The sequence below is a fragment of the Sinocyclocheilus grahami genome, unplaced genomic scaffold, assembly GCF_001515645.1.
Source record: "Sinocyclocheilus grahami isolate Dianchi unplaced genomic scaffold, SAMN03320097.WGS_v1.1 scaffold106.1, whole genome shotgun sequence".
Classification (NCBI taxonomy): domain Eukaryota; kingdom Metazoa; phylum Chordata; class Actinopteri; order Cypriniformes; family Cyprinidae; genus Sinocyclocheilus; species Sinocyclocheilus grahami.
The window spans coordinates 2,130,561-2,195,380 of NW_015505285.1; the positions used below are offsets into that span (position 1 = coordinate 2,130,561).

A 64,820-nucleotide genomic window follows, 5' to 3' on the forward strand; every position below is an offset into this window, starting at 1 on the left:
TATATATATATATATATATATATATATATATATATTCATTTTATGTTCAAATTGTTAAATAATATTTGTTGTATAGGTAAAGGCAGTGTGTTCCAATAGTTTTTAAAGACACTTTTTTTTGTCCAATTGTTAAGAATTAGGGTAAAAGTTATTGTTTTAAGTGTAGTGTAACTGAAATATTGTGCATAAAATATCTTTATTTAATACAAATAAAGTATAGATGTCCACAGTGGTCTCAAAGTCCCAAGTCCTGCAGTTATTTTTAAATTGGGGTTAGAGTTAGTGTTTTTGAGTCTGATATCACATAAAAATAGGTCTCTGTAAGCTGTCTTGCTTCCTGTAAGCTATCATGGCATGCTCCCAAAATTGCCATTAGGGTGCTCTAAAACACGCCAATTAGTATTCTATATAGAATTTATTATGTGAACATGAATGTACTTTGTACATAATTTGTTTGGCCGTTGAGGGTCACATCACCTGACAACTGTCCCCCCACTTTTAAAATGGCTGCTACGCCCCTGTATATAGCCTATACAGTATATATATATATATATGCCATAATTTACTCAAGTAAGCAAACCTCTGAGACATTTTCAAAAATATCCTTTTGTGTTCGACAGAAGATAAGGAATCATGAACATCCTTTAATAGATATTTCGTCTGCAATAAAGGGGGATTTTTATGTGTTTTTCCAAAATGATCTTTATAAGGTATCAGACTTTGAATCACTTGCAGGATACAAAGTTTGGGGGTTTATTTCCAAGAGTGCTAGCATATTTGTGCCTGCTGGTGCTTATTTGAAGGTTCTTCATAATCCATATCACAGTATGGTCTAGTATTTTCACTTGGATGTATTTCTCTGTAGTCTGATAAGAAAGTGTTTCTCTTCATGTGATGAAATGGATATATAAAAAATATATAAAGGATACAAAAAGAATAAAAGGATAGCCTACATACCCAGGCAACTCGAATGAATCTAACTAGAATATTCTTAGCCCCTCTGTATAATATATATAAATATATAGCACAATAGAGTATGGCCGACCACGAAGCAACCAGTTATCCCCATCTACTGTTCAATCCGCACTCTGGCTTTTTCTTTACCCATAGGTTTGTGCCTGTGAGACAGGAATGTAACTAATTGATTTAGATGTCCAGGACTGTGGGACAGTGAGACATTTTAGTTCTTTATTATTTTTTTAAAGGATGTAATTACCGAAATACATTTCTTTGGAATGCTTGATTCTGATCGGTCAATTGCAGTATCAGGTGAAAAATATTTCTGAAGGTAAGTCACTGTAGGCAAAACCTTTTTTTCATACACTGGTCAATGAAGAAATGTTGGGCTAATTCCATCCATAACATGTCTTTTTTCAGACTAGTGGAAAGAAAACATACAAAATACACATTTTAGTGTTTATTTTATAGCACTTTATCTTTTTTGCGCCTGAGAGTGCAAAATTAGGCCTACAATATCTACATTTTTAAAAGCCATTTTCTGGAAATTAGTTTTTCCCTCCTGAACTGAGCCAGACGTGTCCACTTCAGTAATTTACATGCAACAAACTCTTCAGTTTTAGTGTTTTACAAAGGCGTTTGTACAGGCTATCATCCTGATTCTGTATAACATTTTATTCTAAAAACATTGTCATGAGTGTTGACGTCTTTTTCAAAAATATAAAGAGACTATGATATTTTCTGATTTATGGAGAGATGAAACATGTTTTTTTATAATTTGCATGTGAAATGAATCAAGAATTTAGCATCTGGCTTTCAGATTCTGTTTTGGAAATGAGTGCACATTTAATTAGATGGTGCTCATTTGCATATTTCAACACAATTTAGAAAACGTGTAATACAAAACTACTGTCGTAAATGTATTGTAACAAACAACTAGGAAGAAAGTATGGTGATATTTAGGCTATTAGTTGTTTGTGTTGTCTTACCTGATGATGGCCTTTGTTCTTGTTTACTGTGCTCTCCGTTTCACGTCCGATTAATGATTACCCTGTCGGCTTTATTTTGCGCAATATTTTTATCAATTAACATATTTGTAACATAGACTGTATGAGTTGTAACCATTTCCTTACTGCTCACCCACTCATTCATTCATAAACACCGGCGTCCAACGGTTTAGAGACTTTTATTTTGAAACAACAAAAACTTCCGGAGGGTGTTATGAAAATATCGGCAGTGCTTCTGTTTTCACGCAGCTGGTGTGACTGCTCGGGTCGCTCCGCTCGTCTTTTCGTGTTTCTGTGGGGTGTGTGAAAGGCCAGGAGCGGTTCTCGCTGCTCCTCTCTCAGCTCAACGGCTGTGCCGTTCACCCTCGTGTGACTTTATTGTGAAGTAACAGCAATCCTCTGGCGAACTCAGAGGACATGGCAGCCGCGACCGTGGCTGAAGCGGACCCAGCAGAGACCGATGGAGCTGCCGCCGCCGCCGCCGCCGCCGCCGCCGCCTTTACGGATCTACGCGACCCAGGCTGGAATGAATCGCAGCTTCGGCAATATACTTTTCCAACCCGACAGATACCGCGACTTTCTCATACTGATCCGCGTGCGGAGGTCCTCATCAACAACGAGGTATGTTGGCAGATTTATCCTGCATCGCGTTAGAGTGCGACAGACAGATGGAGGAGTGGAGACTCGTTCGGATGGTGCAAGGTGCACTAAAATGAAAGGATGATTTAACCAAACTCAGCAGGCAATTAAACGCCTTTGTCTAACATAAAATCATAGACTGTTGAAATAATTGTTGAAACTCCTTAATGTGTTTGATGGAAGATCCTTTCAGTATATCCGATCCCAATAAGCGGACAAATCTGATCAGTTATAAATCTACATTTATTCCTCAGTTACAGCATAACGTTAACGTTAGATGGTTTTGCAACTGCCGTGTTAAGTTATGTTTTAAATGTTGAAAATTCGTAAACGGGTCGTTATATAATTTCTGCATAAAAAGAGAAGCTTACGATATTGCTGTAATATTTCGTAAATGTAAATAGTGCAGTTCCTAAAGCCGTGTAGCATTCTAGCTAACGTTAGATTTTATAACGTTATTTATAACATTTATTCCTATGATTTAACGATAGATTAGAAATATAAACATTTATAGTGGTTTTACATGACCTGGGGAGGGGTTCCTGCACCAAACAGAAAGGAAAAGTATGAAAAAAAATCATATAAATGAAAGTATAATTAAAGCTTTTCTATGTAATGTTACCAAAAAAACAACAAAAAACTCATGTGGTAATGGGTTATAATGAGTTCAGTCAAAGCACGTTGTTCATTGTTGTGTTGACGGCTGTCGCGTGTAAACAGTTGCAGGGGGACTGTCTTAGCTGTTCACGAGTACATGCGTTTTAATTCCTTTAGAATTAATTAATAAAAAGTATTCGTTTTAATTGAATAAGTGTTTATACACACACACACATAGATATATATATATATGTGTGTGTGTATATATATATATATATATGTGTGTGTGTATGTATGTATAAACACTTATTCAATAATAATAAAAAAAACAATATATATAACGTTATACGGTGTGTGTGTATATATATATATATATATATGTATATGTATGTATGTGTGTATGTGTTCCTGATCTGATTTATATATATATATATATATAAGTCAGATCAGGAACACTTCTGACGCATAGTCAAATGTTAAGTTATTTAATAATGATCATTTAAAAATATTTAATATCATGTATATAGTAGTAATTGACTTTAAAAGTCTGTGTCGCTGTATGCGGTTTGTTCTTGTAGCGGTCGTCTAGTGTAGCTGCAGCGGAGCGCGAGAGCAGTCTGGTCGTGCGCGTGCTGGAACAGTCTACGTTCTTCTAGTCACGTAGCACTTGTCACTTTTTTTTCATGCTGCAGCATCAGTATAATTCTGTGTCAAATAAACGCCGAGCCTTGGCGGGGTCGCTGCACGACTCGGACCGTATTGTTGCAGTTCTGTTTAAATTAATATTTAAGCTCTAGTCTATATGTTTGCATTTGAGTGCAAACATGAGTGTGGAAGTGTGTTTGGTGCTACAGGAAACATACAGTGAAGTTAAAGGTGACTCTGCTTACAGAATAATGAAGCGAAACTACCGATGACCCACCCAGAATACCACTACACTAATCTGTTGTTTTGAAAACAATTATGTGTGACTAATATTAATCTTCTAAATAGTTAATTTTATATATTTTTCTTTTGTAGGAGCCTGTTGTATTAACAGATACCAGTTTAGTATATCCAGCTCTAAAATGGGACATACCCTACTTGCAAGAGAACATTGGAAATGGGGACTTCTCTGTTTACATGGCAGAAAATCACAAATTCTTGTATTATGACGAGAAGAAGATGACAAACTTTCAGGACTTTGTGCCCAAATCTCATCGAATAGAGATGAAATTTTCTGAGTTTGTGGACAAGATGCATCAAACAGAGGAACAAGGTGGAAAAGAAAGGTATGTCAATGTGATTTGCATTAATGTACCTGATAGCCATGTTTAAAATGCTGGCTGAGGTGATTTTTTTTTTTACTTAAAAAGTGAAGGCACATTGATTTATGACTCTTAAAGGGATAGTTCACTCAAAAAAGAAAATTTGATGCTTATCTGCTTACCCCCAGGGCATCCAAGATGTAGGTGACTTTGTTTCTTCAGTAGAACACATTTGATGATTTTTAAGTCCAACCGTTGGAGTCCATCAGTCTTATAATGCATGGCAATGGTAACAAAGTCTATGAGAGTAAAAAAAACATGCACAGACAAATCCAAATTAAACCCTGCGGCTCGTGACGACACATTGATGTCCTAAGACACGAAACGATCGGTTTGTGCGAGAAACCGAACAGTATTTATATAAATTTTTACCTCTAATACACCACTATGTCCAACTGTCTTTGTGCGCGCGCACGACTTCCGGTGCGTGCAATGTGTACGTGCTCTGGCATAGTTTACGTAAGTGCCGGAAGTGATCTCTCGCGCGTATACGTCACTCATTGTTTACATAGTGCACAGTCACTGTAGGTACGACGGCTAATCAAAATGGTACTTACTTGCGCTTATCCGGATTGTTCGAACCGACTTCTGAGCCTGCTCGCCTGAAGTTATGGTTGATTGCCTTTCGGCTGGATATCAACACACTGTGACGCTGCCTCCCACTAATTATCAGCATCACCCTGTCCCTTAATCGCCGCCCTTCGCCAGGCTCCCGACATGAGTGGGTGCGTGAGAGAGGAGGGGCGCTGAAATAGCCAGGGCTGGCGGCGTGTGATGGGGCACACCTGAACCGAATAGAGAACCGCACCATTACACGGCCGTCGGCCGTGGGCAGAGAGAAGGACGAAGCCGCTGATAGAAGCCGCCGCCCCTCGTGCCCCGGAGAGGGGAGCGCGAGCGGCCGCCGGACTCCGCCCCTTACCTGGACCCTTCCCTTCACGAACCCCGCAGCACGACGAGAACACCTGATCCCCTGTTTATTTTGGACACTTGATTCCCTTTTTTCTGGACACTTTCTTTATTTTCTGTTAATAAACGGTGCCTGTCGTTTGCTCCTCCTGCGACAACACACCCATTAACGTAAACTACACCAGAGCGCGTACACATCGCATGCACCGGAAGTCGTGCGCGCGCACAAAGACAGTTGGACATAGTGCTGTATTAGAGGTAAAAAATGATATAAATACTGTTCGGTTTCTGGCACAAACCGATCGTTTCGTGTCTTAGGACATCAATGTGTCGTCAGGAGCTGCAGGGTTTAATTTGGATTTGTCTGTGCATGTTTTTTTTACACTCATAGACTTTGTTACCATTGCCATGCATTATAAGACTGATGGACTCCAACGGTTGGACTTAAAAATCATCAAATGTGTTCTACTGAAGAAACAAAGTCACCTACATCTTGGATGCCCTGGGGGTAAGCAGATAAACATCAAATTTTCTTTTTTGGGTGAACTATCCCTTTAAGTTTGCCATTAAAACAAAGACAGTTGCTCTCTGTCTTTTTTCCTTTCACAGTTAAAACACCTTTTTAGTATCAAATAATTGTACATTTGTGTACAGTGTATGTTTAAAATTTACCTTGACTATAAAGTTTTGAGCTGTTTATAATGACATGAACAGTAGATGTGTGGTGGAAAAGTGTTGAGATGCGTGAAATCCAATCCAGGAAATAAAATCGCTCCGGTGTATGACTAAGCAGTTAATTCTGCCAGCTGATGTCCAGGCCACATCTCTGACCTTTTGATACTCTGCTTTGGTGGCATTATCGCTGTATCATTTACAATCATCTTGTTTCTGGTTCCAGACCTTTAACTGTTTACCTTAATAAATATTAAGCAAATTCAGATAGATATTTACTTAACAATATATGAAAATTCTAAGATGTAGAATAGCATTTTAAAGTAACTTGATTTAATTTGTTTCAACATTTTAACATGTGAAATTACATTGCTGTTTAATTTGTAGAGTGTACTTGCAACAAACTCTGAATGATACAGTAGGCCGAAAAATAGTGGTGGATTTTCTTGGATTCAATTGGAACTGGATTAACAAACAGCAAGCTAAATGGAACTGGGGACCTCTGACCTCAAATTTGCTGCTCATAGGCATGGAAGGTACAGTTTCAGTGCACCTTACTTTTTATCCAAATTATTGCCATTATTAGTTAAAATACAATTTTGATTGGCTTTTCCCTCTTGAAAGTTGTCCTTCGTTGTCTACATTTAAGTCGGTGAGTTGTTGCAGTAACCATCGTCTAATTTTTTTGTGTTTGTTTATCCACTCAAAATGTCACATCAGGCAATGTGACACCAGCACACTATGATGAGCAGCAGAATTTCTTCGCACAAATCAAAGGACATAAGAGATGCATCCTCTTTCCTCCGGATCAGTTTGACTGCCTCTATCCTTTCCCAGTTCATCATCCATGTGACAGACAGAGTCAGGTATTATATGTTTGATAACACTATACTAGTGGTTCTCAAATATACAGAAGTTTACAGTCTAAAAAATATACATTTAAAAAATGTTCAATATTGTGTGTCTAATACTGTATTGCATAGTCTACATTGTACTTGAGCAATACAGCATGCAAACAAATGTTGGCAATATCAACAACAACAACAACAAAGTAAAATATTACATTAATCTGTTTTAGTCACATTACTTTTTCCCATAAATTTTTACACATTACTTTTTGCCATGGTTATGGCCATCAGTGTGGCAAAATGATGGCAGTGAATACAAAAACATTATACATATAAACAGACATGCCAAGTATGATTTATACTAGGTCCTAGAAAATATTTTTACAGGTTTGAAGTTAGCACATAACATTTCACAAATATTTAATCCGCAATCCTTCTCCGTACATAGCGCTGGTACACTGAAATGGATTGTAGATTGAATGTGAAAAAAATATTGTTCCTGGTTTGAAAAGTTTGAGAACCACTGGCTAAGAATCTTTGTTTTCAGACTCTTTAAGACTGTAATGATAAAATGTTCTTCAAGTTTTTTTTATTTTGCATTTAATAGGTTGATTTTGAGAATCCAGATTATGACAAGTTTCCTAATTTTAAAAATGCTGTTGGATATGAGGCTGTTGTGGGACCAGGTGATGTCTTATACATCCCAATGTACTGGTAAGATTGCTTTCAAATACACAGAAAAGATGGATGACAATAATTACTTGTTTATTAAGTGTGTAATTCAGCCAGTCTGCATCAAATGTGGAGTTTGAGGCAGAACTATCTGTTTGACCAGCTAATGGCAGACGGAAGGAGTGCTTGGGAAAACCTGTTAGGAATACTTCAGTAATTCTGGTCAGTAGTGCAGAAGTACTCTTCAGTTCCCATTACTTTTTTTTATTTTAGTGCAATAAATTAATTGAGAGAGCATTTGTTTGATTTCACACATACATACACATTTGTAAATTAATAAATGTGGTTTAGTTTTACTAATATTTCCCAATTTATGTGTTTAAACAGCTTGAAAATATCAGTCAGTGAAGTGTAGACCTGAAGTGACCCAGCTAGTGTTGGCTCTCTCTCAGTTGCGTGCCTCATTCGGCAGGCCTCTGCCTCTCTGCCTCCATGGGCTGCTGACTTAGTTTCAAGCCTGTGAGAGTGAGGAGGGCAAAATGATGCCAACCAGCTGTGTAATTCTACAGTCCATACTTTTTCCTCATGGCTGCCTAAGTGTGAACATATCTCCTCTTCTTTTAACCTAGTGTCACAGAATAGCACAGTTTGAATTAGAGAGCAAACACAAAGTGTTGTACTATTTTCCAAATGTTCTCAGAGTTTCTTTGTATGAATATCTGAACTCTAATCCGGCACATGGACAAAGAGTGGTGCACAGGGGCATCAGCTGCATATGTTCGTGAAATCATGCCACAAAAATGAAGCTTGTTGCCCTGTAATTGTTGCCCTGTAAGGCTCTAAAACTTTCCAAACAGGTTTTCCAAAGTGCAGTTTATGTGTGTAAAGTGCACATCATGTGCTTTGCATAAGTGACTATATTAAGAGAACAGTCCTAATGGCAGGTGTGGAAGGAATGTCCGGGGTGGGATTTTAAATGTTTTTCAGTTTAACTTTCCTGCAGGCATGGTGCTCTTATCTAAATTGTCTGTGTCATAAATACAGATTGCCATATGTCATATTTGATCATATATAAAAGCTTTATGGAAGATTTGTTTTATGTGTTCATTCAATTTAGAATAGTTTTAAAATAGTTAGTTCTAAATGCATTTGCATCTGAATTAGAAATGTTAAAGCAATCCTAAACTGAGTGAACAAATTGAAAGTCAATTATTTAAATTAATAAAATATTTTTTATATATTCTCTACTGTTTAATTGTTTTGAAAGATGTCTTCGTGATGCTCACTAAGGCCGCATTCATTTGATCTTAAAATACAGAAATTCTATGAGATATTATAACAGTTTAAAATAATAAAATATATATATTTTTAATATATTTTAAAATGTAATTTATTCCTGGGATGGCAAAGCTGAGTTTTCAGCAGCCATTACGCCAGCCTTCAGTGTCACATGATCTTTCAGAAATCATTCTTCAGTAATATGCTAATTCGGTGCTCTTTAATGTCACATTTGAACAATTTAATGTGTTCTTGCTGATTAATAGTGACCCTAAACCTTTGCATAATACTGCATAGGTTTATGAAATTATCTTAAATAAATGTTTGCATTTTTTTACTTGATAAAGGTGGCATCACATTGAGTCCCTGTTAAATGGAGGAGTGACCATCACAGTGAACTTCTGGTACAAGGTATGTTTTTGCAGCACCATCGCATGCACTGTAAACAATAATACAATTAATAATAATACAAGTAATACAACTTTGCACAAATCAACCAGTATTGTACAAAATATTTCCAGGGGGCACCCACTCCAAAGAGGATAGAGTACCCTTTGAAAGCTCATCAGAAGGTGGCCATAATGAGGAACATAGAGAAGATGTTGGGAGAGGCCTTGGGGGACCCGCATGAGGTACAGAGAAGTAGAACAGTCAATCAAAGCCTTTTCCGTTTTTAGGTCCTCAGATATGAATAATGCATTAAGGAATTCCCTGTGTATTTTGACCTTGACAATAACCTAATTACAAGTATATTTGTGGCTAACCTGCTTTAAACCTGAATAAAATTGTGCATGCCTACATTTGACTGTGACTAGAGCAAAAATGAATAACCTTTTTCATCTTTCTACTACTTTAATTGTTTTGTATTGGCGGGTCTTAATACGTCCTAATTCGCCCTTTCACAAATAAAGACCATAAAAATTTCTTAAACCAGAGCAGAAAGTCTTAAATTCATAAAGTCATTACTGGCAGATGTTCTCTTTTTTTAACAATTTCGCAAAAACCTCGTCATTTTGCTTCTCAAGGAAATTTATCTTGATTTTAGAATCTTTAGACATTTGCACTGGAAAACAAAACAAAAATACTGACAAAGAACATCCGTTTTTTGCAGTTTGAACAGAAAATAGAAGTAGTTATTTCCATATTCTAGTGGTTGGGAACTGAGGTATTAAAGCTATTAGTTTAGATTAATGAATTAAAAACTATTGGAAATCAGTTGGGAGTTATATTATTCAGACTTTGCAGTGTTGCTAATACAACACAATGTTTTCTCCTGAGACATTTTTATGAACAAAGCATAATGAAATGGTGTTCCCTTCAACTTATTCCTTGAATTTTCTTTACTTAGTCTTAAAAAGTCTTTAATTTAACTATATAAAAGCTGCATAAATCCTGAAAGAATACATTTTATATCGATTGTTGTCTGTTTTCCACAGGTTGGTCCATTGCTGAACATGATGATCAAAGGCAGATATGACCATGGTCTGAGTTAATGGCCTGAGCTGAACCCTCTTTAGTGTGCTGCTAAGACAGTCTGTTTATATGTATGTGTGGATACGAGTATATGCCTGTGTGTACATTCAGACTGTTGAAATGCCAGTGCATGGCAGTATTTTGGCAGTATAAAGACTTTTGCCTTTTGTCTGCTTTCGTTTACTGGACCCATTATAGCTAGTTCTATGTTGGTGTAAGGAGAAAACCACTGGTGAGGAATCTTGAGTTGATCTCTCCTTAATAAAGTCCTTAAATTCATGTGTGCTGCATTACGTGCTAAAAAATACACGAATGCTTTAGCAGAGCCTGTAAAGCACTTTTACACCACCCAGAGCGCCTGTTGTCAGGTTTTGTCCCATGTTGGGACAAAGAAGGTGCCATATGTCATGATTAAACTCTTGTGGTTCAGAGTCCGTGCAGTGAAACTGGCAGAGTGCCTCGAGCATATCCACAAAGGAGGATGATTTACAACTTGAAACCTACCATTGGCTCATTGACGGTTTTAAACTGTTGATACTATCATGAATCAATGTTTTTTGTGTTTGCTTTTATATCCAATCTCATGGGTTAACAGTATTTCTGTTAGGATAGCGATAATGCAGAAAACAATGGTCAGCCACAATATGTTTTTACAACAGAAAGGATTACGTATCCTTTTGTAGGCGACTCACTGAATTAAAATTTGCATTTGTTTATATGCATTTGTAATTATTATTATTATTTTTTTTAGCTACGTGTACATGTAGCTTTCATGTTATATTTTACAGGATAACATTTATATGGTACAATTTCTGTAAGGATTGTAATTCAGAACAAATTACACTTGCCAGTGTTAGCTGTCTCCATGAATTGAAAGGAAATAAAATATTTTGAATGGTTTGGTCTAACTTTAAGCTTTTTTTTTTTTTTTATTGCAACTTTTTTTATCCTGTTAATTACATTTTTTGTTGTTAAAATGTGTGCGTTTAAGAAAAAAAAAGTGTGCTAAAAGCTGAAATTGAGATTACCTACAGTTTGGGCTCAGTGTAAAAAATGTTTTTAAGTGTTTTTCAAATAAGTCTATTATGTTAGATAAGGCTGCATTTATTTGATCGTATCTTTAATATTTAAAAACCTTGATACAATTTTTTTTCTTTAGGATTTTTTGAATCGGCTGGGGGGGGGGGGGGTAATAGTAATATTATAATAGCATTATATAGTGGTTCAACGCATTATTTAGTTTTTTTTGAGTCACATATCGGACTATTTTTTCGGATATGCAAGAAAAAAATATTTAAAGCACAGAGACTGACAATGCCTTGAAGGGTTTTTGACATAGGCAATTTTTTTGTGTATGTATGCTATACGCAACTCTTATTTCCGCGCTGTCTGAAACACGTCTCTTGTGCGCGCTTTGATTGTGTGCGAGAACAGCGTGTGAGTAACGAATAGAGCTCTCTTTCCTTTCGTCTTCTTGTGGTTTAAAATTGCTTGTACGTGTAAATTGGCAAATTAATCTGCGAATCACGTGCGTGCTGAACGGAAGGGTCTCATCCGTACGTATTACGGATCATTTGCGATCCGTTTAACTCCTAATATGTGACAGATCAGAGCAATCTTTCATTTACTTATTTAACATGAAATTGTCAAATTGCTACTCCATATCAATCGCATACAAAGAAAATACAGAATAATTAGAACAATCATTAACATAAATAACAGCGTGTCATATACACATTTTCCCCAGAACGTTCTTGCGACCCGGTGGTTGGGGACCTCTGCTTAAGAGCATGAACTATGTTGTGTAAAAGTGTAAGAGAACAAAACGTTAGTTCAAATGCTATCTGCATTATCTTTTGATCTCTAGTTCTCAGCACTGATTTCTGAGCGGCTTAAAGTGGATTGCATTTGTTCTTGAAGTCTTTAAATTAAACAAAATGTTAAATTTGTATTTTCTCACCTTTGTGTCTTTAGATGTGTATATTCCTCCACACTAAAATTAATTTATTCTTTAAAGGAGACCTATTATGCCCCTTTTTTACAATATGTAATATAAGTCTCAGGTCTCCCCAGAATGTGTCTGTGAAGTTTCAGCTCAAAATACCCCCACAGATCATTCATTACAACATTTTGAAAATGCCCATTCTGTGTGGAAGCAAAAACATGCTGTTTTCATGTGTCTCTTTAAATGCAAATGAGCTGCTGCTCCTGCCCCCTTTTCCAGAATAGAACTGTGCCTTTACAGCTGGTTCCTCAGATTCTCTGCTAAAAAACTACTTTTGATTATCATGTCTATCACGCTAAAATCATGCGTTTTAAACCATATTAGTTTAAAGAGGTCATATGATGCGATTTAAATTTTTCCTTTCTCTTTGGAGTGTACAAGCTCTTGGTGCATAAAGAAGATCTGTAAAGTTGCAAAGACTAAAGTCACAAATACAAAGATATATTCTTTATAAAATTTAAGAGTCAACCACGCCTACCTAAAATGGCTCGTTCTAACACACCCCCACATATCTACGTCATGATGTGGGAAGATTTGCATAACGACGCCCAAATGTTCACGCAAAGAAAGAAGGCGAAACTTTTATTCTCACTGTAGTATTGTTGTTGCCGCCACCACCATGTCGTGAAGGCAAGGCACTGTGTGTTTCATTGTGAAAGCGAAACTACTTTATTTGGTACCCACCTCCGCTCACTCAAACCCGCCCGCCGCCACTCACTCAAGCCGGCCTCTACTCACTCTAGGCTTCCGGCCTCCGCTCACTCTAGCCCGCCGTGTGTGACGCTGTCTTTCGTTGTGAAAGCGAAACTACTTTGTTTGGTCTTCCAAAAGAGGACATGACTAGAAATCAGTGGTTAAGATGCATTTACAACACTGTTCCAGAACAGTTCAACCCAAATATTCTGATGTGTCCAGTGCATTTTATGGAGGACTGTTTCCTGATCCTGGTAGAGTAGACTACAATGCCGGCTGTTCTGACTCACAGACTGTAAGTACGTTTTTTTATATTTAAAGAATTTGCCACTGACAATTCAAACGAGAGTTTTGAGCAGTGTAGAGTAGCGTTTGTAATTTCTCCGATCACAAATGCAGACATGGTTTTATGTTTACGCGGCGCATGCAACGCAACACGTAAAAAGGCAGTATAAGTCATTATAATCCGTAATTATGTCCCCACTGGATGCAACAAATGCCTCGTTTATAATATAATGGGTTTTAATGTTTTTGTCTCGTCGCTCTGGCCGGGACAAGGCATCCCAATATGGTAAGGGGTGTGACATTTCCGTCACGCTTGAGGTATTCGGCCAATCACAATGCACTGGATAGCTGGCCAATCAGAGCACACCTCGCTTTTCAGACCGATGAGCTTTGTAAAAATCGACGCGTTTCAGAAAGGCTGGGCATAGAGGATAAACCATAATGTACAGTATGTGGAAAATGTATTTTTTTTAAAACTTAAACCTCAAACATTTCATTACGCCAAATACACAAAATAATGTTATTTTTTGCAACATCATATGACCCCTTTAAACTTCTTATATAAAGTTTTCTGAGAGCACACATCCGAAGCACGTGCACAGAAGCGGCTGTCAGTATGTGAGTACTAAACTAAGTTCTCTTTCATGTCTTATTGTGCTTCCACTGTCAAATACACAGGAGTTACATAAACAGTCGGCTAAGTTACACAAGTCAGATTTTCATGGTATGTCACCTTTAAACACAACCTCATGCTCTTTTGTGTACTTAAAGGTAGAAAATCCATATTCAAACCAGTTTTAAGAAGCTTAAAAGTATTTCAAGTAGACAACTGAGGAAAGACACAACATTCATAAAACATTAATTCTTTACTGGTTACTCTCAAAAACATCATCAGTTCTTGAAAAATAATGTTAATATATATGAATCTTATCACTGTACTTCAGTTTCAGGGCCACGGTGGAGGTGACTGGTAATTGACAGCTGATACTGTGATTCTATGCCACAGACAACATGGTTTAGGCCTACATGTAAACTGAGTACATCAAGCACAAACAAATCTCAAATACTGGTGTAATATGGATATGGCAATACAATTGTTAATAGTGAACACAAAGCACATCCATTACTAAAACTATGCAAAGCAACTATACAATATAGCCAAACAAACTCTAGCTAATATGCAGATGAAGGTTTGGTCTATCCAAAGCTTGTCCAGTGTATATGAGGTGCTGAATCCCAAATTAACAGGCAGACCTTGTTTGTGAACCGCAACTAAAATCAACTGTCACACAGACCCTGCTATTCTTTCGTCCCTGTAGGAACATATATGGAGTATTTTTATTTCTGTATATGAAAATAAACACTGATGCAAAATACAAACACTGATGTTCAACTGTTTCCTGCCACCGAAAACGAGCTAAATTGGTTGATTTTATAACAAAACAACCACTTAGCGGTACATTTCAATGACTTAAAATGATCTGTAAAACAGGGTTTGGCTAAAAGAAAACAGTCAAATGTACACACCTTCATGTTTTTAGGTATAGCTTAAGGTTTTAGTAAAAAAAGTAGTTAAAAAATAAATACAGTAACACATAAGGGCTCGAAAAAAGAGACCTGCTGGGAGATTACACAGAACAGCATACGAATTCAAACATCAAAACTCCCAAGAAACAAAATTTTCAGCACCATGTATGCAAATGGACACACATTTGGACCGAGATACATTTAAATAAAAACTAAATCATTTGTTTCCAGTCAGATAACCAGACACAAATATAAAAAAAAGAGGGTTGACTTTGAATGGTCCATCATCAAGATGCCTTTCATCAATGAAAGCGATATTTACGTGCTGGTTTGAGACTAACGTAAGTCTTCTTCATGTCATCCGGTTCTTCTTTCTTGACTAGATGGTAGCGTTCTCCCTTTGTGGTGACCACCTGACTGCCGTGATAGCGCACCAGTTTCTTAGGAGCCTGCAGATGACCATACAGGAAGTGGAAAGAATTAATATCCACATAATTCCTTGATGTTATACAATGCAATCACTGCAAACGTACATCTTTTGGAGTGACTGGTCTGTGCACTTTCTTGTCTTCTTCACTATCAACCAGCATGTACCTGCAGGGTCCAAACATTTGATTTTTTGCAACTTGCAGTGACATCCAACATAAGTTTGTGAAATAGTTTAAAAGAATTTGAGATCAAGGTAACAACTCACTTTTCTAAAATACTTGCTTTAAGTTTCTGATCAACTTCAGCAGAAACAGTCTTCCCTTGGTTTGCCTGAAAATATAAAAATTTTAAGGCATCAGTGTTATTTTAGTATTAACTATACTATTATTTAATGTTTTCTTAAACTTTGTAAAAAAAGTATCCTTTTATTTTATATGATCAGTTTTTATTGTAATTTTAGTTGTCATTTTTTCTTTTTAGCTTCAATTTATTAATTTTTTACTTAAACTTTTTTTTGTTTTGACAAATATATGACGAAACATTTTTCATTTTCTTTTAATTTTTTTCCATCTAATATTTATATTTTATTTTAGCTTCATATCAATTAACAAAAGTTGTTTTTAATAGTTTTATCAACACTGAACTGATCTGCAACAACATATTACTATAATATCTTTCAAATATACAAACCATTAATCTTGAATAAAAGTTAAAGAGATAATAGGCAAAAACCATAATTATAGATCATTTTATCTATAATTAAGTTTTATGAAATTGAATAACTTTAGTGAAAGGAGTTACAAATGAACTTACGTCGAGAGACGTTGGGCACTTAAGCTGGATATCTCCCTCAATAATGAGACGAACAACTTCCTCCATGTCTCCTTTAGCAATAGACAACGCACTTCTGGCCTCAGCCACACTGCATTTAGGAAACATCTCAAGAAGATGTTGCTCCTGTGTGTTCCACGATGATGCATTAACCTGAAAACACATTCCCAAACACATTGATTTGCAAACCAGCATCTGGTACATGTGAATGTGCTTGAAAGGCCCATTACCTGAGCTGTGGCTCCCTCTGCTTGTAATGTGAGGTTGTGTGTCATTTCTCTTGAACCTCCGTGGGTTAAAGAAGGGCTTTCTGAGAGGGGAAATTTACCGTCTTCTATTTTCATCTCTCCAGATTCTTAAACACAGACACAAATCACATTTCAGAGGGCAGGATATTTTCTTGTTTCTTCACATAAGTGCCTTTGTCCTGTGCACATGCTAATAGTTATTCAGGATAGCAGGGGGCCAGTTTTTTTTTTTTTTTTTTTAATTTTTGGTTGATTTGCTTTTTATGACAAAACTGAATGTATCTAATATAATATAATAAAAAATGCAACATCTGCTACGAAAGGAAAATTACCTGTGTCTCGGGCTGAGGCCAACTTTAATGCCAGATTAAACATCATCTCACAAACTTTGACACTATAAGAAAAAAATAAATAAATACCAGCAGTCAAAAAAATGAAAATATTACACAGTATTAATATAAAATTGTAAATCTCAGTAGGATTAAACTTGCCCACAGCTACCTGTCAATATCTGAAAAACCAGGAATGTATGCCTCCAACATTTCAACAAACACCTCTACATCAAAGTTTTCCTCCACACTTTCTTGAGATCCCAAATCCTCTAGCACCCCAGTGATGTAGGACAAAATCACATCATCTAGAGTACTGATCAAAACAAAAAACACATCACTGGTATATTTTAATGATTGAGGAGAAAAAATTACTTTAATTAAAGGTATGAAGTGACACGCCCTCACCTCAGATCCGCATGAGGAATATATGACAAAATGAAGTCGTACAGCGCGTCGTGGATTCTTTTTTGAAGATCCATCCTACATGCAGTCGTATAGAAAAGAAGAGAGAACAAAGAAGCAATGACAACTTGTTAGAGAACCATACGAGAAGCTTTAAGGCAGGTATGTTGCGGAAAACAAAAACGACATCACTGTGGCAGCGTGTTGGAGATTGTGCTCAATGTGTGAGTAACTTAGACAACTCAAATTGAAGGTTAAACAAACAAGAGTCTGCACAATTTTTGCAAAAAGTTGCAAACAAACTACTTTCTTATGCAAGGCATAATAGTCCAAAAAAATATAGTTTTGCGGGCTTCGACGTGGATACATATTGAGTGCACAGATTTTTTTAAATTACCAAAATATTTTATTTCATGTGTTGGAAAACATGTTTGCAACAAAACGGCAGCATTTGCACGCGATCTCTACTAATTGTTTTGGTGTATAAGCACACAATTGCACAACCAATCTTATGGTTAACATTTTAGAAACACGGTGGACAAATGATATGCATTCATCCGCTGTCAAATAGAAGCATTTGATACAGATATCATGGTTTGTTTATCTGTGCTCAGTAGGGTAGCCGATGGCTAACTAGCATAGTCCTATAACATGCGCAAAGGCCTTTAGACGTTCGTCTCACCTTTGGATCAAACCGCACAGCTAAAAGAATACAAAGTACAAAAAAATCAGCTCGTAAAAAGTACGTTGGCAAGCTGGCAATAAATCGTAAAACGTTTAGCTAATTCAATAGCCCTGTGCGCGGTCGCTGAGGTTCAAAACCTTTGACGTCACGTCCGCTTTAATGTAAACACACCCTCGTGTCACTGTTTTGATTGCATTTACAGAGCCGAGCAAACGCATTATACTCCCTTTATTCCCTATTCTGCTGTATGATACAGTTTATTTAGCATTCAGTGTATAGAGCTGTGCCACATAGTGCAGATTTACACTTGGAGTTCAAATGTTTAATGTGACTCTATCTGATGATGCATTACATGTCTTGGTTTGAGCTTTTATAGTTGGTTGTACTTGATTATGATTGCTATGATTACTGAGTTGTAGTTGTGATATATTTTAATAGAACATTTGTTTTATGTCATCTTCTCATTCACAAACAAAGACCAAAGTAAATCACCCATAGCAAACAATTTTTTATGTCAACTAATTGCAAATAGAGATTGAACAATATTTTGTATAACGATACGGAGTAATTTGAGGTTTAAGTGTCAGAGAACAATGAAAATGTTCATTGTTTTATTTCTACATTTGTCCCTTAAAAAATGACTATAGCAATAAAAGCAAATGTAAATAAAATATATTTGATGCATATTTTATGTAATAATAGGCCTAATAATTATAATTATAAAACATACTAAATATTTTATATAACTAATATAAAAAAATATTTTATATAAACAAATACATATAATAATGATAATAATAATAATAATAAAACTATACATTATATATATTTTATTTACAGATGCATCCATTTTTTTTGCTACCATAACTACTACTAAAACAATAGTAATAATTATACAGTGGGGAAAAAAGTATTTAGTCAGCCACCAATTGTGCAAGTTCTCCCACTTAAAAAGATGAGAGAGGCCTGTAATTTTCATCATAGGTATACCTCAACTATGAGAGACAAAATGAGAATTATTGGCATGATCATTATTGTGTATTATAAATAGTTTATTTTTATTTACTTTTGTTTTTATTGCTGGCATAAATAACTGCTACTTTAATAATCATTTTATATATGTCATTAGATTTTCTTATGGTTGCAAATTATTTTTATTTCTGTTTTTTTTTTTTTTTTACTTTAGGCCAAAATCCTATGGGTTTCTCACTTGAGAATGAGTGGCTGTTATGTGAAAGAAAATGAGAAATTATTATGTGATTTAATAATTATATGTGAAAGAAATGAGAAATTTATGCAAATTATAGACTGAACTAGTTACTTTACATTTAGTCATTTAGCAGATGCTTTTATCCAAAGCGACTTACAAATGAGGACAATAAAAGCAGTCAAAACTAACAAAAGAGCAACCATATATAAGTGCAAATGACAAGTCTCAGTTAGCCTAACGCAGTACACATAGCAAGGTGTATGTGTGTATATATATATATATATATATATATATACACACAGTGGGGCAAATAAGTATTTGATACACTGCCGATTTTTCAAGTTTTCCCACTTACAAAGAATGGAGAGATCTGTAATTTTCATCGTAGGTACACCTCAACTGTGAGAGACTCGACCCCAGCCTCAGTCTATTCCTTGTGAATTTCACTAAAATTCTTGAATCGATTTTGCTTGACAATCCTCATAAGGCTGCGGTTCTCTCGGTTGGTTGTGCATCTTTTTCTTCCACACTTTTTCCTTCCACTCAACTTTCTGTTAACATGCTTGGATACAGCACTCTGTGAAGAGCCAGCTTCTTTGGCAATGAATGTTTGTGGCTTACCCTCCTTGTGAAGTGTGTCAATGATTGTCTTCTGGACAACTGTCAGATCAACAGTCTTCCCCGTGATTGTGTAGCCTAGTGAACCAAACTAAGAGACCATCTTGAAGGCTCAGGAAACCTTTGCAGGTGTTTTGTGTCGATTAGCTGATTAGCATGTCACCATATTCTAATTTGTTGAGATAGTGAATTGGTGGGTTTTTGTGAAATGTGAGCCAAAATCATCACAATTAAACAATTACTTCAGTCTGTGTGCATTGAATTTATTTAATACACAAGTTTCACAATTTGAGTTGAATTACTGAAATAAATGAACTTTTCCACGACATTCTAATTTATTGAGATGCACCTGTGTGTGTGTGTGTGTATATATATATACATACACACAAAGAAAAACAAGTAGATAAAATAGAAAGCTAGTGTTTGTTTGTTGTTTTGTTTATTAAAAAAAAAACTACCTGTAAAACAGTTGTTTTCTGTTGAATTTGATATAGCAAAGGATGCCACGTATCGTTAGACCCGATAAGAATATCAGAAAAAATTCTAAATGTCCGTTATTGATCTGTCTCTAATAGCTAGTGCTGTCTGTGGTGTTTTACTGATCTTTTATAAGGCCTTTCCTCACATACGTCAGCATCTGTTAGTGCACATATAAGGGGTAAAGAGAGCTCCAGTGTTATTACTCTAGTGTATGCTGTCACGCCTCCTGATTACAAATTGGTTTCATAGATGTTTAGCGCTGCATAATTAATGCTTCATCACGCGTGTGTGTGTTTTATCCAGCTGCACTGTTTCATTATTAGTATGGGAAATACAGTACATGAGGCTGATAATGAGTCTAGGAGAAGACATCTCATGTTGGCTGGACTCTATTTAACCCTCTTGGGTCAGTGGCATGTAGAATGGTCTTACAAATTGAATGCATGAAAAAAAAACTTCCCTATTCTTTATATACACAGCTGATATATATATTAAGAATATAGCAGTGTGTTCATTTAGACTTGATACTAGACTTGTTAATGAAGTTGACTAACAACACCGCCTAATTGGATGGAAGATAGCTAGCTTTTAATGTGTATCAGCTAATATGCATTCTTAATTATAAATGCATATGACTTATTCATAGGAAAAAAGGCTATCGTGTAAGATCATAATGTTGGTTACATATTTTAGAGGTGAATTAAAGCAGTACCTTTGTGTTTTTTACTGGTTTTAAGGGAAGTCAAGCGAAGTAATTCGTGGCTCTTATTTATTGTAAGTTTAGAGAGGCTAATTGTCACTATAAATGGGGTAAGTTGTCACAATGGCGTTTCATAAAACAGTAAAAATGTAAATGGTAACATACAATGAAATTGTAATGAATTAATGGTTGAAATATAAAAAATATATAAGAAATATTTTCTGACCTGTAATGAAAATTTGTTAATGGTTAATGTTTCATTTGAAATCTACTTAGTTTTATTGTGGTCTACTGTTATCCAGCAACTATAGAAAAAATATCACGGTGTTTTTATTTTAAATAGTGGGCTAAATTGTGATATAGATTTGGAGATATATTGAAAATGTTTGGTGAGATTCACGGTATGAACACTAGGTGGCTGCATTGAGTCATGATACACTTCTGCATCGTTACTGTTGACTTTGACAGAAACATAGAAGCTGTTTATAAATCGGGAAATGTGATATTGTTGAGAAACTCATTTTACATTTAGTATTTATAGCTTTTACAGAAAATTGTTAATTTCTAGTTTCTGCATGTTCGTTTTGTATTGCTTCTAGAAGTAGAGTTTTGCTGTTTGGGTTTCAGCAAATATTTTCCTATGGAAAAATAATTTAATAATTTATTTAATACAATATAGCTTAATTATTTTCGTAAATACTAAAATGAATGGATGTAATTTATTTTGAATTATATCATTTATTTTTCTTTTAATATGAAAATGCTGTTATGGATATATAAAACTATTTAATTTGGCAAAAGACAAAACAGTATGTTGATTTAAAAAAAAAACTTTCATACTTTTACCAGAGGCACTGTTATAGTTGGCCTTGTCTTGCCTTGCATTCTCTTATTTGCCGTTACTGACACAGGATAACTATTTTCCAGTTGAAGGCACGATGTGTCCCGTCTGCCAGCGTGCCAGAACCCTTGAGCTCAAGGTGGGCCACAGAGACCCTGTACTGAACCTGCAGGGACCACTGTGTCATGAAGCACATCCCGTAACAGAGCTTTAACATACTGTATGAAACACAATGCACTTACATATGTTAAAATGTTCTGAACAGCTCTGATGTTTGTTAAACACACCTGGTTGTTGCTCTGTGTGTTCAGAAACCAGATGAGAAATCAAGAACCTACAGCTGTATTGTGAAAATCTGTTATACAGAAGTTTAATTTAGGGTTCTCTCTAAAAATAGCTCACTCGGTTTTAAAAAGATTAATTCGGTAGTTTGTGTAGAGAAGTTTTCTTTGATGGTAGTGTCTGATAACACCTATATTATTGTGTATTTTATGGTATATCAGTATACATCTATTTTAGCTTGTCTTCCTAAAAATACACATATCACTTCTATTTTTGTTGTATATATATATATTATAATTGTATTATTTCATTTGCCTGTTATAAATGAATAACTACATCTAAAACATTTAGCATTTAAAACATTAAAAAGTAATTAAAAGCTTTTCCCTCATAGTTACTGGTATGCTCAAGCATGTCATTCAGCAATGGAAGGCCAGGATACACAATGTGCATATTGTGTTAAAAGAGAAAGATTTCCATTTGATCAGACACAATGGAGGAAGACTTGATCTCCGCTTTGCAATTTCCTCTCCTTCGTTAGAGGAGCCAAACACGGTGCGAATAAATTTACTGCCAAATTAATTACCTTTTCCCCAACTTTAGACAATAATACCAGAAGCTGTCTGTCGGAACACATCTCTAATTATTTTATTAATGTTTGATTCACAGTTCAGGTACAGTGATTTCAAATTTTTTATTAACTTTATTATACTTTGAAGTGAATGTGTATTATTATATATTAGATGATCTGAATTGAATTACCCAAGTGCTAAAATCAAATCAACAGATTTTTGTTTTCGTCTCACAGATATCGTTAAAAATTGAACAAATCTATTGTGTAATTGAAGCCACCGAGTTTTATCAATGAGCCTTTTTCAAGCTTTCACAATTTGCCTCCTAAACCTCAAATGGTGAAATAAATGAATAGAATTTAATCACACAGTCATACTGCATGAAGCTGTGCTTTCCATCATCACTTGTGAGAGGAAAATAATTTCTATTTTTTTTTTCCAATGTGTTTTAGAAACGCATGCAGTTTATAATTAATTTAAAGTTCAAAAGCAAACAATTTTTTTTTACTTAACTTTGCTGTATTCTGAGACCATATATACCATTTAAACTACACTACAATTTGATGTATTTATTTAATAATAATAATAATAAAATGCATTATTATTTTTTTTTAATTATTATTTTTGTGTATTTTCAGTTGTTTGTTGCCAGGTACTGATCTCTGACTCTTAGTCTTATACTAAAGACTACTAGCAGGAAGCTCAATGTCAAACAGTAACATGTATTCTGCAAGCATGGCAAACATTATTTAGACCCGCTTCTGTGGCCAGGGTATCAGGCTTGGGGGTCTGGAGCTGTATCAAGCCATCAGAGCTGGCTTATCCGGACTCCTGCAAGGCAATGCTTGCCTTCCCGTCTGGCTCCTGCTTAGATCCTGTCTCAAGGAAATAGGCACCAGACTGGCCACTGCTCCCTAAGACCCACTGCGAACAAGAGGCATAATGCGGTTTTGTGCAGTGGACATTGTCCTTTGTAGATGAGTTTAAATGCTTGAATAAACCACTGAACTTGGTAAATGAGCATGTCTGAATTTGTTGATTCTGAAATAATTTTTATTTAAGTCACTACCATGTAGCATGTGCAAAGCAGCATATTTTCAGTTTTATTAAGTAGCTTTCCTTTCATCACCATGTTTGGTTTCATATGAAATTATCCTATTAATGGCAGTTTTGCGGTGAACAAGCTTAAACCACCAGTAGTTATCGGATATAAATCATTAAAAAGGTCAGCTTGTCCTACAATGAACTCGTCTCTCCTCTTTTGAAAATCTCCTCTGGAATCGAGCACACCGTGTATATGCATGCTACAGCATCTATATTATGATGTATGAAGTGCTTCATATCAAATGAAGACCGTGTTTCTGGCTCATACTTTTTATCAAGCCCGTCTGTGATGTGACCCCGGCACTTAACTGGTTAAAGTGTGTCCGCAATCCATCTTCAGGACCCCCTGCATATTAACATTGATCTGTTGGAAATGAAGAACAGACGTGTGTTATCGTTTACAGTGGGAAAATTTTTCTTTTCATGATAGATCTGGAGAGCAACATTTCTGACAAATGGCCTTTCTAATGTGTTTTGTTTTCCGTCAATAGTGTGGCTCTTCTCTGGATTGTGGATCAATAGAAGCAAACGCTCGGTGTGGTAGGATTTAAAGGGATAGTTCAGCCAAAAGTGAAAATTCTGTCATTATTTACTCACCTCATGTCATTGCAAACCTGTTGGTCTTTCTTTTGTATGTGAAACACAAAAAGAGTGACTTAGAAGAATGTTCAAGCTTCTCTTTTCCATAGAATGAAAGTGAGTGGTTACCATGTCTGTTCCTGAGGACAAAAATGCTTTCTAAGTATCATCTTTTGTTTTCCATGTAAGAAAGAAAGTCATGCAGGTTTGGAATGACATGAGGGTGTGTAAATGATGACATAATTTTCATTTTTGGGTGAACTATCCCTTTAAGATTGCTCTTCAGCGGTTTCTTTCTTGCCTTTTGTACAAACTTTGGCAACGGTACTCTGCACTTTATGTGTTAATACCCCTCTGTGTTTTTGAACAAGTCTGGAATATTCAGTGGTGGGTAGTCCGTATTGGGGGGGGGGAGCATTTTTACCAGTGAACATACATTTTCAGGACTGTTTCCAGAGCTTTTGGGTGTCTCTCATGTGTGAGACTGCTCAGTGGAGAGTAGACTCCCCTCGGTAGAAACATCAGGTTTGGAATGACATGAGGGTGTGTAAATGATGACATAATTTTCATTTTTGGGTGAACTATCCCTTTAAGATTGCTCTTCAGCGGTTTCTTTCTTGCCTTTTGTACAAACTTTGGCAACGGTACTCTGCATTTTATGTGTTAATACCCCTCTGTGTTTTTGAACAAGTCTGGAATATTCAGTGGTGGGTAGTCCGTATTGGGGGGGGGGGGCATTTTTACCAGTGAACATACATTTTCAGGACTGTTTCCAGAGCTTTTGGGTGTCTCTCATGTGTGAGACTGCTCAGTGGAGAGTAGACTCCCCTCGGTAGAAACATCTGTTGTAGAAGGGCCTGTCACTTTCCCTTTTGTAGGCTCTGTCTCTTCCTCAGACTGAGACTGTCATCAGGTTTGATCATTTACGCGGCTCAGAGAATAATGTAGCAGAATTGGGCATGCGTTCATGCAGTTGAGTAACTCGGAGCGTATACGGTTTTTCACCCTCAGATTCGGTTTCGAGAAGAGATGTTGTTTTTGTCACCAAAATTTGAAGAGTGAAAGATATCTTTTTTTCTTAGAATTTTAAATTGTGAGATATTTGTGACAAGTTTTAACATTATACTTTATGTTTATGTAACAACTTGGAGAAGCCAACAAACTTGACTTTAATCCTCCTTTTGTTGCATTTTATGTTGTGATATTTATGTTGTGGCATTAACTGCAAAAATAACAGATGCGATAGGCTTAAGCTATTTGCATGGACAGGCAGGCTCATTCATTCAGCTGCCTTATCTCAAAGTTTTCATAGATGAGATATACCTGTGTCTAAAATGGCCCAAAGGTGTGGTGTCTCTCAAGACAGACAGGAAATGTTTTTAGAGCAGCACCACAACAGTGCCACAAGGCTCCTCACCTCCTGGTGTCTTCAGGTCAACTGCCATTTATCTTGTGTCAGAGAGCACCTTGAAGTGATTCTTCATCTTATCTTGACATTAGAGCCGTGTCAAAACATGATGTCTGTGCCGCTGGAGGGAATCCATAAATAAAGGTGGAAATGCAATCTGAGCAAACAACTCAAGCTTAATCTGCATTTATTAATACACTAAGGTGCTGACATCGCTGTGTATGCTGAAGTGGTTCAAGTCTAAGGACATAAGAATTATGTGACATTTTGGGATAGTTCATTCATGAAAATTTAGCTGTGGAATTGAAATCATCCCTCTGCATCCCTTTTCAGTACCTGGGTACTGAAAAGTTTTTTTTTTATTATATGTGGTAGCTCACTGTTTGTTATGGAAACTTAATGTAAATGTGACTCTTGTAACTGCAACTTTGTTTCTTCAGTTTATTTATTTTTTTAATAAAATATTTTTTAAAAACAAAATAATTTCTTATTTTATTTTTCTTATTTTATTTTTAGTAATTGCAACTTTTTGTCTCATAATTGTAACTTTAATTTTTGTAAATGCGACTTTATATCAAAATTGTGATTTCATCATAATTGCAACTTTATGGCTCTGAAGTATGGCTTTTTTTGTTAATTTTACTTTATATCACATTTGTGACTATCATAATTGCAACTTTATAGCTTGAAATTGTGAGTTTATTTTGTGTAAGTGTGAGTTTATATCACAATTGTATTTATATATATATATATATATCTCACAATTTCAAGGTTATTTCTTCTAAATGTAAGTTTATATGTCAACTTTTTGAAACTCATTGCAACTGTTTATGGTAATTGTGGCCTTATTTCTCACAAAGTGACAATTTTTTTTACTTTTAACTTTATTTTATTATTACCCATTTTACTCTTTAAATACAAAATTGGGCTTCCACACTTTGTCAAGTTGTGTGATCTCTCTAATGAGCCCTCAAACAGGCATTTGATTTCTGTTGGGAATTTTTTCACTTCAATAAGATATTGACAAGGATTTCATTGTTACAACTATTATTGACACTTTAACAGTTACTTTATTAATAGCTCATGGCTATCTCTGCACAGTTTGAGTTGCCGTAATTGGATTTGATTTTTTGCTCCTTTGTTTATTGTCATTGTAAATGCGGCACATATTTTTTTCAGCACAAGAAGTGCACAGCAAAATACACCATTCACAATTAGATTAAGCTCAGCCAGACTTTTGCAGTTGGATGCACAGGTGGTTACAGGGTTCACCTGCCCTCTGTAAAGATTGACTTGCTTATGAAAATACAGGTTATTTCAGGACGAAAACATGCTTGGCTTCAGCATAAGGGCCCTGTGCCTGCACTCTTGCCTGTCACCATATTGCTCCTCTTGCGCAGCGAGTGGAATTCCAGCCCCGGTCTGCCCGCTCTCTCGCCAATGTGTGCGTTTTGTTCAGAGACTGTATTCCATTCTTCTAACTTTGTTCCATTGACTGAGTTGCCCCGAGTGAGCTATGAGAGACGCTGGCTTTCTGTGCCAAAGGTACGCTAGCATTACTGTCTGAAGAAAATAAAGCTTGCTGTTTCGCTTTGCTGCCACCAGATGCAATTCGCAGCATGAAATACGGGCGGTAGTCTCTGGGCTCTGCGCTTTGTGCAAAAAAATTTTAATTTTCCTAAACCCACCATTTTCATTTTCAAATGATACAACTGTAGTCATTTGTCTTTTTTGTATTTGTCTTTCACTCATTGTGAAGCTCTGTATATTTTCTCAGAGGTGCAGATAATTTTATTAAATTTTTTTTTATTTACTATGAAAGAATCAGAAAATGCTAAAGAGCATATTCCTTAATAATTTCATCCTAACTCCCATAATTAAAGATGTACTGGATTTTCTCATCCAAATATAGAATGTAATAAATAATAATAATAATAATAAACATAAATCTGATAAATAAATATAGAATGTATTCATTATTTTAGTTCCATGAAGATGATACTCTGTCTTTGGGGTGTTCTGAAGTTTATATGTGACCCTGGACCACAAAACCAGTCTTAAGTCGCTTGGGTATATTTTTAGCAATAGCCAAAAAACATTGTATGGGTCAAAATGATCGATTTTTCTTTTATGCCAAAAATCATTACCCCTTGAGGCATAGTGTGGCCCTTGTTGTTGGTAACGTGAGTGCGATAGCAGCTCCTCATTTAGCCGTTGGTGACTTTATTAAAGTGTATGGTTTCAGACCCCTGGTGCCTTAGCTATTGTATTGTCACCCCTCTATAGCAGGGTTAAGTCCTCCGCTGCTTGTGAATACACAAAACACCTCTCAGCCACATTGACTGCGTTCTAATGCATTCAACTCGCACTGAACGAGAAGTGATTGTTGCTCTTATTTGTCCTGGAGTTAAATGACATAAATGGAAATCTTAATATTGGTCGTCTTTTGTGTCCGTTTCAAAATATTTTACAACTGTTGACGGTTAAAGGGGTCAGTTACATATTGGGATGTCAATTTAGCGTGATTTAATTTGGAAATAACGTGATCAAGAAATGTACACAATTATTTGTTAATTGACTACAATATTTGTGTTATTCAATTGTGAAGTACTTTGCAAGTCAGCACAGCCTGATGCTGTAATAAACAACAGAATGCAGGGATCTTGAGAAGTGTTTTTCAAAGTAACTACTTTTAATTTGACATGGCGTCCTAAAAATAAGGCGCCCATGGAGCAAATGAGACGCAAAATCAATTTGTATGTGTACATAAACCAACAACTTCTTAAACCAAACAAGATATTTCTTTCAACCAGAAGTTAATTATATAGAAATAAAACTACAACATATAAACTTATATCTTCAATAATTTATTCTGTTACAATAATCAAATGTTTTGGGACTTTGGGTCTTTTCTCAGTAAATACTAATATGTGATTAATTTGATTAGCTTGCGGTCAGTACATTTGTTTTATGTTTTTAAAATAAGTCTCTTATGCTCACCAAGGCTGCATTTATTTAATCAAAAATACAGTAATTCTGAAATATTAAGCCTACATTTTAAAATAATGATTTTCTATTGTAATATATTTTAGATGTAATTACTGGGTTGGCAAAACAGAATTATCAGCAGTCATTTTTCCAGTCTTCAGTGTCACATGATCCTTCAGAAATCATTTTAATATGATGATTTGGTGCTTAATAAACATTTCGTATTATTATCAATGTTGTAAAAGACTGTGCTGCTTAATATTTTTGCGAGAACTATGATACCCCCCCCCCCCCAAAATACATTTTTATTGATCAATTTAATGCATCCGTGGTGAAAAAAAATATTGTCTTTTTCAAAAAATGTAATAAATCTTATCCCAAAATTTTGAACGATAGTGTAAATTATTTTATTTAAAATAAAATTCTATAATATCTCAGAAATGACAGTTACATAATCAAATTTTACATTGTTAAATTGTGAGTGTGGACGTAAAGCACACATTTGCACCCAGACATACTGCACGAATGTACATGTTTATCTGTTCTGATCACAGATGTGGTTGTCTGAGGTGGATGAGGTGTAGTTTGTACTATGTTCACAGAGTTTTGCTTTGCCAAGTACTCAGTGGAGGGGAAGACACACGGCGGCCTGTCTGATCTCAGGTGCTAAGTGAGCATGTAATATTCACCTCTAGGCTGAAAGGCAATCAGTGGCCAGCAGTTGGGAAATTACAGCGATGAGCATAGCAATAACGCTCTGTAACGCTTGAGTGTGTGGAGGCTTGTTGTATCGTTGTGCACCTATACTTAAATATGCTGTGGATGAGTTGTTGCACTTCATGGTTTTTATGTAAAGGTGATGATAGAACTGTATTTCACTCTCTGCTCATACATTTTGTGTATTAATGCTTTATTCTTTGAGGAATCAATTTTAAATGATAATTTTTGGACGTTTGCATCTATGAGTTTGGACATAGCTCAGTGTAGCCTATATGCATTGTAATCAGTAGATTGCTTATAACACAAAACCTGGAGTGATTTTAGAGTGTAAATGAGAAGTGTGAAACGCTGTGTTTTAAGCTCTTGTGTGAAAATTGTCATGCCAGCCAATCACACTGAATCTATATTTTGTTTTTAATGCGTGCTATATTGAGCTTTTTGTTCACTGTCGATGCTCAATGTTTTATGCCCTTTAGAAGATTGCAATAGAGTTGAAATTTGAGTATTAAAATTAATGCTGTCAAATGAATAATCGCATACAAAATAAGTGTTTGTTTACGTAATATATGTGTGTGTATTGTGTATATTTATTATGTATATATAAATACACACACGTACAGCATATATTTTAAAAATATTTACATGTATATATTTATATTCATATAATTTATATCATGTATAAATATATTTAATATATAAGTAACATATTTTGCTAAAAATAAAAAACAAAAAACTCAATAACAGCAAACTTTTGAACGAAATGTCAGTGGTATTGTGTTCACTTGTTTACCAAAGAGCTAAAGCAAAAATGTGATCTGTTAGTAAGATGTAATTTTAAAAAATTTAACGTCAACATACAAAATCACTGCTGATGAAAACAGAGTTTTGACTCAACCTTAACTGAACCTAACTGAAGTACAGCCCTTGTGATCTTTCCCATGTGACATCCATGTTTCGCTTATTAAACAGATAAGAAAATTATAATGATTATAATAAAAAATGTCATCTTAAAAGCCCAACCAAAATGGGTAAGGGTTTGGAAGAGCCTGAATAGCTTGTTAAATCTGGCCATCATTGGTGTGTGTTGTAGCTCAGGTCTGGCGTGGTGTGGGTGAGACTCTGCGATTTGAGCGGCAGCGACAGATGCCGTATGGTCGGTGGTATTCCCAGCAGAAAGAGACGCCCCTGGGGTCTGTTGACATCTGACAGTACATCAGGGATCAGCAGTGCCACACTCATGTTCTGATGCCATCGTATACAGTATGTCAGTGATCACATGTACCGGCCCATGCTGAAACACACGCAAGGTGGTGTCATCTGTCTGTGGATGTGTTCAGCTCTTCACTGTTTAGTGCACATTGAAAATGTGTTATTCTGGATCTGTGAGGTGTGGACTGAAACCTGTAATGTGTCAGTAGCAGCGATGGGCTTGATTCCTGCCAGAATGGAAACACAACAGTACAGTATTTTAATGCTGGTTAAGGCATGAAGACATGTATGATTTATTAAATTTATAGCAGTGTAGAAATAACTATCATTTCAAGTGTGAAAATACTTTTTCATCGAATTTTCAAACAAAGCAAGGTGTAAAATTTTTCAGTGTCATTTAAATAATGTTTAGGCATGAATGTAATGGCTTGATATAAACGGAAATATTATAGAGGGGAGTGTTTAAGGAACTGCATTGCCAGTGTTTGACCAGTTGAGGCCATGCTTTCCCCAAACTGGGCAGACAGTGTGAGACCGGAGTACGGATAGTCTGCATCTGTTCTTCTCAAACAGAAACAACCCCTTTCAGCCCTCCTCCTCATTTTCATATAGAGCCCACTGTGTTCCTGTATGCAGTCAGATATAGACAATCACATTATTTATTTAAAAGAAATTATTTCATCTTATTTTGTCATTTTTTATTTAATAACATTTTTTATTTATTGATTATTATAAATGAAAGTGTTTTGCTTTTTGATCAGTCATACATACATTTTTATTATTTTTGTTATTTTATTTTTTGATTTGTTAATGATTATTCATGAATGTGTTTTACTTTTTGGTCAGTCATGAATCAATTTAGTAAAAAAAAAAAATTATTTAATTAAATTTTTTATTTTATTTTACTTTATTTAAATTTTTTATTGTTGATGATTATACATTTTTATATTATTATTATTATTATATTAGTTTTCTTTTTTTTAATTTTTGGTCAGTCATGCATCAATTTAATTATTTTTATTTTTTATTTTTTTATTTATCTATTTTTAATTTTTACTCATTTAATTTTTTTTTTTTAATGTTGATGATTAGAAAAAAACTGTTTAATTGCTTTTTGGTCTGTCATAAATTTTCTGCCATGGTTTTCAGGCTTAGGTATAGGACCCCCATGCAGAATAGAGGATTGGAGACAATTTCCCTGTTGAAAGGTGGTCTACCTGTGCAGGCCGGGCCAGGGGCAGCTGCTTATTTTATTTTTTGATTTGTTAATGATTATTCATGAATGTGTTTTACTTTTTGGTCAGTCATGAATCAATTTAGTAAAAAAAAAAAATTATTTAATTAAATTTTTTATTTTATTTTACTTTATTTAAATTTTTTATTGTTGATGATTATACATTTTTATATTATTATTATTATTATATTAGTTTTCTTTTTTTAAATTTTTGGTCAGTCATGCATCAATTTAATTATTTTTATTTTTTATTTTTTTATTTATCTATTTTTAATTTTTACTCATTTAATTTTTTTTTTTTAATGTTGATGATTAGAAAAAAACTGTTTAATTGCTTTTTGGTCTGTCATAAATTTTCTGCCATGGTTTTCAGGCTTAGGTATAGGACCCCCATGCAGAATAGAGGATTGGAGACAATTTCCCTGTTGAAAGGTGGTCTACCTGTGCAGGCCGGGCCAGGGGCAGCTGCATGTCATTTTTGTCCCAGCCAGCCAGGGTCTGTCAATTAAGGGAACACAGGGCAATCTGTGGCCACTGAAAGAGATCCCCTCACCCTGCTTGCTGGCAGAGAGACGGGCCTTTGTTCACTGGCATGTCTCACATACTTTCTGAGGCCAGATAAGCCCGGGCTTCATGAAACCCGGCTTTATATTTGGCCACTGTAATGTCCCCATGAGGGCAGAGCGTAGTTAAGAAAGCACAGGCAGTGAAAAGGTAATATTCCCCTCCTCATTACGGGGTCGGCAATAAAAGCCACAGGTTAGGTGGTCCTGAAGTCTGGCTCTGAATATTTGCTGAATGATGCACCCCCCTCACACCCCCGCCTCACCTCCTCCCCCTGGCGGTGTAGAAATAAGCTGGGAAGCTAGAGGGCGGCTTGGTTGTTTCCTGAAATCGGATTAGCAGCTACTCTACACTTAGATCTGCAGGGAAAGGGGCTTTATTTGAGCCAGGCTCAAGACCACCCATCAGGTAAACAGGTACATTAACGTGGGCCTAAAGAGAGAGAGCAAAAGTCAAGGGGAGAGAGGAAGAGTGAAAGATTCGGTCATTGATAGGGGCGGTCTCCATTGAGGCTAATGGCCTTTTGTTTTTCCCCTGTTGATTTGTACAGAAAGTTTTTAATCCAGAGGGACCTTGCTATTTGACCTGCAGAGGCAGGTGCAAATGTTGTCTGATTTATAGAATTCAAACTAATTTTTAATTTTTTTATTTTAGAAACGTCAGTTTTTCATTAAAGGAATAGTCTACCCAAAAAAGGAATACCCACCCTCAGGCCTTTCAAGATGTAGATGATTTTGTTTCTTTATCAGAACACATTTGGAGAAATTTAGCATTACATCGCTTACTCACCAGTGGATCCTCTGCAGTGAATGGGCACCATCAGAATGATAGCCCAAACAGCTGATAAAAACATTACAATAATTCACAAGTAATCAACACGACTCTAGTGAAGTGAAAAGCTATGTGTTTGTAATAAACGTGTCATTATTAATACATTTTTAACTTCAAACCGTTGCTTCTAAAATATGTTTCCTCTGTCCTGAATATTGCTTTCTCCAGTGTAAAAGTCTTCTAGTCTGAATCAGGAGAGAAAAAGGCACAGTTTACAAACTAAAACCGTTCTAAACAAGTCTGTCAGTGGATTTTGATGTGAGAGGACAACAGGGGATGGACTTTTTCACAGGAGGAGCATTATTATGGATTATTATGGACGCATATTTTGGCTAGAAGTGACTGATTTCGTATTTATTCTCCTTAATCATGGATTTGTTTCTTACAAATATGCAGCTTTTCACTTCACAAGACACTATCAATTATTTGATGGCCTGGAGTTGCGTGGATTACTTGTGGATTATTGAGATGCTTTTATCTGACGGCACCCATTCACTGCAGAGGATCCACTGGTGAGCAAGTGATGTAATGCAAAGTTTCTCCAAATGTGTTTCGATGAAAAAACAAGCTCATCTACATCTTGAATGGCCTGTGGGTGAGTGAATTTTCAGTAAATTGTTGTTTTTGAGAGAACTATTCCTTTAAATTCTAAAAAAGAATGCATTTTAGATTTTTCTTTTGTTAAACTTCAGGTTTACAGCTTTTATTTTGGTCATTTCTATGCGATGCACCCCTAGATCGCTCATGCGCCATGATATCTAAAGCCGGCCATGTCGTAGCACCACCAAAGCATCCTAAGGAAATCCCTGAGTGCTCCTGAAAATGAGTTTTTGGCAAGTTGCTTGAAGACATGCTCTTCCCTGCAAGCCACCCAGGCTTTGTTAGCATTGCTGGCCTGAGCCTGGAGCCTTCAAGACACCTATTATGCCTGACTCAGTGGGGCAGAAAGCACAAGAGCCTTTTCTGCAGTCATGTGGCCACAGTGGCATTATACACAGTTGAGTATTAGATATTTTGTGAGTCATATAAACAGTGCAAAGGACTGTGAGGCTGCCTGGAGAAGTTTTGATAATTGGGAGTTATATAAGTGCCCAAATCCTCAGCGGAGGCTTGGAAGAGTTTTCCCCCCTCTTCTTTCCTCCTATTATGTATTTTTGAAAAGCCAAGACGGCCTCACAGTGGAGGTGACAAATCCTTTGACATAAACTGTTGTGTAAAGGTTAGGGGCAAAGCAAAGTCCTTGGGAAGAATGCTGCTAATTGCCTCGTCCGATTAAGGTTTTTTTTTTTTTTTTTGGTCTGTTTTACAAATGAAATCAGCGCTTGTATTCACCGTTGAGCCTTGTTCGGTACTTAATGCTATTGTATCCACGCTGAACGGTTCACTCACTGATGTTGTTGTCAGAATCCACAGACGAGGTATGTGCTGGTTGGGTGCCGGCCGGGAGAATGGAGATTTTATTAATCAGTGATGGGCAAACTGCAGCACGGTCAGCTGTCAGGAGGGAGGGTCGGGCAGGGGCTTCCTTCAAGAAGCAGACAAAACGGCTCTTATTTTTCAAGATACTGTTGCCACAACAGGGCACTCGGGAGCATTTGTATTTGAAATGCGGGTATGCGCTGGCCCTCCCTTGTGTGTTAATGCATGAACTGTTAGCAAACCTTGCTCTTGCAATATCTGATAATGAGATTCAGATAGGAAAAGAACGCAGTTGTAATTTAGGACAGGTTGTGTCATGTTCATAATGTGTCACAGGAGAGGGAAGCACCTGGTAGACATTTTAAAAACGTTTTGCATGAATCGAAAAATGTAGTTCTAAAAAGTTAAGGTTGTATATTCATTGAAAGCATATCTATCTGTCTGTCTGTGTAGTATATGAAAAGTATTAAATATTTAATATTTAAAGGATTTTATATACAATACATATTTTACTTTTAAAATATGTAGTAAGGTAAAAATGTACATGGTAAAATATTCAATATTATACATTTGAATCTATTATGTTGAGAAATTATGAAATTATTGTTTGTACACACACACACACACACACGCACGCACGCACGCACACAAAATAATATAAAATACACACAAAAAGTGTAACATTCTTTAATAAACAATTACGTTTTACCTCACTACATATTTAGGACATTATAATATAATATAATATAAAAATGAATAATTAAAAAACTGTCCAGTCCAGGCTGAAATATATAATGATTTAATGTTGTCTTGTCTTGTTGACTTTCATTGCCTATTTTCTTCATCCCCCTCCGGTTGTGGCCCCAATTATAAACAACATGAATTTTCCCCAAAGCGGGTGCATCCTCCTGCCCTGTACAGCTGGCCGGTGTGAAGCCCTGCTCTCTAGCTGTCTATCCCCCTGCCACCCCAGCTGTGAGAGAGGAGAGTGGCTGGAAAAGGACGGCAGGCCGAGGCACTCAGGCATGACCCTGACCATGTCAGAGCGTGTGTGCTGGGGGCATAGAACTGAGTGCCTCCAGCGGTGTGTTTTACCAAGCTCACAAACAGAGATTTAGTTGCCAGCAGAAACCACTCCACCTTCTTTCATATACAGCCCTGAGAGATCTGTTCATCTCTCACACAGCTTTGCATGTCTTGCCTTTGGGATGAGACCGATAGCAACAACAGAGCCTGTTTTAAATCCAGTTTGCATGTATTTTTATTTTTATTTTTTAACATTGACATTGAAAATTCTGTTATTTACTCATCCTCATGTTGTTCCAAAATTTAAACGCAGGTCTTTCAATACAATAGCAGTTCTTAACACAAACTGTCAAATTACAAAAAGGGCAAAAACAATAAAAGTGGTCTATATAACTCGTTTCACAATATTTTGAATCTTCTGAAGATGTAAAATAGCTTAATGTGAGGAACACATTGAGTTCAAGACATTATTCACTAAAAATTAAGGTGTTACACCTTTCACACTAAATATCGTAAACATCTTTGGTCATTGTCCATCTTAACTACCTAGGATTTGTGCATTTAAAGTGTTAGTTCAACCAAAAATTAAAATTCAGTGATCATTTACGCACCTTCCACATGTTCCAAACCTTTATTTTCAGTCGAACTCAAAAGAAGATATTTTGAAGAATGTTGGTAGCTGGTATCCAAACAGTTGCTGGTAGCCATTGACAGCCATAGTATTTTTCTATTCTGTGGAAGTCAATGACTATCAGCAACTGCTTGGAACAACATGAGGGTGAGTAAATGATGACAACATTTTCATTTTTGTGTGAACTATGCATTTAAGACTTTGATTCCCTTGTGAGACACATTAAATGATGCATAACTTGCTGTTTTTCATACCTTCTTTTTTTTTAATTAAATTGAGTTCCCCAGAAATGGTAGAATAAACGGCTGCACATGATCTTCCTCTTAGTGAAATGCCTGGTTTATGTGTGATTTATTTGTTCCTTATGGCTGGGGAACGATTTCTCATGTGTTATCTGCATTGCAAAGTAAGGGGCTGTTTTTCCTAAAATGCCGTTTAAGATTTTATTTATCCATTAACTTTCAAAAAATTGAATAAAGCCATAAAAGTTGGGAAGTTAAATGAGTTGAATCAGTTCTTTGAAAATAAATGCATAATTAATTTAATATATACCTGAGTGAGGTAGTTTATAGACAATGTCTTTCATATTGAGGTGTAATTGGGCTATGTTCCTTTTGTAATTAGCCATTTGTAGAAAGTGACTGTTTAGCAATAACATGTTTTGCCAATTAGGCTAAGTTATTACAGATGTAGATGAGCAACAAAGAGCTGCCTCCTGAATCGATGTGTTTTTGTAAGAAAAATATCCATATTCAAAACGTAATAATTGCTTTAATCTAGCTTGCGCTCACTGTTGTACACTGAAGAAGCCTGGTATAGGAGGATGAAGTAGGACATCGGTGTTGCGCATGCGCCACTCGGAAGTGAATAAGATCAGCAAGCAAGGTAAAAATATGTGTATGTTTGTCTGTGTGTTTTGTCAGATTTTTGCACACCAGTTTAACCTAGCAGCCTAACATTTACCCGTCAACATGGCGGTAACTTTACTGTGGTAAACTACGCTGTCATTTCAAACGACTTTTTTCGCCTTATTGAATTACTGAATTAAAATTATTTTTAATGAGATATACTTATCTTATATTAACATTAAGTTAACTCGTGTGAAATTTTGTTCAGGTGTTAGTTAATGTTGGCCAGTAGCCTATATTTATTTTATAAAAATAAATTGTATGTTAGCTAGGTTATACTAGTTTTATGTCTAGCTGTCTTTCTAGTTTTAGAATTAGTTTGTTATAGATTTTAGTGGAATTTAAGATTTACTGCATTTTTTTGTATTTGTGTTTAAAGGCAACTGCAATGAAGCATCTCATGCTTCGATACATACCAAACAGCATATGCAGTTTTTTTCAACAGGGGCGTCTCCTATGCACGTAATGCTATTTTATGGTGTGCATGTGCGTATGTAGAGTATTCCAAATCGTTTTTGAGGTTCCATTTCAGTTAGTATGCTGTTTTAAAAGGCAGCTCCCTATGTAGGCAGGCGATAGCGGGGCAGTTCACTGGGTTTTGTAAAAGAGCCATTGCGTGACCCAGACTGATTCTGCTTGATTTTGAAACCAGCCTGACTCTTGTACTGAGCTGTGCTGATGAGTGCAAAAGCAGACAGGCATATAAAGAGGCATATCACCCTGGATGATGAGAGAGCTGAGGTCAATTCCAAATTGATTTCCTTCAAGTGCTGAATTGATGCATTCCATTTGATCATGAAACTTTGCCATTGTGATTGAATATCTGCTTCAGGAGCTTGTATTAGAATTGACTATGGTTTGTCGAAGTGCTCTCAAACCAGGTGTGCAATTGAGCCACGTAGCGTGTATGATCGGCTATTAGCCAATGTGCCTAACTACGTTGTCACTCGGTTTTAAAGTCATTATGTGGATATTGAGGTATTTTAAAGAGTTTAATCTAGCACTAAACCAGTGAAAGTGCAGTTTTTCTGTGTTTACCCGAGGCTGAATGCCACTCTGATCTCTTGCCTTGATACCGATCGCGTTTGGCGCGGGAAAGCAGACATGCTACATAGAGGCAATTCCCTGTCCTCTTTCCCCAGGAGTATGTTAAACCAAATCTAAATTGCTACTATGATTTCCTCAGCAGGCCCTGATGGAAAGCGAGTGATGTTGGTAAAGAAATGAATAAATGAGGAGTGGTTCAGCTCTGGGGCCAGTTCTCCGAGCCCTTGCCTTTCTCATGTAAATCAGAAGAACGGGAGTGGGTTAGAAGGACAATTCCCAAGCCGCCACTTGGGTGAAATGCAACTTTCCTGTGCTTTGAGAGCCCACAATGAGGAATTTATTTGGAGGATTCAGTTAATTTAAAAGGAGTCAGTGACTCGAGGGAACAGTCGTGGCTTATGCGCGTTCAAGACAACTAGGGCAGCCACTACCGGCTTTTCCCTATAGTGCACCACCTCCGGTCCATCTATTGTGTACATGTGCTCGTATACAGCGATACATCTGAGGTTTTTCAGGGCTGGGAATTCATCAGGGTGAGGAAGTGCATCGGTTTTGGTTATTATGTTTAAAAAAATCATCTGCAGCTCCCTATGAGGCAACAAAAAGGAAAAAAAAAATTGCTCCACTAGAGGCAGTACCTTGAAATTGACAGCTGTTATCTCGCTCCAATGTGCGGCACCATCTGCTACTGATGCCAGACAACAAAAAGGGTTAATAATCTATGATGTTTTCTTTTGGCACTGCCGCCACAACCAGTCAAAGTGTTTTGTTCTGTGCCAGCAGATTGTATCAACCAATAGAATCAAATCTTCTATTACCTGCATACTACCGTCGAGGATGCGGTTCACTTAAAGGCTAAGAAATGCTTGGGATAGTGCCAGAAATACACCTGAAGGTGCTTAAGAATCAATTTAGATGTCATATGTAATATTACTGTCTTTGCATTGGGGTAATGTATGTAAAATGAGTTGCACAGAATGTTATCAGCCTATCAGTGTTTAGTGTGCGCAGATATTAAAACAATGGCACACAAGCTCTCTCTTTGATAGCTTCCAAAGAGGATGAAGCCTGCTGACATTAATAGGCTTCCTGTGGCTAAATAAGCAGTGGTGAAATAACACTAAATGTCCCCAGATTGTTTGACAGACAGGGCCGGAGACTCAGAACAGCGGGTAGTTATTATACAGTGTTCTAGAGAGGGACATATTGCAGACCTCGGGTCCCACGTCAAACCCATTACAATGCAGGGAATCACTCATGGAGGGCCGAGGCCAAAGTCAAAGCCTTCAGTGTGTAATCGTTTGTACCGTCTGCCTCAAAAAAGTCAATGTAAACCCAAATTGTGAAAGAACTCCAAGACAAAGTTGAGCAGAACTTTTCTTTGAGCAGAAAATAACACATATGGACACTTCATTTGCCCAAAGGTTTAATGTTGACAAAAAGCTAGCAAATATGTCCATAAATATGTGGTTTAGCTGGAAGACAGGCTTTTTTTAACGAGTCGCTCATTTAGCATTCTGGGGGACCGTTCACAAAATGGTCCAACATAGAAAGCGAGCAGCAGGGGGTAAATTGGAGCTCAGAGATGAATTATCATATCATCAAAATTCCAGACTGCGCCAAAAACAAAATACACAACATAGAGCGAATCACATTGCTCTGTTTCTCACTTTTAGATTGTAAGTTAATTTTTTTCTCCTGTTTGTTGTATTTATTTACATATAAAATCTGAGGAGTGATTTGCACTCAGAATTGCTGTTTTTCAGTAATCATGTTAAAGTTATTGTTCTCGTAGCACTGTTGCTGTGATACACAATTAAGTGAATTAAAATCCAGACATTACAACCAACAAAAGCATATTTTATGATTGTGGTGGCTCACTTTCATGTTGTCAGTGTGCGTGTGTACAGTTAGACCTTTTCAGTAGTTGATAAAGTGAGAAATGAGATGGATATTTCTAGTTTCTCTATTTTTAAACACAAAATAATGTTTAATCCAAACCAGATTATTTTATTGTACATGACACATTGACATTTTGCTTTAATATTAATTCTTTGTTATATTATTCTTTGGATAGACATAATCCAAATGTAATCTATCTTGCAAATAGTAGATTGATAATTTAATATAGGCCAATATATGGATAATATAAAATATAAAATCGGTATTAGCTAAAATTTCCATATTTATGCATTCCTAGAAGAGAGTGGATGTTTTGAAAAGTTTAGTAGATTACGTAAAGATAAAAATTGCGTAAATATTATTTTAATAAATTAATGACTTTGTTCAGTACATCCTGAATGATGATTTGGTGTTTTCTGTCTGATAAAGGTCGAAGTACTGTAGGTTTTAGAAAATGATCTCAAACAATAAATAATGTATTTGCTATTCAAAGAGCATAATTAGTAACCTAATCCTACTTTATTTACAAAATAAAACTGGATGTTATTTTTTTTAATAACATCCAGTACTGGTTTGCTGTGTTTCCTAGTGAAAAATAATTATACTAAATGTATTTGAAACACATTTATTTCATGCTAAGTGTACTACAAATGCATTTACATATTTATGTACTTAATAAAAATACCCTGCAATTATACTGGTTTACTTAAAGTCTGATAAATTGGAACAATTCGTTTTGTACTTAATGCATTTTAATTGTGTCCAACTAAGTCCAACTAAAAATATACGGAAGTAGCTTAGATAATTTAGAAATTTCATCTGGTCTTGTTGAGATATATAGTTGAGTATTATCAGCATAACAATGGAAACTAATTCTGTATTTTCTAATAATATTACCAAGGGGTAACATGTATATTGAAAATAGCAGAGGACCTAGGACAGATCCTTGTGGCACTCCATACTTTACTGGTGATAATTGAGATGACTCCCCGTTTAAATAAACAAAGTGGTAGCAATCGGACAGATAGGGTCTAAACCATCTTAAAACCATTGAATTGAAATTAATTATATTTAATTGTGCTAAAATGTGCTTAATTGTCGAAATATTGTAAGTATACGTTAGGTTCACTTTAAATAGTTTGCATTTAAAGACTGATACCATTCAAAGACCTTACAATCCTTATCAATAGTGACATTAAAACACATTTTAGGCTTAATATTAAGAAATGTGCATTGTGCACAAATGGTACTCCAAATAAAGTTTAATTACAATTTTTATATCAGTAAGTCTTGAGCGATATGTCAGTAAATATGTTAATAGATTTTAACTATACTTAGTATGAAATAAATATATATTTAAATGTATTACATTTTTACTAGGATTTACATAAAAAAATCCAGAGCCAGAATGAGAAAGCGAGGATAAATTTGTCAAAAGCAGCAAGTAGATGTGTCCAGTGATGCTAAAAGAAGCATTACCTGATAACTAAACATGATGTCCATGTTTCAACAGAGTCTTCTGTATGTTATAGCTACATTATGTGTGTAATTCGGCATTTGAAGTGTAAAATGTGGATGATGACTCCCCGTTTAAATAAACAAAGTGGTAGCAATCGGACAGATAGGATCTAAACCATCTTAAAACCATTGAATTGAAATTAATTATATTTAATTGTGCTAAAATGTGCTTAATTGTCGAAATATTGTAAGTATACTTTAGGTTCACTTTAAATAGTTTGCATTTAAAGACTGATACCATTCAAAGACCTTACAATCCTTATCAATAGTGACATTAAAACACATTTTAGGCTTAATATTAAGAAATGTGCATTGTGCACAAATGGTACTCCAAATAAAGTTTAATTACAATTTTTATATCAGTAAGTCTTGAGCGATATGTCAGTAAATATGTTAATAGATTTTAACTATACTTAGTATGAAATAAATATATATTTAAATGTATTACATTTTTACTAGGATTTACATAAAAAAATCCAGAGCCAGAATGAGAAAGCGAGGATAAATTTGTCAAAAGCAGCAAGTAGATGTGTCCAGTGATGCTAAAAGAAGCATTACCTGATAACTAAACATGATGTCCATGTTTCAACAGAGTCTTCTGTATGTTATAGCTACATTATGTGTGTAATTCGGCATTTGAAGTGTAAAATGTGGATTAGGTGCTTCTCTTCATGGCTGCAGGCTTCCGTTCTGGTGATAAAGAAAACAGCGGGGCTCTGGACGCATGGCGAGATGAGACTTGTGCGATGGTCAATAATCTATTACCACACATCGGCCTCCACAGAGTGACAAATGCCCATGACTGAAATAGGACTGCAAAGGTCAATGTTGGTCTGGTGACCTCAGCCCCAACTACAAAGACTGAAGTGGTTTTACACTTGCAGCCACAGTCTCCAGGGGCAAAGACAGACACACAGTCTTTTGAGCTCAGTCTTTTGAGCCTGAATTTGGTGGAAAAATCAGAGCAGCTCAGTTCATGTACACTATATATGTGGTACAATTAAAGGGTTAGTTCACCCAAAAATTTAAATTAGCCTATAAATTACTCACCCTCAAGTCATCCTAGGTGTATATGACTTTCTTTTTTCAGACAAATCCAGTCGGAGTTTGGTCACATGACGAGAGTGAGTTTGAGAAAGTGTTTTCATTAAAAAAAATATATATAAAAATAAATAAAACAATGAACCACAAACTAAGCATTTGTTTTAAAAGAGGTAAAATACCTTATTTATTTGGGTTAGCCGTCAACGCAAGTAGGCTATATCCGTCTTATTCATTTTGTTAATAAAAGTTAGATGTTTAATATAGGCCTATGCAAATTTGCCATTGTACTATTTTATGGCTGATGTGTATTTATTAATAGGACAATGAACCACAAACTACTTAAAGAAAGGGGAAATCCAAAGACTGTTTATTTGTGTTACAATGCGGGTAAAACATATTTTCCTTATTCATATTGTTAATAAAAGTTCAAAGTATAATAAGTGAATTTGTCATTGTACTTTTTTATTGTATAGCCTATTTTTATTATTATTAATAATAATAATGAGCCACAAACTAAGCATTCGTTTGAAGTAAGGGGAAAATTCCAAAAACCTTTTATTTATTTGTTGCAACGCGAATGTCTTATTAGTTCTATTAATACAAATTTTATGTTTAATATAATTACTTTGTCATTGTAGTATTGCTGATGTTGTGTGTGGGATTTTTTTTTCATTAAGAGTAATACTGAATCAACCTTAAGCATAAATTTTTTTCAAGAATAGGAAATATCTAACATTAAAGATCAAAATAATCGCTGCAGATGCGAGAATGCGAGATTGGCTGCTGCTGAGGTAAATAGTCGCTCTCACTCGTTCTCTGCTGTATCTTTGCAATGGCTGTAGAAATGGTCATTAATTCTTGATTTGGATACGGCACAGACATGTTACAGGTAATAATATTATCAAAAAGTCATGGCAACACATGACTTCCTTAGTCAGTTTGTTGAAACGGCTTTCACAATCAATTTGATTCAACTTAATTCATGTTTTACTGTTGCGTGTTTTACTGTTGTTTTACTGTTGCTTGTGTCTATGTTCAGCATCTTGTGTGACAAGTGCCCAATTTTTTTTATAAGACACCATGTCAAGTTAAATGTAGTTATATTTTGAGCTTTATTCTTTTATTCTGTCAGAACACATCCTATATGAAACAGTTCCTTACTCATTCTGTTGAGGTTTGTTAGTAGTAGCTGTATCTCTGTATCTCTGAAAATCATTGTTTTAGAGATAATTTAAATAATGCTAAATAATTTCAGTAAGTATTTACAATAAGGTTAGATTATTAATGATTTAATGTATTAGGCAACGTCATTAACTTTTTTTTTTATTTCAAGCATTCATTGTTCTTAGTTAAGGTATTATGAAAGAAATGAATTATCAGTAGTATATTTGATAAAATAACATTGACTTCAGTAAATTTTTACACTTTGAAATGCCAAAAATGTACTGGTATATGCAGAAATTAACATGATATTAGTAAATGCTGTATTGTTTATTTCATGTTAGCTATTAACTAATATTAACAAACAGAACTATTGTACAGCCTTTATTATAATTTCTAATTATTGTGCTTTAACTGAGCTAGAATGTGTCTACCTATGGCTGTTCACCAAAAAAATTAAAATTCTGTTATCGTTAATTGCCCTCATGTTGTTCCAAAACCGTATGACCTAATTTCTTCTGTCAAACATAAAAGAAGATATTTTGAGAATTTTTTTTGGGCCATACAGTGGAAGTCGGTGGGCACCAAAACTGTTTGGTTACCAACATTCTTCTTCTTTCATATCCGTAAAAGAGAAAGTCTCACAGGTTTGTAACAACATGAGGGTGAGTAAATGATGACAGAATTGTCATTTTTAGTGGGGACGTTTCCACCATTGACTAGTTGACTTAGGAGGAGCTGTGGTAGATTCTTGTTGAAGGGAAATCCTTAAGGCTCAGTGACAGGTAGAACATCATTCCAGTGCTCTTATACCAGTCAATTTATGCCACTAATTCTAATTCACAGCCACCCAAGCGTCACCCACTGCCTCATCTTCTCTAAAACAAATCCACACTCACACAATTGCTTGTGTCCCCTCCAGTGCTGTTCAATAAACACTACTCAACTCATCGAAATATTTGGCAGATAGCAATGTTGCTTGTCCAACAAATCACAATGGTTGACAATAGTTAGCATACATTCTGTGGTAGTACTTTATTTTACAGACCTGTTCCGCATATATGTACTTATTATAATAATTGCAGTAACTAAGTACTAACCCTGAACCTATCCCTAACCTAACCTTAACCCAAGTAGTTACCTAGTAGTTACCCAGTACCAGAGGTGGACAGTAACTAAGTAGATTTACTTGAGTATTGTACTTAAGTACACTTTTTGAGTATCTGTACTTTACTTGAGTATTATTTTTTCTGGGAACTTATGACTTTAACTTCACTACATTTGAAAGACAAATATTGTACTTTTCACTCCACTACATTTCTATCAAGGTCCTCGAAGTAGAAAGTAGTTACTATGTAGCAGCTTTGAAAGTCAGTGGGTGATTATTTTTCTTCTCTAAAACGTGACTTTCTTTTTTTCAGACAGTTTATCAGCTATCACTCTTGTAAGGCTACATGAAGTGATTTCCCAGCATTTTTTGAACACTGACCAGTTGCAAATGTGATATTTATTTACAACAATTCAATAATAAGAAGTTAATATTGTGAATTCTTTGTTATATTATTCTTTGGATAGACATAATCCAAATGTAATCTATCTTGCAAATAGTAGATTGATAATTTAATATAGGCCAATATATGGATAATATAAAATATAAAATCGGTATTAGCTAAAATTTCCATATTTATGCATTCCTAGAAGAGAGTGGATGTTTTGAAAAGTTTAGTAGATTACGTAAAGATAAAAATTGCGTAAATATTATTTTAATAAATTAATGACTTTGTTCAGTACATCCTGAATGATGATTTGGTGTTTTCTGTCTGATAAAGGTCGAAGTACTGTAGGTTTTAGAAAATGATCTCAAACAATAAATAATGTATTTGCTATTCAAAGAGCATAATTAGTAACCTAATCCTACTTTATTTACAAAATAAAACTGGATGTTATTTTTTTTAATAACATCCAGTACTGGTTTGCTGTGTTTCCTAGTGAAAAATAATTATACTAAATGTATTTGAAACACATTTATTTCATGCTAAGTGTACTACAAATGCATTTACATATTTATGTACTTAATAAAAATACCCTGCAATTATACTGGTTTACTTAAAGTCTGATAAATTGGAACAATTCGTTTTGTACTTAATGCATTTTAATTGTGTCCAACTAAGTCCAACTAAAAATATACGGAAGTAGCTTAGATAATTTAGAAATTTCATCTGGTCTTGTTGAGATATATAGTTGAGTATTATCAGCATAACAATGGAAACTAATTCTGTATTTTCTAATAATATTACCAAGGGGTAACATGTATATTGAAAATAGCAGAGGACCTAGGACAGATCCTTGTGGCACTCCATACTTTACTGGTGATAATTGAGATGACTCCCCGTTTAAATAAACAAAGTGGTAGCAATCGGACAGATAGGGTCTAAACCATCTTAAAACCATTGAATTGAAATTAATTATATTTAATTGTGCTAAAATGTGCTTAATTGTCGAAATATTGTAAGTATACGTTAGGTTCACTTTAAATAGTTTGCATTTAAAGACTGATACCATTCAAAGACCTTACAATCCTTATCAATAGTGACATTAAAACACATTTTAGGCTTAATATTAAGAAATGTGCATTGTGCACAAATGGTACTCCAAATAAAGTTTAATTACAATTTTTATATCAGTAAGTCTTGAGCGATATGTCAGTAAATATGTTAATAGATTTTAACTATACTTAGTATGAAATAAATATATATTTAAATGTATTACATTTTTACTAGGATTTACATAAAAAAATCCAGAGCCAGAATGAGAAAGCGAGGATAAATTTGTCAAAAGCAGCAAGTAGATGTGTCCAGTGATGCTAAAAGAAGCATTACCTGATAACTAAACATGATGTCCATGTTTCAACAGAGTCTTCTGTATGTTATAGCTACATTATGTGTGTAATTCGGCATTTGAAGTGTAAAATGTGGATTAGGTGCTTCTCTTCATGGCTGCAGGCTTCCGTTCTGGTGATAAAGAAAACAGCGGGGCTCTGGACGCATGGCGAGATGAGACTTGTGCGATGGTCAATAATCTATTACCACACATCGGCCTCCACAGAGTGACAAATGCCCATGACTGAAATAGGACTGCAAAGGTCAATGTTGGTCTGGTGACCTCAGCCCCAACTACAAAGACTGAAGTGGTTTTACACTTGCAGCCACAGTCTCCAGGGGCAAAGACAGACACACAGTCTTTTGAGCTCAGTCTTTTGAGCCTGAATTTGGTGGAAAAATCAGAGCAGCTCAGTTCATGTACACTATATATGTGGTACAATTAAAGGGTTAGTTCACCCAAAAATTTAAATTAGCCTATAAATTACTCACCCTCAAGTCATCCTAGGTGTATATGACTTTCTTTTTTCAGACAAATCCAGTCGGAGTTTGGTCACATGACGAGAGTGAGTTTGAGAAAGTGTTTTCATTAAAAAAAAATATATAAAAATAAATAAAACAATGAACCACAAACTAAGCATTTGTTTTAAAAGAGGTAAAATACCTTATTTATTTGGGTTAGCCGTCAACGCAAGTAGGCTATATCCGTCTTATTCATTTTGTTAATAAAAGTTAGATGTTTAATATAGGCCTATGCAAATTTGCCATTGTACTATTTTATGGCTGATGTGTATTTATTAATAGGACAATGAACCACAAACTACTTAAAGAAAGGGGAAATCCAAAGACTGTTTATTTGTGTTACAATGCGGGTAAAACATATTTTCCTTATTCATATTGTTAATAAAAGTTCAAAGTATAATAAGTGAATTTGTCATTGTACTTTTTTATTGTATAGCCTATTTTTATTATTATTAATAATAATAATGAGCCACAAACTAAGCATTCGTTTGAAGTAAGGGGAAAATTCCAAAAACCTTTTATTTATTTGTTGCAACGCGAATGTCTTATTAGTTCTATTAATACAAATTTTATGTTTAATATAATTACTTTGTCATTGTAGTATTGCTGATGTTGTGTGTGGGATTTTTTTTTCATTAAGAGTAATACTGAATCAACCTTAAGCATAAATTTTTTTCAAGAATAGGAAATATCTAACATTCCAAAAACCTTTTATTTATTTGTTGCAACGCGAATGTCTTATTAGTTCTATTAATACAAATTTTATGTTTAATATAATTACTTTGTCATTGTAGTATTGCTGATGTTGTGTGTGGGATTTTTTTTTCATTAAGAGTAATACTGAATCAACCTTAAGCATAAATTTTTTTCAAGAATAGGAAATATCTAACATTAAAGATCAAAATAATCGCTGCAGATGCGAGAATGCGAGATTGGCTGCTGCTGAGGTAAATAGTCGCTCTCACTCGTTCTCTGCTGTATCTTTGCAATGGCTGTAGAAATGGTCATTAATTCTTGATTTGGATACGGCACAGACATGTTACAGGTAATAATATTATCAAAAAGTCATGGCAACACATGACTTCCTTAGTCAGTTTGTTGAAACGGCTTTCACAATCAATTTGATTCAACTTAATTCATGTTTTACTGTTGCGTGTTTTACTGTTGTTTTACTGTTGCTTGTGTCTATGTTCAGCATCTTGTGTGACAAGTGCCCAATTTTTTTTATAAGACACCATGTCAAGTTAAATGTAGTTATATTTTGAGCTTTATTCTGTTGTGCTTCCAGAACACATCCTATATGAAACAGTTCCTTACTCATTCTGTTGAGGTTTGTTAGTAGTAGCTGTATCTCTGGACTAACAAAAATCATTGTTTTAGAGATAATTTAAATAATGCTAAATAATTTCAGTAAGTATTTACAATAAGGTTAGATTATTAATGATTTAATGTATTAGGCAACGTCATTAACTTTTTTTTTTATTTCAAGCATTCATTGTTCTTAGTTAAGGTATTATGAAAGAAATGAATTATCAGTAGTATATTTGATAAAATAACATTGACTTCAGTAAATTTTTACACTTTGAAATGCCAAAAATGTACTGGTATATGCAGAAATTAACATGATATTAGTAAATGCTGTATTGTTTATTTCATGTTAGCTATTAACTAATATTAACAAACAGAACTATTGTACAGCCTTTATTATAATTTCTAATTATTGTGCTTTAACTGAGCTAGAATGTGTCTACCTATGGCTGTTCACCAAAAAAATTAAAATTCTGTTATCGTTAATTGCCCTCATGTTGTTCCAAAACCGTATGACCTAATTTCTTCTGTCAAACATAAAAGAAGATATTTTGAGAATTTTTTTTGGGCCATACAGTGGAAGTCGGTGGGCACCAAAACTGTTTGGTTACCAACATTCTTCTTCTTTCATATCCGTAAAAGAGAAAGTCTCACAGGTTTGTAACAACATGAGGGTGAGTAAATGATGACAGAATTGTCATTTTTAGTGGGGACGTTTCCACCATTGACTAGTTGACTTAGGAGGAGCTGTGGTAGATTCTTGTTGAAGGGAAATCCTTAAGGCTCAGTGACAGGTAGAACATCATTCCAGTGCTCTTATACCAGTCAATTTATGCCACTAATTCTAATTCACAGCCACCCAAGCGTCACCCACTGCCTCATCTTCTCTAAAACAAATCCACACTCACACAATTGCTTGTGTCCCCTCCAGTGCTGTTCAATAAACACTACTCAACTCATCGAAATATTTGGCAGATAGCAATGTTGCTTGTCCAACAAATCACAATGGTTGACAATAGTTAGCATACATTCTGTGGTAGTACTTTATTTTACAGACCTGTTCCGCATATATGTACTTATTATAATAATTGCAGTAACTAAGTACTAACCCTGAACCTATCCCTAACCTAACCTTAACCCAAGTAGTTACCTAGTAGTTACCCAGTACCAGAGGTGGACAGTAACTAAGTAGATTTACTTGAGTATTGTACTTAAGTACACTTTTTGAGTATCTGTACTTTACTTGAGTATTATTTTTTCTGGGAACTTATGACTTTAACTTCACTACATTTGAAAGACAAATATTGTACTTTTCACTCCACTACATTTCTATCAAGGTCCTCGAAGTAGAAAGTCGTTACTCTGTTGCAGCTTTGAAAGTCAGTGGGTGATTTTTTTATTCTCTAAAACGTGACTTTCTTTTTTTCAGACAGTTTATCAGCTATCACTCTTGTAAGGCTACATGAAGTGATTTCCCAGCATTTTTTGAACACTGACCAGTTGCAAATGTGATATTTATTTACAACAATTCAATAATAAGAAGTTAATATTGTGGTATATATTAGACACAATATTGTCTGATTTTGCTAAATTGTGTAAGTGAAAATATTACCTATAAAGCGACAGAAGAACTGTTGTGCGTCTCCTAATAAAACACAATAGGTGTTGGACTTGAAGCAGCACTGCACAGACCATTCTGTGTGTGACATCAAAGTACAGTGAGAGCGATTAGACAGCATTTAAAATGTTTGTTTTGATGTCAAATAAGTCTTGCTGTTTTGCTTTTTTGTTAAAGCAGTGTTGCTGTTGTAAAGTTATACATCTACAGTTGTGTTGCTGTGTTTTAAAGCAGGTTTGAATTTTTTTCTTTTTTCCTTATCACTCTGTATTTACAGGATTTCACTGTCCACTCAGTTCAAATGTGGATGAATTGCTACACATAGATGTGTGCACACACACTGTCAGAGCTATGTGAGATCACTACCGTCCTGCTTTTGTGGGGGTGGGTAGGGGAGTTAATTTCCCCCCCATAGGTCTTTAACATTCTAAAAGCTCTTTATTCCAAATATACGACAATCTAGTCAGCGTATTCAGCAGGTGTAATGTATTCTAAGTTGCTTCAGAAGTATTGTAAGTATTACAAACAACAATAATAAAACAGTGCATTGACATTAAAAGGGAAATTTACTTTTGATACTTAAGTACTTTTAAAAGCAAGTACTTCTGTACTTTTACTTAAGTAAAAATCTGTCTTTACAACTTTTACTTGTAATGGAGTAATATTTGACCAGCAGTATCTGTACTTTCACTCAAATAATGGAGTTAAGTACTTTGTCCACCTCTGCCCAGTACTTCCTTATGTAAAAATAAAGTGCATCTTATGTAAAATAAAGTGCAACACATTTTGTTTTTAGTTATTAACAAAAAATAAATAAATTAACCATAAGCAATTATGTGTTCAGTTAAGGTAGTGAAGAAGAGTAATTAACGTACCAGGTAACAAGCTAGTAAAACTCTGAGCATGATTGGAAAATGTCAGTATGCTTTAAGCACATTTCAAAAGTGAAATGTGTAATTAACATCAGTTTCAGTTCTGTGGGCTTCATCAAACAAAATATGGTGCAAAAATAATGAATATTTTTAAAGGGATCATATGATGTTGCTAAAAATAACATTATTTGGTGTATTTGGTGTAATTAAATGTGTTTTTTGCGGTTTAAAGTAAAAAAAACACATTATTTTCCACATACTGTACATTATTGTTTTTCCTCTATGCCCCGCCTTTCTGAAACGCGTCGATTTTTACAAAGCTTATCGTTCTGAAAAGCGAGGTGTGCTGTGATTGGCCAGCTATCCAGTGCGTTGTGATTGGCTGAATAACTCAAGCATGTGACGGAAATGTTACGCCCCTTACCATACTGTGATGCCCTGTCCGGCCGGAGCGACGATTCAAAAACATTAAAACCCATTATAAATGAGGCATTTGTTGCATCCAGTGGGGACATAATTATGGATTATAATGACTTATACTGTCTTTTTATGCATTGCATTGCATCGCGCAGCGTAAACATAAAACCATGTCTGCATTTGTGATCGGAGAAATTACAAACAAGTGCTACTCTACACTGCCCAAAACTCGCGTTTGAATCATCAGTGGCAAATCCTTTAAATGAAAACGTACTTACAGTCTGTGAGTCAGAACAGCCGGCATTGTAGTCTACTCTACCAGGATCAGGAAACAGTCCTCCATAAAATGTGCTGCACACAATTGAATATTTGGTTTTAACTGTTCTGGAACAGTGTTGTAAATACAACTTAACCACTGATTTCTAGTCGTGTCCTCTTTTGGAAGGCCAAACAAAGTAGTTTCGCTTTCACAACGAAACACACGGCGGGCTAGAGTGAGCGGCGGCCGGAGTCCTAGAGTGAGCGGAGGCCATCTGCTAGAGTGAGCAGACTCTGCTTCGTCCACGGTGAAAGCCGATCCGGCGATCCACAGCGCAAAGTTGATGTATTCCTTCAGCGACCAGCACAGATCAGCTCTAGGCATGACGAAGCGGATATCATCCTCTTTTGGAAGGCCAAACAAAGTAGTTTCGCTTTCACAACGAAACACACAGCAACAATACAACAGCGAGAATAAAAGTTAGTTTTGGATTTGAGACTTTAGTCTTTGCAACTTTATAGATCTTATTTATGCACCAAGAGCTTGTAACACTTCAAAGAGAAAGGACAAATTTAAATCGCATCATATGACCCCTTTAAATGGGTTTCCTTGGCACTCACTCTGTATGCCATTGGTTGGATAGCCCAGCCCCAAAGTCACGCCATTGGTTGAGCACATGTCGTCATGTTAAGCTGGTTTGGATACACTACAGAGGCACAGTGTTTCACTTTTTGGGGAAATCAAATACTTATAGGCTTACTTATATTGGTAAGAAATTATGATTTTTTAAAAGTGGATTTATTTGATTAAAATACTGTAAAAGAGTATTTAAATACAAATAAATATTTCTATATTAATATATTTTACAATGTTGTTGTGATGTCAAAACTTTTCATCAGCTATTTCTCCAGTGTCACATGATCCTTCAGAAATCATTCTAATATGCTGATTTGGTGCGGAGTAAACATTTATTATTGTGTTGAAAACAGTTGGAAACCTTTTTTTAAGATATTTGGATCATTACAAAATTCAAAAGAACAGCATGTATATCTTTACTGTCGCTTTTGATCAATTTAATACATTCTTGCTGTATGAAAGTATTCATTTGTTTAGTACTTTCTGACCCCAAACTTTTGAACGGTAGTTTATGTATATATACTGTATATAATATTAATATTAATTTTATTTTATTTATATCTTTTGGTTTCCAATATTTCCATAGAACGTGAATAAAAAGGCTTATATTTTCAAAATACATCCTCATATTCTTTAGCAACAATCTAGCATTCAGCTTGTTATTTTTATTTTATATATGCTGTGTTTAAACGAATATGGCAGGTTTGTGAGGCGTTTCGCATAAACAGGATCAGAGTGTATGTAGTCAAAGTAATATACATGAATATTAATCAGCTTGTTTTCTTGTCCCACACAAGTGTGTCTGATAGACTGAGGTCTCGTAATCTGGGGGCAGGTATATAAAGAAATTAATCCAATGTTTCATGTTGCATTTTTTTCCTTTGTAAAGAAAGCACCTTGAGCCAGGACTTGTACTTTGAAGTGTTGGGTCTCTGCATATTGGCTTCCATGTAATAATGATAAGAATGGACGTGAGGCATTTAAGTAGCAAATCAATAGCAAATTACATTTTTCGACTCTGAGGCACACTTTCACAATCACGTGTAATTAGCCCTGACAGTCCATCCCAGGCTGAATTAGATTGCTGCCTCTTGTCACGTTACCCATTTTTTAAGTCTACTTTGGAAGGGGGCACGTCAACGCTTTATGGTGCATTTCAATGCCTTATGACAAAAACAGTGGCGTGGCTGTGTTGTTTATCATAGCTTCCAGGCTAGAACATCTGTCCCAGCGTAAGGCTATCAGCATAGCCTTACTATCAGCATACTGTAGACTCTTAATTAAAGGGAAATGGAAATTTAATCCCACTAAGCCAACTTGTTTGCCATAGATTCGGCTTACATTTGGTGAAATGCATTTGTCAGAACTATCCGCACTGCACGTCTTTGAGATTTAACGAACTGAAGAGTCAAATTGTTCTCACCGTCATATCACATGACCCAGAATGATCACGCTAGCTCTATATTCTCAAGGAGATCGCATTGGAAGGGCAGGTCTTGAAGACTCCACCTGAAGTAGGTTAATCAGAGAACACATGGCTCTTGCCTGGCGGTATTGGGGGAAAATGGGCTAGAACCTGATTTAGATAAAGCATGATGACCCACAGGCACTCCTATATAATGAATAGTGTGACGACAGCGTCCTCCAAAATGCACTGCTTGTTGGAGACCATTCTTCATCTTGGTACTCCATATGAATAAACAGGGCCTGTTTAATCTATCTTTCCTTCATCTGTTTGTAGGGCATATGGTCCAGACTCTACAATTGCTGAAGTGCTCATTCACTCGGTTGTTTTTTTGTTTAATTATACTCATTTAAATACATGGCTGTGCGTTTACGATCTTCAACAGGCAACTAAAATTCTTATAAGTTCTTATAATCTTTATTCAGTCTATCCACTTATTGTTTTCTCTCTTGAAGGTAAAGTCAATGCTTTTTGAATTAACTGCACCTGACTGACATGGCAAACACTCTCAATGGGCTTGAAATCTGCAGACAACCCCCCTTTTAATAGACTTACACCTCATTTGGCCTCTAAAGCCCATTGAGGGGTCCCAGAGGATGGGTGAAGGCAGGTCCCCTCAGAGACTGCAGGCCGCCTCTCACTCCTCTGTAGCCAGAGTGAAAAGGGGAGAGTCCTGATTAGAGCATGCCTCCCAGCCAGAGGAGACTACAGCAGGACAATGCCGCATTTTTCTTTTCAAAACAACAGGCCAGCCAGTTTGACCTCTGTCAACGCCAATGTATGTCACTGTGAAGATGACACTTGCACACACACATACAGAAACAACAGAGCAGAGGAAGACCGCACTCGATTGTTTTTTGTATTATGTAAATGTGTTTTCTGAGTATACTCTGCACGTTTTAGTTTGCATTCGCAGCATGATACACAGTGTTTGATCCATTTTTTGAAGCCTTCAACCAGAAAGTTTAATAGAAACAAGTGTAATAGAAACACTTATGGATATATATACACACACACACACACACACACACACACACACACATTAAAGCAATCGCATAAAAAATGGAAAGTCATTTTTGGAACACTAAAAGTAAATTCCATTCACTCGAGACATCCTTCCTCCAGTTTATATTACTCTCTCTTACAGAGCACAGTATTGCAGATGGAAGCTTTCCAATTGATAGTGAGGCCACTGATCAGGAAAATTATTTCAAATAGTTTTCACCACTACCCTCCCCACAGCATTGGCCTTTGTAATGGCGCAGGAATAGTGAGCATGTTTATGGATGTTCTGTGATGGGAATTTATTTAGATAATTGTAAATGTAGTAGGTATATTTATCCTAGTGAAATCCTATATAATAATAATAATAATAATAATAAAAATAACAATGATGATTTTGTATTGTTGGTGTTAAAAATAATAATAATAATAATCATGTTATTAATATTCTGTAACAGTGTATAATAATAAGTAATTAAAATAAATAATAATTATTAATTCTATTTTGTATTATTATTATACTGTAACTTAGTGAATAATAATAGTAATAATAATAATAATAATAATCATTTAGTTTATTTTTATAATTGTTGTTGTAGTAGCAGTAGTAGTTATAGTAAAAATATGCATAAATAATGCATTATTTAACTTGAATATAATTTTTTTATATAATTTGTAATTTATAATATAATTTAGTTTGAATTAAAAGAGCTGTGACACACTTAGCCAAGTTTGGCCTATAGATCTTTCGGTCTCTCTTTTATTATTTTAATTTAATTAAATTTTTTTTTTTAAATAGACAGACAAACTTATTGTGCAAAGTGTAAATGCATTCCACATTTTGCATAATGAACATCTGTGCTGAACTCTGTACTGTGATCTATGAATAAATGGGTAGATATTGACTGGTTGTGGCAGTTTATTTCTAGAAACACTGTTATTTCACTAATGGGGGGACGAGCACATATGGATTCATTTTTGTCACCGCTGTCAGTTTTAGCTCCAAATTAGTACATCCACCCTCTCTTTGTTAGAAACCCTCAGAGAGACGGCACTCCTTATCTCAGAATCTTCTCAAATCACAGTGGAACACAAGCAGACAAACAAAAACATTTCCTCTAGTGAGAGGCTCGTCTCTTGCAGGGCGAACATTAACAGCTCCGTATGCAGCTGTGCTTGTAATTGTGTTTTTTCTTCCGAGAGTCGTAAAGATGAACTTCAAAGACTTGGTTTAGTGCTTTCAACTAAAGAAGAACCATTCCGATCCCAAAGCGCTCCACTTTCTCAATTACAGTCAGTTCATGACTAGATAGTTTTTCGACTGATAGGTTAGATGTGGGTTACTTTGATCTCAAGTCTCAAAAGTACATTCCAAACCTGTCCCACTGCAGACGTAAATAGAGCGAGTGGACATCATTCTGGCAATTTATAGGGCTTCAGTTACCCCCGCTAGTCGTTGGCATGCCTAAACTCCGAGCCTGGCTCTTCCTGTCAGCACCTGTTTGTTGCTGGGCCAAAGTGCCTGGGCCGTGGAGCATCTGGAAGTCCCCACAGCGTTAACCTGCCTTTAGCACCTCCTCCGTCATGCTGCCGGCCGGCCTGCGTGAAGGGTAAATTCAGGCCGTGCGGCGGCGGGCCCCACCGGAGCCTCCGACCAGCAGGCTCACATTAGAGGACATTTGTTCCACAATATTGCTGCCTCCTGCTTTCCCTAGGCTGGGCTCGGCGCAGAAGGTAGAGGCAGATATTTGGGTTGTGGCCAAAGCATCTCCATAGCCACCTCGCTAGCACTGCAGGTGCTGAGCTGGGCTTCCCACTGCTAGCGCTCAGGGTCCAGAGCCCACACCGCCTAACGGAACAAATGCCGGCCGCACGCCGAATAAACTTATCTCGCTTGCATGACAACACATACCCTCGGGTTAGAGCACTGCGCTAGTTTTGCAAAGCAAGCGGGGTCAGGAGAACATCTTCGGCACGAGGAGGGAGGGGGAGGAGGGGTTCCTCTGCAGACAGAAGAGAGGATGAAGGATGGCGTCCTTCTTGCTTTTGTATTTGGCTCCAATATGCAGTTTTGATAAATGAGCAGATACTAAGTGTCTTTTTAAAGGAATAGTTCACCCAAAATGAATATACGGTCATTGTTTACACCCTTGTGTCATTTCAGACCTGTATGACTTTCAAATGTGAAACACAGAAGAAGATGTTTTGAAAAATGCGAGTTTTTATCCATACAATGAAAGTCAATGGGGTCTAAAATGTGTTGTACACTCTCAGGAAAAAATGTACGAAAGCTGTCACTAGCGTGGTACGCTTTCAAAAAGTACACCTTTGTACCTTTTTTACCCCTAAAAACTGCATTTTAGTACCTTATCAATATACATATTTGTACCTAAAGTGTAAATATTAGTACTTTTTTGAAAGGGTGTCGTCCCAGCTTTAGTATATTTTTTCCAGAGAGTGATGGACAACCCCCCCCCCGAAACAATCTTTAAAATATGATGATTACCTAATTTTTAGATTGCAGAATTTTTGGGTGAACCAAACCTTTTAAAAGACACCTTGTTTCCGATGCTACGCTGTCAGAAACAAGGTGTAACCTTGTCACTCTGGTCTCACTCAGGAAGGGTTAAAAGGAAGACTTTGTACCTTTTCTACCCATAAAATGTGCATATTAGTACCTCAGTTAAGGTGCTACTATGAACCTTTGTAATCTGTGTCTTTGTAATCATCTGAAATGATTCCAAATCACAATGGAGACTCCATCCTGGCAGGTTGCGGTGATTAAGTAGGTTTTAATGTGAGATCAATTACTTCAGTTGAAGTATAATGGTGTTGGCATGTGTTGAGTTGAATGGCTCACTTCTCCCATGCTTTTAGAGCCCAATAAGATTTCATCAAGATCCTGATCTAAGGGTGCCACGGGCATGATTGATCACCCCCAGCAGATCCCAAAAAAAAAGTGTGTTTTTGGGGGGTTGGCCGCCCCCCCCCCCCCCCCCCCCCAGTCCCGGCCACGACCACCAGAGGCCAGCCGTGTCCGGGCGTAATGATTTGCAATGATCGGGGGTGAGGATTTTGTTGATGGATGAAGCTTTATTAAGAGGTCAGGTGGTCAAAGGAAAAAGAGCATTGACCATACGGGGTATTGACACAGGCCGGGGAGACTGTGCCGTATGTCTTTATCATAATTAAGTGGGGATACTTAACCCTGGAATGATGTGGTTCCTCTTGTCCATTGGGAGGCACGAGCAGGCCTCCTCAGGGAAGCTCTCCTACAATACCCAGCCATATTGTCAAATGATATGCTAATGGAGGTGACCCCTAGTTCGGAGAGGCTATTCCCACATCTGAGAGGTTACTTTCATGAACTGAGCCCACTTAATGAAGTTTAGGATGCCTTTTTATTATTTTCCACTTGGTTATTGTGTAATAGAAAATGAAAGCTGTCAGCAAGATTTTATTTTGTTAATCACTGACTATACTGTTCTAAAGAAAGTTTACTTAGCATACCTCACTTTGTGAAGTTCAGGATCTTTCTTTCTTTCTTTCTTTTTCTTTTAATTTAATTAGCAATTAGTTGTATAAATTCTTATTTTTTTAGTTATCTGTATAAAATATTATTGTGTATGCATATGTGTATATGTATGTATGCATTGTGTCTTAAATAGTTTTTATTGCATATCACACTTGTAATATAATTTTATATACATATTTTTTTAATTATATAAAATATTGAAATTATCTTTCTATACATTGCAGGCATATTTTGGCGTTTTGTGTGTGTGTGTGTGTGTGTGTGTGTGTGTGTGTGTGTATATATATATATATATATAATTTATATATTTTAAATAGCATTTCTTCTTAAAAATTGCATTATTATATATAAACAGCCATTCTTATCCTTTGATTAATCCTTGACCATGCTGTTTCAGAGAACGCATTGATTTTCTCAATTCATACATCATTCATTTTAGTTTCATTTCTGGTTTTTGGTTGGAAAAAATGTGCAGATAGCAGCGGATATTGATACAGTCTGAGTTTTATGCAGCCGATGCCTAAGAAGAACCTTGGATTTGGAGGGGTCGTCGCTGGCACACATGAGTGCATGCATCAGAGAGCAGGAGTGCTCAGCCAACTCCCCCAAAAAGCCTGTCCCTCGGTACGGGGAATTACACGACCTCTCTCAGCTCACCGTAACCTCCTCATTATACACACACCAATGAACTCGGATCATATTTTCCTGGGCAGTGGGAAAAAATGGAAATGGGAGGGAGGGTGGTGCCATGCATTTGAACAATGCTTTGCTGTTTTTTAAAATGACTCCATGGAGAAGTTCAGATCCCGTGTTGCCATACAGACATTCCCATTTGCATTTTCGGTATTTTTGGAGTGTTTTTTATGCCCCCTATTCTTAAACCACAGAGAATAGTGTAAAACTGGCTCTGACTATGCAAAGTAAAATATAGCATTTTGCCTTAAATCTTAAATCAAAGAATTTAAATGCTTCAATATTTGTATCTTTTAATAAGGAATATGTCTCAAAATAATGAAAGCATATATGATTATTTCTTTATTTTTCATTCTACATAAAATAGCTTTGCAATAATCAAATAGTATATGATTATTTCTTTAATTTTCATTCTTAATTATACATATAAAGTAGCTTCAGTTTGAAAAGAATAACTAAAAATCATTCATCTGTTTTATTCCCTATTTATTTTCAGTCTCTGAAAAGAATAGTAGGCCTATTTGGTCATTTGAGAGCAAGAAGGATCATTGTAGTGGACACTGTTTATGAGCCTCCTGTGCTGTCTCTGTCTGTGGTCTCTGTCTTTCGGTCCCTCCATTCATTTTCAAATTAACCTCCTAATAGACCTCATCTGTCCATGGAGAGCCTATTAACTAAAGATCTGTTTTCATCTGCTGGACAACTTAGGACAGGAGAGACCCCTGCCACACAGACCTCCGCTCTCATGCAGCGAGCAGCATCAGAAACAAAAATCGAATCAAAAAAGAGGTAATAAAAGGATTTCATTACATATAGTTAATTACCTCCCAGGCCCGGGCCAACCCTTTCCTGGTGATAGAATTAGAGAACCTTAATTGCTTTATCACCCGGCCTGTGATTTCCAGCAATCAGGCGGCTTTCATTTAATTCGGCTGCCAGGGGACAATGGGGTGCGCTCTGCTCTCTACCTGCCCTGGAGCACAGGTGCACGTGGGGTGGAGTAGGGTGAGCCCCAAACTGGCAAATTTAGTGTCTGTGAATTAATGAAAATCAACAGTGGAGTCTGACGACTGCCCCTGAGGTGCGTGTTAGTGGAGGATGCTGTGCTTGAGAAGGAGATGACTAGTGAAGGCCTGTTTCGGTGGTGGTGAGAAGGCATGGAAAACCTCACACTGTTCGCCTGAGGATAAACGAAGGAACCGGGGGGATTCGGACAGCTAACGATATCCGAGCAATTAACACAGACTGTATGAGGAGGAGGAAACCTGACAGTCTGAGGAATGTCAGTATGATTAAAAGGCATATATTAATTAGAGACGTGTTGCCTCTTTATAATAAAAGGATTATCGTGTCATGTCTATGAATATGTTTTACATTTAGGTCTGGTGGGAAATAGGTTCCTACTCAAAAATGAATTTATGTCTCCGTTACTGTGGTAAATTTAGACATCTTGAACGGTTTTTGTTTGTATTTGCTTTTAAAACAAGAAGAAAAATGTTTTGTCACTTTTCTGAAATATCCAATAGCTTTTAGTTTATATCACAGCCATTAACATTGTTTGCTGCTTGCTAGTAATGCTAGTCAGTTGCAGGTATTAGGGAGTGATGATACTTTGTAAACATCCCTGTGGACAAGAAAACAATATTGTTTTGTTTTCCTCAACGAACACTCTATTTTTATATATTTGAAAACACCTTGAAATGGCTTGACTTGAATTATTTGTTCTGTTGAAACGGGTTGAAAATGGTTCTGTCCCATTCTGAAATATCATAAACTAGTCATAAACATTGTTTGCTGCTAGTTAGTAATGCTAGTTTCAGGTATTAGGGAGAGATGATACATTATAAACATCCCAGACCAGTTAAGATAAGTTAACAATATTGTTTTGTTTTCCCCAACAAACACTATACTTTTTTAATATGCTAAAACTCAACGTAGGAAAGCACTATAGAATTCAACTTCATGTCTTCAGATTCACGTTTAGTAGAGATAAGATGCAGATACAGTCCGGCTGGTGTTATCCTGCAGTCCCTTACTTCTCCATTTTTTCCGTTGGCGGTAATAAGGTCAAATTTAAATACGAAATTCCTGACAGTACATTTTCTGACACTGCTACCTTTAGGTTCTGCATGGCTGTTTGAGTCAAAGAGTGGTTATCTCTTATATTGAGCTGTTCTAACCTCTGTCCGGTCTGATTAAACAGACCGCTGTGAATTTTCTTGTTATTCAGGACCAGGTTTCAGGGTCACTTACTGTCGAAAACAAAAATGCATAGGCCAGTAAAAGACGGTACGCATGGTAAAACAAATATTAGTCCTTACAAAGTTTTGATTCAAGTTAAAGGGTTGGCATTTCTATTACAACTGGACTTTTGGGCTTATAGTTTTGTTTTTTAATTGGAATGTATTGCAATAACACTCTCTCATGATGTGCTCAGGGTGAACTTTTATTACATTTATTTGATTTTCATTTATTTATTTGTGGAAAGAGGTAAAGGCTTTTAATTGTGTTTGTGTGCTCCCGGTACACCTAGCTAACGTGTAAAATTACAGCATTGCAAAAGCTATATATATATATATATATATATATATATAAAAAAAAAATATATATATATATATATATAATCATATGCATTTTACTTTTTATACATTTCTATGTATTATATGTAACTATTATGTCAGTGTTTTTGCAATGCTGTAAATGTAAAAGTTAGTACAGTAAAGTACAAAAAAAACTATTTAACTGTTTTAAATTGTATTGTATTTTAGAATGTAATTTATTCCTGTGATGGCAAAGCTAAATTTTCAGCAGCCATTTTTCCAGTCTTCATTGTCACATGATCTTATTATCTTATTATATTTCATTACATTTCTATTACATTTTGCATATTGCATTTATTTATATAATGCTTTATAAAATTCTGATTTTATCAAAGCTGCTTCATGGTAATAAACAAGAAAATAAGATTATTAATGCAAAATTTTTCAGTTATGAAACAAATGATTTTGGCTGTAAAATGTCTCTAAAACGTAAACATTTCATTAGTAATAAAATACACAATTTATTCTGTTCAAAACGTTCAAAATTCTGCTCTTAACATTTGTGCATCAATAACTGTTTGTAATCTTTTGTTGTTATTATTTTGTCTTGTGGAATATACAGTTTATAAATATTTGTTTAGTAGCTTCAGGGCAGTACTAAATAAAAAAATAACAGTTTGTATTATCCTAATATTAATATTTTATCTTTTATACTCTCTATATATCTATTGCGTGTGGTTGTTTTGGTTTTAATTCACATTTAAACAGAACTCATTATACCCAGTCTCTTCATTTATTATCACCTTCTTTGTCTCAGCACTAGATAACCATAGATTGTCAGTCCTTGATTAAAACGTTGACTTTTTACTCAGAATTAACCTGATTATTGTAATTGAATGTAAAAGCGTGTAGCTCAGCACAGGCCATGATCAGTGGAGATGGATTAGGAGAGAAGGCTTTCAAATTGAATACAGTTTTCCCCTCTCAGCCCATTAATTGTGCCGTTTACCACTACCTGAGTAAGTGACCAGTGCTATTTAGTTTCTCTAATGATGATGCACAGTGGGCTTGGGTCGGAGATAATTAAAAAAAAAAAAAACCGCTCGGCCTTTCTCTCTCAGCCTTTACTTTTGGCCCATTGACAGCTGAGCACAAACTAAATATTGAGCTGTCCTCTTGGCAGCATCCTGAATGCCAGCATCGAGTTCTTCAAATGGTCTCTTGTGCTATTTCAAGAGCTAAAAAACGTATTGGTCTCTGGTCTTCTGCTCATGACTGACAGAAGTTTTTAAATGCACTCTGGTGTTCGGCTGTGTGCCTCTCACTCGAAACTCGTGACAAAGTTTTCAAAGTTTTGAGTACATTTTTTTTCTTTTTATTTTACATTTTCTTCAGAGCTCAACAATGGGTTTTTTTTGCCCCATATTGCAATTTTTTTTGCCCCATATTGCAATTTTTTTCAGCTGTTTCCTTTTTCCAGTACATTTTTCCAGTGAAAATGAATAACAAAATACTGCAGTCCTGCAGTTTGGTTCTCTAAAGAACCTTTTAGTGAACAGTTATTAAAAGAACCATTGCATTTATAGTGTGAAAAATATTTTAAAGAACATTTTCAGAAAGGTTTCATGGATGTTCAAGGTTCTTCATGAAACCATAGATGCCAATAATTAAGTTTTTTTTTTTTTTTTTTTAGAAGTGTAGAGAGAGGAAGAGGAGAAGAATCTCCTTTCCTGAAGACCCTTCTGAAATCTCCCTTGATCTTCTCTCTCTCCATCTGAGCAAGGGGTTTGCTATTCCACACATGACCACAGGCTAAGTGACATCAAGCCTCATTATATTCATCACATGCCACATTTGTAACCTGTTAGGGGAGTAAATTGTGCTAAAATCAGCTGATCCCCCGTCCCTATCCCCACTCTTGCAGAGAAGATGTTCTCCACTCTGAGATGTGCAGCACAGGGTTAATTGGGTGGCTTTGGCCCTGTTATATTTTCTGCCGTGATGCCATATCTAACACATTTCAAAGCCTGACATGAGAATACATTGCGTCTGAATGAAAACTGCAGTTCACTGATCTTCTTTGCAGCAAAATGAGGAATATGACATTTATTTGGAGAGGGTGGTCGGAGGTGCTGAACCTCATCTGTAGTAAACAGATAACATGAACAGATGAGTCTGTTTAATGAACTCATTTGGTTTCCAGCAGAAATGACTTTTTAACCTGCTTTCTCTAGAGTTATTCTCAGCGAGGGATATATCTGCTGCTATTGCGTCTTCTTGTTGTTTTAACCTATAGCACATTGTGCTGTGCTGTTAATAGTCTTTGTGTCAAGAGAAATAAAGGCCATAATTACACATCTAGGTAAAATAGACTTTAGTATAAATGCAGTAGTCTTTACCAAAGTGTGTTATGTACATAAGTCCGTAAACGGCTACAAATAACACATTTTACTACACATGAAGTGCACACTAATAATAAAACACTTTGCTTGATTTTGGCTCTTTTTTCAGTAAAAATCTAAACATATTTGAAGCATATTTAAAGTGTATGTGTGTATGAAATGTACACTGAACAAAATGATAAACGCAACACTTTTGTTTTTGCCCCCATTTTTCATGAGCTGAACTCAAAGATCTAAGACTTTTTCTGTGTACACAAAAGGCCTATTTCTCTCAAATATTGTTCACAAATCTGTTTTAGTGATAGTAGATAATCCATCCACCTCACAGGCGTGGCATATCAAGATGCTGATTAGACAGCATGATTATTGCACAGGTGTGTTTTAGGCTGGCCACAATAAAGGCCACTCTAAAATGTGCAGTTTTATCACACAGCACAATGCCACAGATGTCGCAAGTTTTGAGGGAGCGTGCAGTTGGCATGCTGACTGCAGGAATGTCCACCAGAGCTGTTGCCCGTGAATTGAATGTTAATTTCTCTACCATAAGCCTTTGGCAGTACATCCAACCGGCCTCACAACCGCAGACCACGTGTAACCACACAGGCCCAGGACCTCCACATCCAGCATCTTCACCTCCAAGATCGTCTGAGACCAGCCACCCGGACAGCTGCTGCAACAATCGGTTTGCATAACCAAAGAATTTCTGCACAAACGGTTAGAAACAGTCTCCGGGAAGCTCATCTGCATGCTCGTCGTCCTCATCGGGGTCTCGACCTGACTGCAGTTCGTCGTAATAACCGACTTGAGTGGGCAAATGCTCACATTCGATGGGTCTGGCCAGGGCCGTTTCTAGCCAATTTGACGCCCTAGGCGAAATCCC

The 64,820-nt window shown here is 35.9% G+C and overlaps 2 protein-coding genes and 1 long non-coding RNA gene across 3 annotated transcripts; 2 read left to right on the top strand and 1 right to left on the bottom strand.

The window, feature by feature from the left end:
- The first annotated feature begins 2,179 nt into the window (after window positions 1-2,179).
- On the top strand, window positions 2,180-11,141 carry hif1an (hypoxia inducible factor 1 subunit alpha inhibitor). The gene is made up of 8 exons (XM_016276819.1): window positions 2,180-2,585; window positions 4,221-4,471; window positions 6,476-6,624; window positions 6,809-6,954; window positions 7,544-7,650; window positions 9,234-9,297; window positions 9,408-9,518; window positions 10,323-11,141. Exons 1-8 carry the CDS (start codon window positions 2,382-2,384, stop codon window positions 10,377-10,379), a joined length of 1,089 nt encoding a protein of 362 aa, XP_016132305.1. The 5' UTR covers window positions 2,180-2,381; the 3' UTR covers window positions 10,380-11,141.
- A 3,076-nt stretch (window positions 11,142-14,217) lies between these two features.
- On the bottom strand, window positions 14,218-17,948 carry LOC107588639 (CUE domain-containing protein 2-like). The gene is made up of 9 exons (XM_016276820.1): window positions 17,794-17,948; window positions 17,115-17,189; window positions 16,879-17,022; window positions 16,710-16,771; window positions 16,360-16,484; window positions 16,112-16,282; window positions 15,564-15,628; window positions 15,403-15,463; window positions 14,218-15,318 (listed from the first exon to the last, which is right to left on the bottom strand). The coding sequence occupies exons 2-9, from the start codon at window positions 17,186-17,188 to the stop codon at window positions 15,172-15,174; spliced, it is 849 nt and encodes a 282-aa protein (XP_016132306.1). The 5' UTR covers window position 17,189; window positions 17,794-17,948; the 3' UTR covers window positions 14,218-15,171.
- LOC107588641 (uncharacterized) lies at window positions 17,196-42,510 on the top strand. Its single transcript, XR_001609611.1, has 3 exons — window positions 17,196-17,277; window positions 27,802-27,807; window positions 42,497-42,510. It is a non-coding gene; the product is annotated as an uncharacterized lncRNA (long non-coding RNA).
- Window positions 42,511-64,820: the final 22,310 nt, after the last annotated feature.

Excerpts from the sequence above, each read along its gene's own strand:
- LOC107588639 (XM_016276820.1), bottom strand. The coding sequence starts at position 17,188 with ATGGATCTTCAAAAAAGAATCCACGACGCGCTGTACGACTTCATTTTG. Across the intron at positions 15,464-15,563 it reads AAAGCAAGTATTTTAGAAAA|GTACATGCTGGTTGATAGTG; the intron begins GTGAGTTGTTAC and ends TGGACCCTGCAG. Across the intron at positions 15,319-15,402 it reads GACCAGTCACTCCAAAAGAT|GCTCCTAAGAAACTGGTGCG; the intron begins GTACGTTTGCAG and ends GGTCATCTGCAG.
- hif1an (XM_016276819.1), top strand. The coding sequence starts at position 2,382 with ATGGCAGCCGCGACCGTGGCTGAAGCGGACCCAGCAGAGACCGATGGA. Across the intron at positions 6,625-6,808 it reads GCTGCTCATAGGCATGGAAG|GCAATGTGACACCAGCACAC; the intron begins GTACAGTTTCAG and ends ATGTCACATCAG. Across the intron at positions 9,298-9,407 it reads CAGTGAACTTCTGGTACAAG|GGGGCACCCACTCCAAAGAG; the intron begins GTATGTTTTTGC and ends AAATATTTCCAG.